The sequence below is a fragment of the Haematobia irritans genome, chromosome 2, assembly GCF_050003625.1.
Source record: "Haematobia irritans isolate KBUSLIRL chromosome 2, ASM5000362v1, whole genome shotgun sequence".
Taxonomy (NCBI): Eukaryota; Metazoa; Arthropoda; class Insecta; order Diptera; family Muscidae; genus Haematobia; species Haematobia irritans.
The window spans coordinates 199044471-199116559 of NC_134398.1; positions in this window are offsets into that span (position 1 = coordinate 199044471).

Here is a 72089-nt window from a genome sequence, read left to right on the forward strand (position 1 = left end):
AGAGCGAAAAGGATGATAATTCGTGACCACCCCTCAAAAATTAAAATTTTGGTGAAATTATTTAAAAAATTGAAATTTTTATACGAAAAACTTATTTTGGCCATATCTCCTTAAGTCTGCGTCCTAGAGCGAAAAGGACGATAATTCGTGACCACCCCTCAAAAATCAAAATTTTGATGAAAATCCTCAAAAAAATGAAATTTTTATATGAAAAACTTATTTTGGCCATATCTCCTTAAATATGCGTCCTAGAGCCAAAAGGACGATAATTCGTGACCATCCCTCAAAAATCAAAATTTTGATGAAAATTGTCAAAAAAATGAAATTTTTATATGAAAAACTTATTTTGGCCATATCTCCTTAAATATGCGTCCTAGAGCCAAAAGGACGATAATTCGTGACCACGTCCTAGAGCGAAAAGGACGATAATTCGTGACCACCCCTCAAAAATCAAAATTTTGATGAAAATCCTCAAAAAAATGAAATTTTTATATGAAAAACTTATTTTGGCCATATCTCCTTAAATATGCGTCCTAGAGCGAAAAGGACGATAATTCGTGACCACCCCTCAAAAATCAAAATTTTGGTGAAAATCCTTGAAAAATTGAAATTTTTATATGAAAAACTTATTTTGGCCATATCTCCTTAAATATGCGTCCTAGAGCGAAAAGGACGATAATTCGTGACCACCCCTCAAAAATCAAAATTTTGGTGAAAATCCTTGAAAAATTTAAATTTTTATATGAAAAACTTATTTTGGCCATATCTCCTTAAATATGCGTCCTAGAGCGAAAAGGACGATAATTCGTGACCACCCCTCAAAAATCAAAATTTTGGTGAAAATCCTTGAAAAATTGAAATTTTTATATGAAAAACTTATTTTGGCCATATCTCCTTAAATATGCGTCATAGAGCGAAAAGGATGATAATTCGTGACCACCCCTCAAAAATCAAAATTTTGGTGAAATTATTTAAAAAATTGAAATTTTTATACGAAAAACTTATTTTGGCCATATCTCCTTAAATATGCGTCCTAGAGCGAAAAGGACGATAATTCGTGACCACCCCTCAAAAATCAAAATTTTGATGAAAATCCTCAAAAAAATTAAATTTTTATATGAAAAACTTATTTTGGCCATATCTCCTTAAATATGCGTCCTAGAGCGAACAGGACGATAATTCGTGACCACCCCTCAAAAATCAAAATTTTGATGAAAATCCTCAAAAAAATGAAATTTTTATATGAAAAACTTATTTTGGCCATATCTCCTTAAATATGCGTCCTAGAGCGAAAAGGACGATAATTCGTGACCACCCCTCAAAAATCAAAATTTTGATGAAAATTCTCAAAAAAATGAAATTTTTATATGAAAAACTTATTTTGGTCATATCTCCTTAAGTATGCGTCCTAGAGCGAAAAGGACGATAATTCGTGACCACCCCTCAAAAATCAAAATTTTGATGAAATTGTTTAAAAAATTGAAATTTTTATACGAAAAACTTATTTTGGCCATATCTCCTTAAATATGCGTCCTAGAGCCAAAAGGACGATAATTCGTGACCATCCCTCAAAAATCAAAATTTTGATGAAAATTGTCAAAAAAATGAAATTTTTATATGAAAAACTTATTTTGGCCATATCTCCTTAAATATGCGTCCTAGAGCCAAAAGGACGATAATTCGTGACCACGTCCTAGAGCGAAAAGGACGATAATTCGTGACCACCCCTCAAAAATCAAAATTTTGATGAAAATCCTCAAAAAAATGAAATTTTTATATGAAAAACTTATTTTGGCCATAAGTTTTATATGAAAAACTTATTTTGGCCATATCTCCTTAAATATGCGTCCAAGAGCGAAAAGGACGATAATTTGTGACCACCCCTCAAAAATCAAAATTTTGGTGAAATTCCTTGAAAAATTGAAATTTTTATATGAAAAACTTATTTTGGCCATATCTCCTTAAATATGCGTCCTAGAGCGAAAAGGACGATAATTCGTGACCACCCCTCAAAAATCAAAATTTTGGCGCAAAACCTTGAAAAATTAAAATTTTTATATGATAAACTTATTTTGGCCATATCTCCTTAAATATGCGTCCTAGAGCGAAACGGATGATAATTCGTGACCACCCACCAAAAATCAAAAATTTGATGAAAATCCTCCAAAAATGAAATTTTTATATGAAAAACTTATTTTGGCCATATCTCCTTAAATATGCGCCCTAGAGCGAAAAGGATGATAATTCGTGACCACCCCTCAAAAATCAAAATTTTGGTGAAATTATTTAAAAAATTGAAATTTTTATACGAAAAACTTATTTTGGCCATATCTCCTTAAGTCTGCGTCCTAGAGCGAAAAGGACGATAATTCGTGACCACCCCTCAAAAATCAAAATTTTGATGAAAATCCTCAAAAAAATGAAATTTTTATATGAAAAACTTATTTTGGCCATATCTCCTTAAATATGCGTCCTAGAGCCAAAAGGACGATAATTCGTGACCATCCCTCAAAAATCAAAATTTTGATGAAAATTGTCAAAAAAATGAAATTTTTATATGAAAAACTTATTTTGGCCATATCTCCTTAAATATGCGTCCTAGAGCCAAAAGGACGATAATTCGTGACCACGTCCTAGAGCGAAAAGGACGATAATTCGTGACCACCCCTCAAAAATCAAAATTTTGATGAAAATCCTCAAAAAAATGAAATTTTTATATGAAAAACTTATTTTGGCCATATCTCCTTAAATATGCGTCCTAGAGCGAAAAGGACGATAATTCGTGACCACCCCTCAAAAATCAAAATTTTGGTGAAAATCCTTGAAAAATTGAAATTTTTATATGAAAAACTTATTTTGGCCATATCTCCTTAAATATGCGTCCTAGAGCGAAAAGGACGATAATTCGTGACCACCCCTCAAAAATCAAAATTTTGGTGAAAATCCTTGAAAAATTTAAATTTTTATATGAAAAACTTATTTTGGCCATATCTCCTTAAATATGCGTCCTAGAGCGAAAAGGACGATAATTCGTGACCACCCCTCAAAAATCAAAATTTTGGTGAAAATCCTTGAAAAATTGAAATTTTTATATGAAAAACTTATTTTGGCCATATCTCCTTAAATATGCGTCATAGAGCGAAAAGGATGATAATTCGTGACCACCCCTCAAAAATCAAAATTTTGGTGAAATTATTTAAAAAATTGAAATTTTTATACGAAAAACTTATTTTGGCCATATCTCCTTAAATATGCGTCCTAGAGCGAAAAGGACGATAATTCGTGACCACCCCTCAAAAATCAAAATTTTGATGAAAATCCTCAAAAAAATTAAATTTTTATATGAAAAACTTATTTTGGCCATATCTCCTTAAATATGCGTCCTAGAGCGAACAGGACGATAATTCGTGACCACCCCTCAAAAATCAAAATTTTGATGAAAATCCTCAAAAAAATGAAATTTTTATATGAAAAACTTATTTTGGCCATATCTCCTTAAATATGCGTCCTAGAGCGAAAAGGACGATAATTCGTGACCACCCCTCAAAAATCAAAATTTTGATGAAAATTCTCAAAAAAATGAAATTTTTATATGAAAAACTTATTTTGGTCATATCTCCTTAAGTATGCGTCCTAGAGCGAAAAGGACGATAATTCGTGACCACCCCTCAAAAATCAAAATTTTGATGAAATTGTTTAAAAAATTGAAATTTTTATACGAAAAACTTATTTTGGCCATATCTCCTTAAGTATGCGTCCTAGAGCGAAAAGGACGATAATTCGTGACCACCCCTCAAAAATCAAAATTTTGATGAAAATCCTCAAAAAAAATGAAATTTTTATATGAAAAACTTATTTTGGCCATATCTCCTTAAATATGCGTCCTAGAGCGAAAAGGACGATAATTCGTGACCACCCCTCAAAAATCAAAATTTTGATGAAAATTCTCAAAAAAATGAAATTTTTATATGAAAAACTTATTTTGGCCATATCTCCTTCAATATGCGTCCTAGAGCGAAAAGGACGATAATTCGTGACCACCCCTCAAAAATCAAAATTTTGATGAAAATCCTCAAAAAAATGAAATTTTTATATGAAAAACTTATTTTGGTCATATCTCCTTAAATATGCGTCCTAGAGCGAAAAGGACGATAATTCGTGACCACCCCTCAAAAATCAAAATTTTGGTGAAATTATTTAAAAAATTGAAATTTTTATACGAAAAACTTATTTTGGCCATATCTCCTTAAGTCTGCGTCCTAGAGCGAAAAGGACGATAATTCGTGACCACCCCTCAAAAATCAAAATTTTGATGAAAATCCTCAAAAAAATGAAATTTTTATATGAAAAACTTATTTTGGCCATATCTCCTTAAATATGCGTCCTAGAGCGAAAAGGACGATAATTCGTGACCACCCCTCAAAAATCAAAATTTTGGCGCAAAACCTTGAAAAATTGAAATTTTTATATGATAAACTTATTTTGACCATATCTCCTTAAATATGCGTCCTAGAGCGAAACGGATGATAATTCGTGACCACCCACCAAAAATCAAAAATTTGATGAAAATCCTCCAAAAATGAAATTTTTATATGAAAAACTTATTTTGGCCATATCTCCTTAAATATGCGCCCTAGAGCGAAAAGGATGATAATTCGTGACCACCCCTCAAAAATCAAAATTTTGGTGAAATTATTTAAAAAATTGAAATTTTTATACGAAAAACTTATTTTGGCCATATCTCCTTAAGTCTGCGTCCTAGAGCGAAAAGGACGATAATTCGTGACCACCCCTCAAAAATCAAAATTTTGATGAAAATCCTCAAAAAAATGAAATTTTTATATGAAAAACTTATTTTGGCCATATCTCCTTAAATATGCGTCCTAGAGCCAAAAGGACGATAATTCGTGACCACCCCTCAAAAATCAAAATTTTGATGAAAATTGTCAAAAAAATGAAATTTTTATATGAAAAACTTATTTTGGCCATATCTCCTTAAATATGCGTCCTAGAGCCAAAAGGACGATAATTCGTGACCACGTCCTAGAGCGAAAAGGACGATAATTCGTGACCACCCCTCAAAAATCAAAATTTTGATGAAAATCCTCAAAAAAATGAAATTTTTATATGAAAAACTTATTTTGGCCATATCTCCTTAAATATGCGTCCTAGAGCGAAAAGGACGATAATTCGTGACCACCCCTCAAAAATCAAAATTTTGGTGAAAATCCTTGAAAAATTGAAATTTTTATATGAAAAACTTATTTTGGCCATATCTCCTTAAATATGCGTCCTAGAGCGAAAAGGACGATAATTCGTGACCACCCCTCAAAAATCAAAATTTTGGTGAAAATCCTTGAAAAATTTAAATTTTTATATGAAAAACTTATTTTGGCCATATCTCCTTAAATATGCGTCCTAGAGCGAAAAGGACGATAATTCGTGACCACCCCTCAAAAATCAAAATTTTGGTGAAAATCCTTGAAAAATTGAAATTTTTATATGAAAACCTTATTTTGGCCATATCTCCTTAAATATGCGTCATAGAGCGAAAAGGATGATAATTCGTGACCACCCCTCAAAAATCAAAATTTTGGTGAAATTATTTAAAAAATTGAAATTTTTATACGAAAAACTTATTTTGGCCATATCTCCTTAAATATGCGTCCTAGAGCGAAAAGGACGATAATTCGTGACCACCCCTCAAAATCAAAATTTTGATGAAAATCCTCAAAAAAATTAAATTTTTATATGAAAAACTTATTTTGGCCATATCTCCTTAAATATGCGTCCTAGAGCGAAAAGGACGATAATTCGTGACCACCCCTCAAAAATCAAAATTTTGATGAAAATCCTCAAAAAAATGAAATTTTTATATGAAAAACTTATTTTGGCCATATCTCCTTAAATATGCGTCCTAGAGCGAAAAGGACGATAATTCGTGACCACCCCTCAAAAATCAAAATTTTGATGAAAATTTTCAAAAAAATGAAATTTTTATATGAAAAACTTATTTTGGTCATATCTCCTTAAGTATGCGTCCTAGAGCGAAAAGGACGATAATTCGTGACCACCCCTCAAAAATCAAAATTTTGATGAAATTGTTTAAAAAATTGAAATTTTTATACGAAAAACTTATTTTGGCCATATCTGCTTAAGTATGCGTCCTAGAGCGAAAAGGACGATAATTCGTGACCACCCCTCAAAAATCAAAATTTTGATGAAAATCCTCAAAAAAAATGAAATTTTTATATGAAAAACTTATTTTGGCCATATCTCCTTAAATATGCGTCCTAGAGCGAAAAGGACGATAATTCGTGACCACCCCTCAAAAATCAAAATTTTGATGAAAATCCTTGAAAAATTGAAATTTTTATATGAAAAACTTATTTTGGCCATATCTCCTTAAATATGCGTCCTAGAGCGAAAAGGACGATAATTCGTGACCACCCCTCAAAAATCAAAATTTTGATGAAAATCCTCAAAAAAATGAAATTTTTATATGAAAAACTTATTTTGGTCATATCTCCTTAAATATGCGTCCTAGAGCGAAAAGGACGATAATTCGTGACCACCCCTCAAAAATCAAAATTTTGGTGAAAATCCTTGAAAAATTGAAATTTTTATATGAAAAACTTATTTTGGCCATATCTCCTTAAATATGCGTCCTAGAGCCAAAAGGACGATAATTCGTGACCACCCCCCAAAAATCAAAATTTTGATGAAAATCCTCAAAAAAATGAAATTTTTATATGAAAAACTTATTTTGGCCATATCTCCTTAAATATGCGTCCTAGAGCGAAAAGGACGATAATTCGTGACCACCCCTCAAAAATCAAAATTTTGATGAAAATTGTCAAAAAAATGAAATTTTTATATGAAAAACTTATTTTGGCCATATCTCCTTAAATATGCGTCCTAGAGCGAAAAGGACAATAATTCGTGACCACCCCTCAAAAATCAAAATTTTGATGAAAATCCTCAAAAAAATGAAATTTTTATATGAAAAACTTATTTTGGCAATATCTCCTTAAATATGCGTCCTAGAGCGAAAAGGACGATAATTCGTGACCACCCCTCAAAAATCAAAATTTTGGTGAAAATCCTTGAAAAATTGAAATTTTTATATGAAAAACTTATTTTGGCCATATCTCCTTAAATATGCGTCCTAGAACGAAAAGGACGATAATTCGTGACCACCCCTCAAAAATCAAAATTTTGGTGAAAATCCTTGAAAAATTTAAATTTTTATATGAAAAACTTATTTTGGCCATATCTCCTTAAATATGCGTCCTAGAGCGAAAAGGACGATAATTCGTGACCACCCCTCAAAAATCAAAATTTTGGTGAAAATCCTTGAAAAATTTAAATTTTTATATGAAAAACTTATTTTGGCCATATCTCCTTAAATATGCGTCCTAGAGCGAAAAGGACGATAATTCGTGACCACCCCTCAAAAATCAAAATTTTGGTGAAAATCCTTGAAAAATTGAAATTTTTATATGAAAAACTTATTTTGGCCATATCTCCTTAAATATGCGTCCTAGAGCGAAAAGGACGATAATTCGTGACCACCCCTCAAAAATCAAAATTTTGATGAAAATTGTCAAAAAAATGAAATTTTTATATGAAAAACTTATTTTGGCCATATCTCCTTAAATATGCGTCCTAGAGCCAAAATGACGATAATTCGTGACCACGTCCTAGAGCGAAAAGGACGATAATTCGTGACCACCCCTCAAAAATCAAAATTTTGATGAAAATCCTCAAAAAAATGAAATTTTTATATGAAAAACTTATTTTGGCCATATCTCCTTAAATATGCGTCCTAGAGCGAAAAGGACGATAATTCGTGACCACCCCTCAAAAATCAAAATTTTGGTGAAAATCCTTGAAAAATTGAAATTTTTATATGAAAAACTTATTTTGGCCATATCTCCTTAAATATGCGTCCTAGAGCGAAAAGGACGATAATTCGTGACCACCCCTCAAAAATCAAAATTTTGGTGAAAATCCTTGAAAAATTTAAATTTTTATATGAAAAACTTATTTTGGCCATATCTCCTTAAATATGCGTCATAGAGCGAAAAGGATGATAATTCGTGACCACCCCTCAAAAATCAAAATTTTGGTGAAATTATTTAAAAAATTTAAATTTTTATACGAAAAACTTATTTTGGCCATATCTCCTTAAATATGCGTCCTAGAGCGAAAAGGACGATAATTCGTGACCACCCCTCAAAAATCAAAATTTTGATGAAAATCCTCAACAAAATTAAATTTTTATATGAAAAACATATTTTGGCCATATCTCCTTAAATATGCGTCATAGAGCGAAAAGGATGATAATTCGTGACCACCCCTCAAAAATCAAAATTTTGGTGAAATTATTTAAAAAATTGAAATTTTTATACGAAAAACTTATTTTGGCCATATCTCCTTAAATATGCGTCCTAGAGCGAAAAGGACGATAATTCGTGACCACCCCTCAAAAATCAAAATTTTGATGAAAATCCTCAAAAAAATGAAATTTTTATATGAAAAACTTATTTTGGCCATATCTCCTTAAATATGCGTCCTAGAGCGAAAAGGACGATAATTCGTGACCACCCCTCAAAAATCAAAATTTTGATGAAAATCCTCAAAAAAATGAAATTTTTATATGAAAAACTTATTTTGGCCATATCTCCTTAAATATGCGTCCTAGAGCGAAAAGGACGATAATTCGTGACCACCCCTCAAAAATCAAAATTTTGATGAAAATTGTCAAAAAAATGAAATTTTTATATGAAAAACTTATTTTGGCCATATCTCCTTAAGTATGCGTCCTAGAGCGAAAAGGACGATAATTCGTGACCACCCCTCAAAAATCAAAATTTTGATGAAATTATTTAAAAAATTGAAATTTTTATACGAAAAACTTATTTTGGCCATATCTCCTTCAATATGCGTCCTAGAGCGAAAAGGACGATAATTCGTGACCACCCCTCAAAAATCAAAATTTTGATGAAAATCCTCAAAAAAATGAAATTTTTATATGAAAAACTTATTTTGGTCATATCTCCTTAAATATGCGTCCTAGAGCGAAAAGGACGATAATTCGTGACCACCCCTCAAAAATCAAAATTTTGGTGAAAATCCTTGAAAAATTGAAATTTTTATATGAAAAACTTATTTTGGCCATATCTCCTTAAATATGCGTCCTAGAGCCAAAAGGACGATAATTCGTGACCACCCCCCAAAAATCAAAATTTTGATGAAAATCCTCAAAAAAATGAAATTTTTATATGAAAAACTTATTTTGGCCATATCTCCTTAAATATGCGTCCTAGAGCGAAAAGGACGATAATTCGTGACCACCCCTCAAAAATCAAAATTTTGGTGAAAATCCTTGAAAAATTGAAATTTTTATATGAAAAACTTATTTTGGCCATATCTCCTTAAATATGCGTCCTAGAGCGAAAAGGACGATAATTCGTGACCACCCCTCAAAAATCAAAATTTTGATGAAAATTGTCAAAAAAATGAAATTTTTATATGAAAAACTTATTTTGGCCATATCTCCTTAAATATGCGTCCTAGAGCCAAAAGGACGATAATTCGTGACCACGTCCTAGAGCGAAAAGGACGATATTCGTGACCACCCCTCAAAAATCAAAATTTTGATGAAAATCCTCAACAAAATTAAATTTTTATATGAAAAACATATTTTGGCCATATCTCCTTAAATATGCGTCCTAGAGCGAAAAGGACGATAATTCGTGACCACCCCTCAAAAATCAAAATTTTGATGAAAATCCTCAAAAAAATGAAATTTTTATATGAAAAACTTATTTTGGCCATATCTCCTTAAATATGCGTCCTAGAGCGAAAAGGACGATAATTCGTGACCACCCCTCAAAAATCAAAATTTTGGCGCAAAACCTTGAAAAATTGAAATTTTTGTATGATAAACTTATTTTGGCCATATCTCCTTAAATATGCGTCCTAGAGCGAAACGGATGATAATTCGTGACCACCCCCCAAAAATCAAAAATTTGATGAAAATCCTCCAAAAATGAAATTTTTATATGAAAAACTTATTTTGGCCATATCTCCTTAAATATGCGCCCTAGAGCGAAAAGGATGATAATTCGTGACCACCCCTCAAAAATCAAAATTTTGGTGAAATTATTTAAAAAATTGAAATTTTTATACGAAAAACTTATTTTGGCCATATCTCCTTAAGTATGCGTCCTAGAGCGAAAAGGACGATAATTCGTGACCACCCCTCAAAAATCAAAATTTTGATGAAAATCCTCAAAAAAATGAAATTTTTATATGAAAAACTTATTTTGGCCATATCTCCTTAAATATGCGTCCTAGAGCGAAAAGGACGATAATTCGTGACCACCCCTCAAAAATCAAAATTTTGATGAAAATTCTCAAAAAAATTAAATTTTTATATGAAAAACTTATTTTGGCCATATCTCCTTAAATATGCGTCCTAGAGCGAAAAGGACGATAATTCGTGACCACCCCTCAAAAATCAAAATTTTTGATGAAATTATTTAAAAAATTGAAATTTTTATACGAAAAACTTATTTTGGCCATATCTCCTTAAGTATGCGTCCTAGAGCGAAAAGGACGATAATTCGTGACCACCACTCAAAAATCAAAATTTTGATGAAAATCCTCAAAAAAATGAAATTTTTATATGAAAAACTTATTTTGGCCATATCTCCTTAAATATGCGTCCTAGAGCGAAAAGGACGATAATTCGTGACCACCCCTCAAAAATCAAAATTTTGATGAAAATTCTCAAAAAAATGAAATTTTTATATGAAAAACTTATTTTGGCCATATCTCCTTAAATATGCGTCCTAGAGCCAAAAGGACGATAATTCGTGACCACGTCCTAGAGCGAAAAGGACGATAATTCGTGACCACCCCTCAAAAATCAAAATTTTGATGAAAATCCTCAAAAAAATGAAATTTTTATATGAAAAACTTATTTTGGCCATATCTCCTTAAATATGCGTCCTAGAGCGAAAAGGACGATAATTCGTGACCACCCCTCAAAAATCAAAATTTTGGTGAAAATCTTTGAAAAATTGAAATTTTTATATGAAAAACTTATTTTGGCCATATCTCCTTAAATATGCGTCCTAGAGCGAAAAGGACGATAATTCGTGACCACCCCTCAAAAATCAAAATTTTGGTGCAAATCCTTGAAAAATTTAAATTTTTATATGAAAAACTTATTTTGGCCATATCTCCTTAAATATGCGTCCTAGAGCGAAAAGGACGATAATTCGTGACCACCCCTCAAAAATCAAAATTTTGGTGAAAATCCTTGAAAAATTGAAATTTTTATATGAAAAACTTATTTTGGCCATATCTCCTTAAATATGCGTCATAGAGCGAAAAGGATGATAATTCGTGACCACCCCTCAAAAATCAAAATTTTGGTGAAATTATTTAAAAAATTTAAATTTTTATACGAAAAACTTATTTTGGCCATATCTCCTTAAATATGCGTCCTAGAGCGAAAAGGACGATAATTCGTGACCACCCCTCAAAAATCAAAATTTTGATGAAAATCCTCAACAAAATTAAATTTTTATATGAAAAACATATTTTGGCCATATCTCCTTAAATATGCGTCATAGAGCGAAAAGGATGATAATTCGTGACCACCCCTCAAAAATCAAAATTTTGGTGAAATTATTTAAAAAATTGAAATTTTTATACGAAAAACTTATTTTGGCCATATCTCCTTAAATATGCGTCCTAGAGCGAAAAGGACGATAATTCGTGACCACCCCTCAAAAATCAAAATTTTGATGAAAATCCTCAAAAAAATGAAATTTTTATATGAAAAACTTATTTTGGCCATATCTCCTTAAATATGCGTCCTAGAGCGAAAAGGACGATAATTCGTGACCACCCCTCAAAAATCAAAATTTTGATGAAAATCCTCAAAAAAATGAACTTTTTATATGAAAAACTTATTTTGGCCATATCTCCTTAAATATGCGTCCTAGAGCGAAAAGGACGATAATTCGTGACCACCCCTCAAAAATCAAAATTTTGATGAAAATTGTCAAAAAAATGAAATTTTTATATGAAAAACTTATTTTGGCCATATCTCCTTAAGTATGCGTCCTAGAGCGAAAAGGACGATAATTCGTGACCACCCCTCAAAAATCAAAATTTTGATGAAATTATTTAAAAAATTGAAATTTTTATACGAAAAACTTATTTTGGCCATATCTCCTTCAATATGCGTCCTAGAGCGAAAAGGACGATAATTCGTGACCACCCCTCAAAAATCAAAATTTTGATGAAAATCCTCAAAAAAATGAAATTTTTATATGAAAAACTTATTTTGGCCATATCTCCTTAAATATGCGTCCTAGAGCGAAAAGGACGATAATTCGTGACCACCCCTCAAAAATCAAAATTTTGGTGAAAATCCTTGAAAAATTGAAATTTTTATATGAAAAACTTATTTTGGCCATATCTCCTTAAATATGCGTCCTAGAGCGAAAAGGACGATAATTCGTGACCACCCCTCAAAAATCAAAATTTTGATGAAAATTGTCAAAAAAATGAGATTTTTATATGAAAAACTTATTTTGGCCATATCTCCTTAAATATGCGTCCTAGAGCCAAAAGGACGATAATTCGTGACCACGTCCTAGAGCGAAAAGGACGATAATTCGTGACCACCCCTCAAAAATCAAAATTTTGATGAAAATCCTCAACAAAATTAAATTTTTATATGAAAAACATATTTTGGCCATATCTCCTTAAATATGCGTCCTAGAGCGAAAAGGACGATAATTCGTGACCACCCCTCAAAAATCAAAATTTTGATGAAAATCCTCAAAAAAATGAAATTTTTATATGAAAAACTTATTTTGGCCATATCTCCTTAAATATGCGTCCTAGAGCGAAAAGGACGATAATTCGTGACCACCCCTCAAAAATCAAAATTTTGATGAAAATTTTCAAAAAAATGAAATTTTTATATGAAAAACTTATTTTGGTCATATCTCCTTAAGTATGCGTCCTAGAGCGAAAAGGACGATAATTCGTGACCACCCCTCAAAAATCAAAATTTTGATGAAAATTTTCAAAAAAATGAAATTTTTATATGAAAAACTTATTTTGGTCATATCTCCTTAAGTATGCGTCCTAGAGCGAAAAGGACGATAATTCGTGACCACCCCTCAAAAATCAAAATTTTGGCGCAAAACCTTGAAAAATTGAAATTTTTGTATGATAAACTTATTTTGGCCATATCTCCTTAAATATGCGTCCTAGAGCGAAACGGATGATAATTCGTGACCACCCCTCAAAAATCAAAATTTTGATGAAAATCCTCAACAAAATTAAATTTTTATATGAAAAACATATTTTGGCCATATCTCCTTAAATATGCGTCCTAGAGCGAAAAGGACGATAATTCGTGACCACCCCTCAAAAATCAAAATTTTGATGAAAATCCTCAACAAAATTAAATTTTTATATGAAAAACATATTTTGGCCATATCTCCTTAAATATGCGTCCTAGAGCGAAAAGGACGATAATTCGTGACCACCCCTCAAAAATCAAAATTTTGATGAAAATCCTCAAAAAAATGAAATTTTTATATGAAAAACTTATTTTGGCCATATCTCCTTAAATATGCGTCCTAGAGCGAAAAGGACGATAATTCGTGACCACCCCTCAAAAATCAAAATTTTGATGAAAATTCTCAAAAAAATGAAATTTTTATATGAAAAACTTATTTTGGCCATATCTCCTTAAATATGCGTCCTAGAGCGAAAAGGACGATAATTTGTGACCACCCCTCAAAAATCAAAATTTTGGTGAAATTCCTTGAAAAATTGAAATTTTTATATGAAAAACTTATTTTGGCCATATCTCCTTCAATATGCGTCCTAGAGCGAAAAGGACGATAATTCGTGACCACCCCTCAAAAATCAAAATTTTGATGAAAATCCTCAACAAAATTAAATTTTTATATGAAAAACATATTTTGGCCATATCTCCTTAAATATGCGTCCTAGAGCGAAAAGGACGATAATTCGTGACCACCCCTCAAAAATCAAAATTTTGATGAAAATCCTCAAAAAAATGAAATTTTTATATGAAAACCTTATTTTGGCCATATCTCCTTAAATATGCGTCCTAGAGCGAAAAGGACGATAATTCGTGACCACCCCTCAAAAATCAAAATTTTGATGAAAATCCTCAAAAAAATGAAATTTTTATATGAAAAACTTATTTTGGTCATATCTCCTTAAATATGCGTCCTAGAGCGAAAAGGACGATAATTCGTGACCACCCCTCAAAAATCAAAATTTTGGTGAAAATCCTTGAAAAATTGAAATTTTTATATGAAAAACTTATTTTGGCCATATCTCCTTAAATATGCGTCCTAGAGCCAAAAGGACGATAATTCGTGACCACCCCCCAAAAATCAAAATTTTGATGAAAATCCTCAAAAAAATGAAATTTTTATATGAAAAACTTATTTTGGCCATATCTCCTTAAATATGCGTCCTAGAGCGAAAAGGACGATAATTCGTGACCACCCCTCAAAAATCAAAATTTTGGTGAAAATCCTTGAAAAATTGAAATTTTTATATGAAAAACTTATTTTGGCCATATCTCCTTAAATATGCGTCCTAGAGCGAAAAGGACGATAATTCGTGACCACCCCTCAAAAATCAAAATTTTGATGAAAATTGTCAAAAAAAATGAAATTTTTATATGAAAAACTTATTTTGGCCATATCTCCTTAAATATGCGTCCTAGAGCCAAAAGGACGATAATTCGTGACCACGTCCTAGAGCGAAAAGGACGATAATTCGTGACCACCCCTCAAAAATCAAAATTTTGATGAAAATCCTCAAAAAAATGAAATTTTTATATGAAAAACTTATTTTGGCCATATCTCCTTAAATATGCGTCCTAGAGCGAAAAGGACGATAATTCGTGACCACCCCTCAAAAATCAAAATTTTGGTGAAAATCCTTGAAAAATTGAAATTTTTATATGAAAAACTTATTTTGGCCATATCTCCTTAAATATGCGTCCTAGAGCGAAAAGGACGATAATTCGTGACCACCCCTCAAAAATCAAAATTTTGGTGAAAATCCTTGAAAAATTTAAATTTTTATATGAAAAACTTATTTTGGCCATATCTCCTTAAATATGCGTCCTAGAGCGAAAAGGACGATAATTCGTGACCACCCCTCAAAAATCAAAATTTTGGTGAAAATCCTTGAAAAATTTAAATTTTTATATGAAAAACTTATTTTGGCCATATCTCCTTAAATATGCGTCATAGAGCGAAAAGGATGATAATTCGTGACCACCCCTCAAAAATCAAAATTTTGGTGAAATTATTTAAAAAATTGAAATTTTTATACGAAAAACTTATTTTGGCCATATCTCCTTAAATATGCGTCCTAGAGCGAAAAGGACGATAATTCGTGACCACCCCTCAAAAATCAAAATTTTGATGAAAATCCTCAACAAAATTAAATTTTTATATGAAAAACATATTTTGGCCATATCTCCTTAAATATGCGTCCTAGAGCGAAAAGGACGATAATTCGTGACCACCCCTCAAAAATCAAAATTTTGATGAAAATCCTCAAAAAAATGAAATTTTTATATGAAAAACTTATTTTGGCCATATCTCCTTAAATATGCGTCCAAGAGCGAAAAGGACGATAATTTGTGACCACCCCTCAAAAATCAAAATTTTGGTGAAATTCCTTGAAAAATTGAAATTTTTATATGAAAAACTTATTTTGGCCATATCTCCTTAAATATGCGTCCTAGAGCGAAAAGGACGATAATTCGTGACCACCCCTCAAAAATAAAAATTTTGGCGCAAAACCTTGAAAAATTGAAATTTTTGTATGATAAACTTATTTTGGCCATATCTCCTTAAATATGCGTCCTAGAGCGAAACGGATGATAATTCGTGACCACCCCCCAAAAATCAAAAATTTGATGAAAATCCTCCAAAAATGAAATTTTTATATGAAAAACTTATTTTGGCCATATCTCCTTAAATATGCGCCCTAGAGCGAAAAGGATGATAATTCGTGACCACCCCTCAAAAATCAAAATTTTGGTGAAATTATTTAAAAAATTGAAATTTTTATACGAAAAACTTATTTTGGCCATATCTCCTTAAGTATGCGTTCTAGAGCGAAAAGGACGATAATTCGTGAGGGGTGGTCACGATCAAAATTTTGATGAAAATCCTCAAAAAAATGAAATTTTTATATGAAAAACTTATTTTGGCCATATCTCCTTAAATATGCGTCCTAGAGCGAAAAGGACGATAATTCGTGACCACCCCTCAAAAATCAAAATTTTGATGAAAATTCTCAAAAAAATGAAATTTTTATATGAAAAACTTATTTTGGCCATATCTCCTTAAATATGCGTCCTAGAGCGAAAAGGACGATAATTCGTGACCACCCCTCAAAAATCAAAATTTTTGATGAAATTATTTAAAAAATTGAAATTTTTATACGAAAAACTTATTTTGGCCATATCTCCTTAAGTATGCGTCCTAGAGCGAAAAGGACGATAATTCGTGACCACCCCTCAAAAATCAAAATTTTGATGAAAATCCTCAACAAAATTAAATTTTTATATGAAAAACATATTTTGGCCATATCTCCTTAAATATGCGTCCTAGAGCGAAAAGGACGATAATTCGTGACCACCCCTCAAAAATCAAAATTTTGATGAAAATCCTCAAAAAAATGAAATTTTTATATGAAAAACTTATTTTGGCCATATCTCCTTAAATATGCGTCCTAGAGCAAAAAGGACGATAATTCGTGACCACCCCTCAAAAATCAAAATTTTGATGAAAATCCTCAAAAAAATGAAATTTTTATATGAAAAACTTATTTTGGCCATATCTCCTTAAATATGCGTCCTAGAGCGAAAAGGACGATAATTCGTGACCACCCCTCAAAAATCAAAATTTTGGTGAAAATCCTTGAAAAATTGAAATTTTTATATGAAAAACTTATTTTGGCCATATCTCCTTAAATATGCGTCCTAGAGCCAAAAGGACGATAATTCGTGACCACCCCCCAAAAATCAAAATTTTGATGAAAATCCTCAAAAAAATGAAATTTTTATATGAAAAACTTATTTTGGCCATATCTCCTTAAATATGCGTCCTAGAGCGAAAAGGACGATAATTCGTGACCACCCCTCAAAAATCAAAATTTTGGTGAAATTATTTAAAAAATTGAAATTTTTATACGAAAAACTTATTTTGGCCATATCTCCTTAAATATGCGTCCTAGAGCGAAAAGGACGATAATTCGTGACCACCCCTCAAAAATCAAAATTTTGGTGAAATTATTTAAAAAATTGAAATTTTTATACGAAAAACTTATTTTGGCCATATCTCCTTAAATATGCGTCCTAGAGCGAAAAGGACGATAATTCGTGACCACCCCTCAAAAATCAAAATTTTGATGAAAATCCTCAAAAAAATGAAATTTTTATATGAAAAACTTATTTTGGCCATATCTCCTTAAATATGCGTCCTAGAGCGAAAAGGACGATAATTCGTGACCACCCCTCAAAAATCAAAATTTTGATGAAAATTCTCAAAAAAATGAAATTTTTATATGAAAAACTTATTTTGGCCATATCTCCTTAAATATGCGTCCTAGAGCCAAAAGGACGATAATTCGTGACCACCCCCCAAAAATCAAAATTTTGATGAAAATCCTCAAAAAAATGAAATTTTTATATGAAAAACTTATTTTGGCCATATCTCCTTAAATATGCGTCCTAGAGCGAAAAGGACGATAATTCGTGACCACCCCTCAAAAATCAAAATTTTGGTGAAAATCCTTGAAAAATTTAAATTTTTATATGAAAAATTTATTTTGGCCATATCTCCTTAAATATGCGTCCTAGAGCGAAAAGGACGATAATTCGTGACCACCCCTCAAAAATCAAAATTGTGGTGAAAATCCTTGAAAAATTGAAATTTTTATACGAAAAACTTATTTTGGCCATTTCTCCTTAAATATGCGTCCTAGAGCGAAAAGGATGATAATTCGTGACCACCCCTCAAAAATCAAAATTTTGGTGAAATTATTTAAAAAATTGAAATTTTTATACGAAAAACTTATTTTGGCCATATCTCCTTAAATATGCGTCCTAGAGCGAAAAGGACGATAATTCGTGACCACCCCTCAAAAATCAAAATTTTGGCGCAAAACCTTGAAAAATTGAAATTTTTATATGAAAAACTTATTTTGGCCATATCTCCTTAAATATGCGTCCTAGAGCGAAACGGATGATAATTCGTGACCACCCCCTAAAAATCAAAAATTTGATGAAAATCCTCCAAAAATGAAATTTTTATATGAAAAACTTATTTTGGCCATATCTCCTTAAATATGCGCCCTAGAGCGAAAAGGATGATAATTCGTGACCACCCCTCAAAAATCAAACTTTTGGTGAAATTATTTAAAAAATTGAAATTTTTATACGAAAAACTTATTTTGGCCATATCTCCTTAAATATGCGTCCTAGAGCGAAAAGGACGATAATTCGTGACCACCCCTCAAAAATCAAAATTTTGATGAAAATCCTCAAAAAAATGAAATTTTTATATGAAAAACTTATTTTGGCCATATCTCCTTAAATATGCGTCCTAGAGCGAAAAGGACGATAATTCGTGACCACCCCTCAAAAATCAAAATTTTGATGAAAATCCTCAAAAAAATGAAATTTTTATATGAAAAACTTATTTTGGCCATATCTCCTTAAATATGCGTCCTAGAGCGAAAAGGACGATAATTCGTGACCACCCCTCAAAAATCAGAATTTTAATGAAAATCCTCAAAAAAATTAAATTTTTATATGAAAAACTTATTTTGGCCATATCTCCTTAAATATGCGTCCTAGAGCGAAAAGGACGATAATTCGTGACCACCCCTCAAAAATCAAAATTTTGGTGAAAAATTGAAATTTTTATGTGAAAAACTTATTTTGGCCATATCTCCTTAAATATGCGTCCTAGAGCGAAAAGGACGATAATTCGTGACCACCCCTCAAAAATCAAAATTTTGATGAAAATCCTCAAAAAAATGAAATTTTTATATGAAAAACTTATTTTGGCCATATCTCCTTAAATATGCGTCCTAGAGCGAAAGGACGATAATTCGTGACCACCTTCAAAAATCAAAATTTTGATGAAAATTCTCAAAAAAATGAAATTTTTATATGAAAAACTTATTTTGGCCATATCTCCTTAAATATGCGTCCTAGAGCCAAAAGGACGATAATTCGTGACCACCCCACAAAAATCAAAATTTTGATGAAAATCCTCAAAAAAATGAAATTTTTATATGAAAAACTTATTTTGGCCATATCTCCTTAAATATGCGTCCTAGAGCGAAAAGGACGATAATTCGTGACCACCCCTCAAAAATCAAAATTTTGGTGAAAATCCTTGAAAAATTTAAATTTTTATATGAAAAACTTATTTTGGCCATATCTCCTTAAATATGCGTCATAGAGCGAAAAGGATGATAATTCGTGACCACCCCTCAAAAATCAAAATTTTGGTGAAATTATTTAAAAAATTGAAATTTTTATACGAAAAACTTATTTTGGCCATATCTCCTTAAATATGCGTCCTAGAGCGAAAAGGACGATAATTCGTGACCACCCCTCAAAAATCAAATTTTTGATGAAAATCCTCAAAAAAATGAAATTTTTATATGAAAAACTTATTTTGGCCATATCTCCTTAAATATGCGTCCTAGAGCGAAAAGGACGATAATTCGTGACCACCCCTCAAAAATCAAAATTTTGATGAAAATTCTCAAAAAAAATGAAATTTTTATATGAAAAACTTATTTTGGCCATATCTCCTTAAATATGCGTCCTAGAGCGAAAAGGACAATGATTCGTGACCACCCCTCAAAAATCAAAATTTTGGCGCAAAACCTTGAAAAAATTAAATTTTTATATGAAAAACTTATTTTGGCCATATCTCCTTAAATATGCGTCCTAGAGCGAAAAGGACGATAATTCGTGACCACCCCCCAAAAATCAAAATTTTGATGAAAATACTCAAAAAAATGAAATTTTTATATGAAAAACTTATTTTGGCCATATCTCCTTAAATATGCGTCCTAGAGCGAAAAGGACGATAATTCGTGACCACCCCTCAAAAATCAAAATTTTGATGAAAATCCTCAAAAAATGAAATTTTTATGTGAAAAACTTATTTTGGCCATATCTCCTTAAATATGCGTCCTAGTGCGAAAAGGACGATAATTCGTGACCACCCCTCAAAAATCAAAATTTTGATGAAAATCCTCAAAAAAATGAAATTTTTATATGAAAAACTTATTTTGGCCATATCTCCTTAAATATGCGTCCTAGAGCGAAAAGGACGATAATTCGTGACCACCCCAAAAATCAAAATTTTGATGAAAATCCTCAAAAAAATGAAATTTTTATATGAAAAACTTATTTTGGTCATATCTCCTTAAATATGCGTCCTAGAGCGAAAAGGACGATAATTCGTGACCACCCCTCACAAATCAAAATTTTGATGAAAATCCTCAAAAAAATGAAATTTTTATATGAAAAACTTATTTTGGCCATATCTCCTTAAATATGCGTCCTAGAGCGAAAAGGACGATAATTCGTGACCACCCCTCAAAAATCAAAATTTTGGTGAAAATCCTTGAAAAATTGAAATTTTTATATGAAAAACTTATTTTGGCCATATCTCCTTAAATATGCGTCCTAGAGCCAAAAGGACGACAATTCGTGACCACCACCCAAAAATCAAAATTTTGATGAAAATCCTTAAAAAAATGAAATTTTTATATGAAAAACTTATTTTGGCCATATCTCCTTAAATATGCGTCCTAGAGCGAAAAGGACGATAATTCGTGACCACCCCTGAAAAATCAAAATTTTGGTGAAAATCCTTGAAAAATTTAAATTTTTATATGAAAAACTTATTTTGGCCATATCTCCTTAAATATGCGTCCTAGAGCGAAAAGGACGATAATTCGTGACTACCCCTCAAAAATCAAAATTTTGGCGCAAAACCTTGAAAAATTTAAAATTTTATATGAAAAACTTATTTTGGCCATATCTCCTTAAATATGCGTCCTAGAGCGAAACGGGTGATAATTCGTGACCACCCCCCAAAAATCAAAAATTTGATGAAAATCCTCCAAAAATGAAATTTTTATATGAAAAACTTATTTTGGCCATATCTCCTTAAATATGCGCCCTAGAGCGAAAAGGATGATAATTCGTGACCACCCCTCAAAAATCAAAATTTTGGTGAAATTACTTGAAAAATTGAAATTTTTATATGAAAAACTTATTTTGGCCATATCTCCTTAAATATGCGTCCTAGAGCGAAAAGGACGATAATTCGTGACTACCCCCCAAAAATCAAAATTTTGATGAAAATACTCAAAAAAATGAAATTTTTATATGAAAAACTTATTTTGGCCATATCTCCTTAAATATGCGTCCTAGAGCGAAAAGGACGATAATTCGTGACCACCCCTCAAAAATCAAAATTTTGATGAAAATCCTCAAAAAAATGAAATTTTTATATGAAAAACTTATTTTGGCCATATCTCCTTAAATATGCGTCCTAGAGCGAAAAGGACGATAATTCGTGACCACCCCTCAAAAATCAAAATTTTGGTGAAATTACTTGAAAAATTGACATTTTTATATGAAAAACTTATTTTGGCCATATCTCCTTAAATATGCGTCCTAGAGCGAAAAGGACGATAATTCGTGACAACACCTCAAAAATCAAAATTTTGGCGCAAAACCTTGAAAAGTTGAAATTTTTATATGAAAAACTTATTTTGGCCATATCTCCTTAAATATGCGTCCTAGAGCGAAACGGATGATAATTCGTGACCACCCCCAAAAATCAACATTTTGATGAAAATCCTCCAAAAATGAAATTTTTATATGAAAAACTTATTTTGGCCATATCTCCTTAAATATGCGTCCTAGAGCGAAAAGGATGATAATTCGTGACCACCCCTCAAAAATCAAAATTTTGGTGAAATTACTTGAAAAATTTAAATTTTTATATAAAAAACTTATTTTGGCCATATCTCCTTAAATATGCGTCCTAGAGCGAAAAGGACGATAATTCGTGACCACCCCCCAAAAATCAAAATTTTGATGAAAATCTTCAAAAAAATTAAATTTTTATATGAAAAACTTATTTTGGCCATATCTCCTTAAATATGCGTCCTAGAGCGAAAAGGAGATAATTCGTAACCACCCCTCAAAAATCAAAATTTTGATGAAAATCCTCAAAAAAATGAAATTTTTATATGAAAAACTTATTTTGGCCATATCTCCTTAAATATGCGTCCTAGAGCGAAAAGGACGATAATTCGTGACCACCCCCCAAAAATCAAAATTTTGATGAAAATCTTCAAAAAAATTAAATTTTTATATGAAAAACTTATTTTGGCCATATCTCCTTAAATATGCGTCCTAGAGCGAAAAGGACGATAATTCGTGACCACCCCTGAAAAATTAAAATGTTGGTGAAAATCCTTGAAAAATTGGAATTTTTATATGAAAAACTTATTTTGGCCATATCTCCTTAAATATGCGTCCTAGAGCGAAAAGGACGATAATTCGTAACCACCCCTCAAAAATCAAAATTTTGATGAAAATCCTCAAAAAAATGAAATTTTTATATGAAAAACTTATTTTGGCCATATCTCCTTAAATATGCGTCCTAGAGCGAAAAGGACGATAATTCGTGACCACCCCTCAAAAATCAAAATTTTGGTGAAAATCCTTGAAAAATTGAAATTTTTATATGAAAAACTTATTTTGGCCATATCTCCTTAAATATGCGTCCTAGAGCGAAAAGGATGATAATTCGTGACCACCCCTCAAAAATCAAAATTTTGGTGAAATTATTTAAAAAATTGAAATTTTTATACGAAAAACTTATTTTGGCCATATCTCCTTAAATATACGTCCTAGAGCGAAAAGGACGATAATTCGTGACCACCCCTCAAAAATCAAAATTTTGATGAAAATCCTCAAAAAAATAAAATTTTTATATGAAAAACTTATTTTGGCCATATCTCCTTAAATATGCGTCCTAGAGCGAAAAGGACGATAATTCGTGACCACCCCTCAAAAATCAAAATTTTGATGAAAATCCTCAAAAAAATGAAATTTTTATATGAAAAACTTATTTTGGCCATATCTCCTTAAATATGCGTCCTAGAGCGAAAAGGACGATAATTCGTGACCACCCCTCAAAAATCAAAATTTTGATGAAAATTCTCAAAAAAATGAAATTTTTATATGAAAAACTTATTTTGGCCATATCTCCTTAAATATGCGTCCTAGAGCCAAAAGGACGATAATTCGTGACCACCCCCCAAAAATCAAAATTTTGATGAAAATCCTCAAAAAAATGAAATTTTTATATGAAAAACTTATTTTGGCCATATCTCCTTAAATATGCGTCCTAGAGCGAAAAGGACGATAATTCGTGACCACCCCTCAAAAATCAAAATTTTGGTGCAAATCCTTGAAAAATTTAAATTTTTATATGAAAAACTTATTTTGGCCATATCTCCTTAAATATGCGTCCTAGAGCGAAAAGGACGATAATTCGTGACCACCCCTCAAAAATCAAAATTTTGGTGAAAATCCTTGAAAAATTGAAATTTTTATATGAAAAACTTATTTTGACCATATCTCCTTAAATATGCGTCCTAGAGCGAAACGGATGATAATTCGTGACCACCCCCTAAAAATCAAAAATTTGATGAAAATCCTCCAAAAATGAAATTTTTATATGAAAAACTTATTTTGGCCATATCTCCTTAAATATGCGCCCTAGAGCGAAAAGGATGATAATTCGTGACCACCCCTCAAAAATCAAAATTTTGATGAAAATCCTCAAAAAAAATGAAATTTTTATATGAAAAACTTATTTTGGCCATATCTCCTTAAATATGCGTCCTAGAGCGAAAAGGACGATAATTCGTGACCACCCCTCAAAAATCAAAATTTTGATGAAAATCCTCAAAAAAATGAAATTTTTATATAAAAAACTTATTTTGGCCATATCTCCTTAAATATGCGTCCTAGAGCGAAAAGGACGATAATTCGTGACCACCCCTCAAAAATCAAAATTTTGGTGAAAATCTTTGAAAAATTGAAATTTTTATATGAAAAACTTATTTTGGCCATATCTCCTTAAATATGCGTCCTAGAGCGAAAAGGATGATAATTCGTGACCACCCCCCAAAAATCAAAATTTTGGTGAAATTATTTAAAAAATTGAAATTTTTATACGAAAAACTTATTTTGGCCATATCTCCTTAAATATGCGTCCTAGAGCGAAAAGGACGATAATTCGTGACCACCCCTCAAAAATCAAAATTTTGATGAAAATCCTCAAAAAAATGAAATTTTTATATGAAAAACTTATTTTGGCCATATCTCCTTAAATATGCGTCCTAGAGCGAAAAGGACGATAATTCGTGACCACCCCTCAAAAATCAAAAGTTTGATGAAAATCCTCAAAAAAATGAAATTTTTATATGAAAAACTTATTTTGGCCATATCTCCTTAAATATGCGTCCTAGAGCGAAAAGGACGATAATTCGTGACCACCCCTCAAAAATCAAAAGTTTGATGAAAATCCTCAAAAAAATGAAATTTTTATATGAAAAACTTATTTTGGCCATATCTCCTTAAATATGCGTCCTAGAGCGAAAAGGACGATAATTCGTGACCACCCCTCAAAAATCAAAATTTTGATGAAAATCCTCAAAAAAATGAAATTTTTATATGAAAAACTTATTTTGGCCATATCTCCTTAAATATGCGTCCTAGAGCGAAAAGGACGATAATTCGTGACCACCCCTCAAAAATCAAAAGTTTGATGAAAATCCACAAAAAAATGAAATTTTTATATGAAAAACTTATTTTGGCCATATCTCCTTAAATATGCGTCCTAGAGCGAAAAGGACGATAATTCGTGACCACCCCTCAAAAATCAAAATTTTGGTGAAAATCCTTGAAAAATTGAAATTTTTATATGAAAAACTTATTTTGGCCATATCTCCTTAAATATGCGTCCTAGAGCGAAAAGGATGATAATTCGTGACCACCCCTCAAAAATCAAAATTTTGGTGAAATTATTTAAAAAATTGAAATTTTTATACGAAAAACTTATTTTGGCCATATCTCCTTAAATATGCGTCCTAGAGCGAAAAGGACGATAATTCGTGACCACCCCTCAAAAATCAAAATTTTGATGAAAATCCTCAAAAAAATGAAATTTTTATATGAAAAACTTATTTTGGCCATATCTCCTTAAATATGCGTCCTAGAGCGAAAAGGACGATAATTCGTGACCACCCCTCAAAAATCAAAATTTTGGTGAAAAATTGAAATTTTTATGTGAAAAACTTATTTTGGCCATATCTCCTTAAATATGCGTCCTAGAGCGAAAAGGACGATAATTCGTGACCACCCCTCAAAAATCAAAAGTTTGATGAAAATCCTCAAAAAAATGAAATTTTTATATGAAAACCTTATTTTGGCCATATCTCCTTAAATATGCGTCCTAGAGCGAAAAGCACGATAATTCGTGACCACCCCTCAAAAATCAAAATTTTGGTGAAAATCCTTGAAAAATTGAAATTTTTATATGAAAAACTTATTTTGGCCATATCTCCTTAAATATGCGTCCTAGAGCGAAAAGGATGATAATTCGTGACCACCCCTCAAAAATCAAAATTTTGGTGAAATTATTTAAAAAATTGAAATTTTTATACGAAAAACTTATTTTGGCCATATCTCCTTAAATATGCGTCCTAGAGCGAAAAGGACGATAATTCGTGACCACCCCTCAAAAATCAAAATTTTGATGAAAATCCTCAAAAAAATGAAATTTTTATATGAAAAACTTATTTTGGCCATATCTCCTTAAATATGCGTCCTAGAGCGAAAAGGACGATAATTCGTGACCACCCCTCAAAAATCAAAATTTTGATGAAAATCCTCAAAAAAATGAAATTTTTATATGAAAAACTTATTTTGGCCATATCTCCTTAAATATGCGTCCTAGAGCGAAAAGGACGATAATTCGTGACCACCCCTCAAAAATCAAAATTTTGATGAAAATCCTCAAAAAAATGAAATTTTTATATGAAAAACTTATTTTGGCCATATCTCCTTAAATATGGGTCCTAGAGCGAAAAGGACGATAATTCGTGACCACCCCTCAAAAATCAAAATTTTGATGAAAATCCTCAAAAAAATTTTGGTGAAATTATTTAAAAAATTGAAATTTTTATACGAAAAACTTATTTTGGCCATATCTCCTTAAATATGCGTCCTAGAGCGAAAAGGACGATAATTCGTGACCACCCCTCAAAAATCAAAATTTTGATGAAAATCCTCAAAAAAATGAAATTTTTATATGAAAAACTTATTTTGGCCATATCTCCTTAAATATGCGTCCTAGAGCGAAAAGGACGATAATTCGTGACCACCCCTCAAAAATCAAAATTTTGATGAAAATCCTCGAAAAAATTAAATTTTTATATGAAAAACTTATTTTGGCCATATCTCCTTAAATATGCGTCCTAGAGCTAAAAGGACGATAATTCGTGACCACCCCCCAAAAATCAAAATTTTGATGAAAATCCTCAAAAAAATGAAATTTTTATATGAAAAACTTATTTTGGCCATATCTCCTTAAATATGGGTCCAAGAGCGAAAAGGACGATAATTCGTGACCACCCCTCAAAAATCAAAATTTTGGTGAAAATCCTTGAAAAATTGAAATTTTTATATGAAAAACTTATTTTGGCCATATCTCCTTAGATATGCGTCCTAGAGCGAAAAGGACGATAATTCGTGACCACCCCTCAAAAATAAAATTTTGGCGCAAAACCTTGAAAAATTGAAATTTTTATATGAAAAACTTATTTTGGCCATATCTCCTTAAATATGCGTCCTAGAGCGAAACGGATGATAATTCGTGACCACCCCTCAAAAATCAAAATTTTGGTGAAATTATTTAAAAAATTGAAATTTTTATACGAAAAACTTATTTTGGCCATATCTCCTTAAATATGCGTCCTAGAGCGAAAAGGACGATAATTCGTGACCACCCCTCAAAAATCAAAATTTTGATGAAAATCCTCAAAAAAATGAAATTTTTATATGAAAAACTTATTTTGGCCATATCTCCTTAAATATGCGTCCTAGAGCGAAAAGGACGATAATTCGTGACCACCCCTCAAAAATCAAAATTTTGATGAAAATCCTCAAAAAAATGAAATTTTTATATGAAAAACTTATTTTGGCCATATCTCCTTAAATATGCGTCCTAGAGCGAAAAGGACGATAATTCGTGACCACCCCTCAAAATTCAAAATTTTGATGAAAATCCTCAAAAAAATGAAATTTTTATATGAAAAACTTATTTTGGCCATATCTCCTTAAATATGCGTCCTAGAGCGAAAAGGACGATAATTCGTGACCACCCCTCAAAAATCAAAATTTTGGTGAAAAATTGAAATTTTTATGTGAAAAACTTATTTTGGCCATATCTCCTTAAATATGCGTCCTAGAGCCAAAAGGACGATAATTCGTGACCACCCCCCAAAAATCAAAATTTTGATGAAAATCCTCAAAAAAATGAAATTTTTATATGAAAAACTTATTTTGGCCATATCTCCTTAAATATGCGTCCTAGAGCGAAAAGGACGATAATTCGTGACCACCCCTCAAAAATCAAAATTTTGGTGAAAATCCTTGAAAAATTGAAATTTTTATATGAAAAACTTATTTTGGCCATATCTCCTTAAATATGCGTCCTAGAGCGAAAAGGATGATAATTCGTGACCACCCCTCAAAAATCAAAATTTTGGTGAAATTATTTAAAAAATTGAAATTTTTATACGAAAAACTTATTTTGGCCATATCTCCTTAAATATGCGTCCTAGAGCGAAAAGGACGATAATTCGTGACCACCCCTCAAAAATCAAAATTTTGATGAAAATCCTCAAAAAAATCAAATTTTTATATGAAAAACTTATTTTGGCCATATCTCCTTAAATATGCGTCCTAGAGCGAAAAGGACGATAATTCGTGACCACCTTCAAAAATCAAAATTTTGATGAAAATTCTCAAAAAAATGAAATTTTTATATGAAAAACTTATTTTGGCCATATCTCCTTAAATATGCGTCCTAGAGCCAAAAGGACGATAATTCGTGACCACCCCACAAAAATCAAAATTTTGATGAAAATCCTCAAAAAAATGAAATTTTTATATGAAAAACTTATTTTGGCCATATCTCCTTAAATATGCGTCCTAGAGCGAAAAGGACGATAATTCGTGACCACCCCTCAAAAATCAAAATTTTGATGAAAATCCTCAAAAAAATGAAGTTTTTATATGAAAAACTTATTTTGGTCATATCTCCTTAAATATGCGTCCTAGAGCGAAATGGACGATAATTCGTGACCACCCCTCACAAATCAAAATTTTGATGAAAATCCTCAAAAAAATGAAATTTTTATATGAAAAACTTATTTTGGCCATATCTCCTTAAATATGCGTCCTAGAGCGAAAAGGACGATAATTCGTGACCACCCCTCAAAAATCACAATTTTGGTGAAAATCCTTAAAAAAATGAAATTTTTATATAAAAAACTTATTTTGGCCATATCTCCTTACATATGCGTCCTAGAGCGAAAAGGACGATAATTCGTGACAACACCTCACAAATCAAAATTTTGGCGCAAAACCTTGAAAAGTTGAAATTTTTATATGAAAAACTTATTTTGGCCATATCTCCTTAAATATGCGTCCTAGAGCGAAACGGATGATAATTCGTGACCACCCCCAAAAATAAAAATTTTGATGAAAATCCTCCAAAAATGAAATTTTTTATATGAAAAACTTATTTTGGCCATATCTCCTTAAATATGCGCCCTAGAGCGAAAAGGATGATAATTCGTGACCACCCCTCAAAAATCAAAATTTTGGTGAAATTACTTGAAAAATTTAAATTTTTATATACAAAAAACTTATTTTGGCCATATCTCCTTAAATATGCGTCCTAGAGCGAAAAGGACGATAATTCGTGACCACCCCCCAAAAATCAAAATTTTGATGAAAATCTTCAAAAAAATTAAATTTTTATATGAAAAACTTATTTTGGCCATATCTCCTTAAATATGCGTCCTAGAGCGAAAAGGACGATAATTCGTAACCACCCCTCAAAAATCAAAATTTTGATGAAAATCCTCAAAAAAATGAAATTTTTATATGAAAAACTTATTTTGGCCATATCTCCTTAAATATGCGTCCTAGAGCGAAAAGGACGATAATTCGTGACCACCCCCCAAAAATCAAAATTTTGATGAAAATACTCAAAAAATTGAAATTTTTATATGAAAAACTTATTTTGGCCATATCTCCTTAAATATGCGTCCTAGAGCGAAAAGGACGATAATTCGTGACCACCCCTCAAAAATCAAAATTTTGGTGAAAATCTTTGAAAAATTGAAATTTTTTTATGAAAAACTTATTTTGGCCATATCTCCTTAAATATGCGTCCTAGAGCGAAAAGGATGATAATTCGTGACCACCCCTCAAAAATCAAAATTTTGGTGAAATTATTTAAAAAATTGAAATTTTTATACGAAAAACTTATTTTGGCCATATCTCCTTAAATATGCGTCCTAGAGCGAAAAGGACGATAATTCGTGACCACCCCTGAAAAATCAAAATGTTGGTGAAAATCCTTGAAAAATTGAAATTTTTATATGAAAAACTTATTTTGGCCATATCTCCTTAAATATGCGTCCTAGAGCGAAAAGGACGATAATTCGTGACCACCCCTCAAAAATCAAAATTTTGATGAAAATCCTCAAAAAAATGAAATTTTTATATGAAAAACTTATTTTGGCCATATCTCCTTAAATATGCGTCCTAGAGCGAAAAGGACGATAATTCGTGACCACCCCTCAAAAATCAAAATTTTGATGAAAATCCTCAAAAAAATGAAATTTTTATATGAAAAACTTATTTTGGCCATATCTCCTTAAATATGCGTCCTAGAGCGAAAAGGACGATAATTCGTGACCATCCCTCAAAAATCAAAATTTTGATGAAAATCCTCAAAAAAATGAAATTTTTATATGAAAAACTTATTTTGGCCATATCTCCTTAAATATGCGTCCTAGAGCGAAAAGGACGATAATTCGTGACCACCCCTCAAAAATCAAAATTTTGATGAAAATCCTCAAAAAAATGAAATTTTTATATGAAAAACTTATTTTGGCCATATCTCCTTAAATATGCGTCCTAGAGCGAAAAGGACGATAATTCGTGACCACCCCTCAAAAATCAAAATTTTGATGAAAATCCTCAAAAAAATGAAATTTTTATATGAAAAACTTATTTTGGCCATATCTCCTTAAATATGCGTCCTAGAGCGAAAAGGACGATAATTCGTGACCACCCCTCAAAAATCAAAATTTTGGTGAAATTACTTGAAAAATTGAAATTTTTATATGAAAAACTTATTTTGGCCATATCTCCTTAAATATGCGTCCTAGAGCGAAAAGGACGATAATTCGTGACCACCCCCCAAAAATCAAAATTTTGATGAAAATACTCAAAAAAATGAAATTTTTATATGAAAAACTTATTTTGGCCATATCTCCTTAAATATGCGTCCTAGAGCGAAATGGACGATAATTCGTGACCACCCCTCAAAAATCAAAATTTTGATGAAAATCCTCAAAAAAATGAAATTTTTATATGAAAAACTTATTTTGGCCATATCTCCTTAAATATGCGTCCTAGAGCGAAAAGGACGATAATTCGTGACAACACCTCAAAAATCAAAATTTTGGCGCAAAACCTTGAAAAGTTGACATTTTTATATGAAAAACTTATTTTGGCCATATCTCCTTAAATATGCGTCCTAGAGCGAAACGGATGATAATTCGTGACCACCCCCAAAAATCAAAAATTTGATGATAATCCTCCAAAAAGTGAAATTTTTATATGAAAAACTTATTTTGGCCATATCTCCTTAAATATGCGCCCTAGAGCGAAAAGGATGATAATTCGTGACCACCCCTCAAAAATCAAAATTTTGGTGAAATTACTTGAAAAATTTAAATTTTTATATAAAAAACTTATTTTGGCCATATCTCCTTAAATATGCGTCCTAGAGCGAAAAGGACGATAATTCGTGACCACCCCCCAAAAATCAAAATTTTGATGAAAATCTTCAAAAAAATTAAATTTTTATATGAAAAACTTATTTTGGCCATATCTCCTTAAATATGCGTCCTAGAGCGAAAAGGACGATAATTCGTGACCACCCCTCAAAAATCAAAATTTTGGTGAAAATCCTTGAAAAATTGAAATTTTTATATGAAAAACTTATTTTGGCCATATCTCCTTAAATATGCGTCCTAGAGCGAAATGGACGATAATTCGTGACCACCCCTCAAAAATCAAAATTTTGATGAAAATCCTCAAAAAAATGAAATTTTTATATGAAAAACTTATTTTGGCCATATCTCCTTAAATATGCGTCCTAGAGCGAAAAGGACGATAATTCGTGACAACACCTCAAAAATCAAAATTTTGGCGCAAAACCTTGAAAAGTTGACATTTTTATATGAAAAACTTATTTTGGCCATATCTCCTTAAATATGCGTCCTAGAGCGAAACGGATGATAATTCGTGACCACCCCCAAAAATCAAAAATTTGATGATAATCCTCCAAAAAGTGAAATTTTTATATGAAAAACTTATTTTGGCCATATCTCCTTAAATATGCGCCCTAGAGCGAAAAGGATGATAATTCGTGACCACCCCTCAAAAATCAAAATTTTGGTGAAATTACTTGAAAAATTTAAATTTTTATATAAAAAACTTATTTTGGCCATATCTCCTTAAATATGCGTCCTAGAGCGAAAAGGACGATAATTCGTGACCACCCCCCAAAAATCAAAATTTTGATGAAAATCTTCAAAAAAATTAAATTTTTATATGAAAAACTTATTTTGGCCATATCTCCTTAAATATGCGTCCTAGAGCGAAAAGGACGATAATTCGTGACCACCCCTCAAAAATCAAAATTTTGGTGAAAATCCTTGAAAAATTGAAATTTTTATATGAAAAACTTATTTTGGCCATATCTCCTTAAATATGCGTCCTAGAGCGAAAAGGACGATAATTCGTGACCACCCCTCAAAAATTAAAATTTTGATGAAAATCCTCAAAAAAATGAAATTTTTATATGAAAAACTTGTTTTGGTCATATCTCCTTAAATATGCGTCCTAGAGCGAAAAGGACGATAATTCGTGACCACCCCTCAAAAATCAAAATTTTGGTGAAATTATAAAAAATAAAAATAAAAAATTGAAATTTTTATACGAAAAACTTATTTTGGCCATATCTCCTTAAATATGCGTCCTAGAGCGAAAAGGACGATAATTCTTGACCACCCCTCAAAAATCAAAATTTTGGCGCAAAACATTGAAAAATTGAAATTTTTATATGAAAAACTTATTTTGGCCATATCTCCTTAAATATGCGTCCCAGAGCGAAAAGGACGATAATTCGTGACCACCACCCAAAAATCAAAATTTTGATGAAAATACTCAAAAAAATGAAATTTTTATATGAAAAACTTATTTTGGCCATATCTCCTTAAATATGCGTCCTAGAGCGAAAAGGACGATAATTCGTGACCACCCCTCAAAAATCAAAATTTTGGTGAAATTGCTTGAAAAATTGAAATTTTTATATGAAAAACTTATTTTGGCCATATCTCCTTAAATATGCGTCCTAGAGCGAAAAGGACGATAATTCGTGACGACACCTCAAAAATCAAAATTTTGGCGCAAAACCTTGAAAAGTTGAAATTTTTATATGAAAAACTTATTTTGGCCATATCTCCTTAAATATGCGTCCTAGAGCGAAACGGATGATAATTCGTGACCACCCCCAAAAATCAAAAATTTGATGAAAATCCTCCAAAAATGAAATTTTTATATGAAAAACTTATTTTGGCCATATCTCCTTAAATATGCGCCCTAGAGCGAAAAGGATGATAATTCGTAACCACCCCTCAAAAATCAAAATTTTGGTGAAATTACTTGAAAAAATTAAATTTTTATATAAAAAACTTATTTTGGCCATATCTCCTTAAATATGCGTCCTAGAGAGAAAAGGACGATAATTCGTGACCACCCCCCAAAAATCAAAATTTTGATGAAAATCCTCAAAAAAATGAAATTTTTATATGAAAAACTTATTTTGGCCATATCTCCTTAAATATGCGTCCTAGAGCGAAAAGGACGATAATTCGTAACCACCCCTCAAAAATCAAAATTTTGATGAAAATCCTCAAAAAAATGAAATTTTTATATGAAAAACTTATTTTGGCCATATCTCCTTAAATATGCGTCCTAGAGCGAAAAGGACGATAATTCGTGACCACCCCTGAAAAAGCAAAATTTTGGTGAAAATCCTTGAAAAATTGAAATTTTTATATGAAAAACTTATTTTGGCCATATCTCCTTAAATATGCGTCCTAGAGCGAAAAGGACGATAATTCGTGAAATTTTGGTGAAAATCTTTGAAAAATTGAAATTTTTATATGAAAAACTTATTTTGGCCATATCTCCTTAAATATGCGTCCTAGAGCGAAAAGGATGATAATTCGTGACCACCCCTCAAAAATCAAAATTTTGGTGAAATTATTTAAAAAATTGAAATTTTTATACGAAAAACTTATTTTGGCCATATCTCCTTAAATATGCGTCCTAGAGCGAAAAGGACGATAATTCGTGACCACCCCTCAAAAATCAAAATTTTGATGAAATTACTTGAAAATTTGAAATTTTTATATGAAAAACTTAGTTTGGCCATATCTCCTTAAATATGCGTCCTAGAGCGAAAAGGACGATAATTCGTGACCACCCTTCAAAAATCAAAATTTTGATGAAAATCCTCAAAAAAATGAAATTTTTATATGAAAAACTTATTTTGGCCATATCTCCTTAAATATGCGTCCTAGAGCGATAAGGACGATAATTCGTGACCACCCCTCAAAAATCAAAATTTTGATGAAAATCCTCAAAAAAATGAAATTTTTATATGAAAAACTTATTTTGGCCATATCTCCTTAAATATGCGCCCTAGAGCGAAAAGGATGATAATTCGTGACCACCCCTCAAAAATCAAAATTTTGGAGAAAATCCTTGAAAAATTGAAATTTTTAGATGAAAAACTTATTTTGGCCATATCTCCTTAAATATGCGTCCTAGAGCGATAAGGACGATAATTCGTGACCACCCCTCAAAAATCAAAATTTTGATGAAAATCCTCAAAAAAATGAAATTTTTATATGAAAAACTTATTTTGGCCATATCTTCTAAATATGCGTCCTAGAGCGAAAAGGACGATAATTCATGAGCACCCCTCAAAAATCAACATTTTGGTGAAAATCCTTGAAAAATTTAAATATGCGTCCTAGAGCGATAAGGACGATAATTCGTGACCACACCTCAAAAATCTAAATTTTGGAGAAAATTCTTGAAAAATTTAAATTTTATATGAAAAAAATTGTGGCCATATCTCCTTAAATATGCGTCCTAGAGCGAAAAGGACGATAATTCGTGACCACCCCTCAAAAATCAAAATTTTGATGAAAATCCTCAACAAAATGAAATTATTATATGAAAAATCAAAATTTTGGGGCAAAACCTTGAAAAATTGAAATTTTTATATAAAAAACTTATTTTGGCCATATCTCCTTAAATATGCGTCCTAGAGCGAAACGGATGATAATTCGTGACCTCCCCCCAAAAATCAAAATTTTGATGAAAATCCTCAAAAAAATGAAATTTTTATATGAAAAACTTATTTTGGCCATATCTCCTTAAATATGCGCCCTAGAGCGAAAAGGATGATAATTCGTGACCACCCCTCAAAAATCAAAATTTTGGAGAAAATCCTTGAAAAATTGAAATTTTTAGATGAAAAACTTATTTTGGCCATATCTCCTTAAATATGCGTCCTAGAGCGATAAGGACGATAATTCGTGACCACCCCTCAAAAATCAAAATTTTGATGAAAATCCTCAAAAAAATGAAATTTTTATATGAAAAACTTATTTTGGCCATATCTTCTAAATATGCGTCCTAGAGCGAAAAGGACGATAATTCATGACCACCCCTCAAAAATCAACATTTTGGTGAAAATCCTTGAAAAATTTAAATATGCGTCCTAGAGCGATAAGGACGATAATTCGTGACCACACCTCAAAAATCTAAATTTTGGAGAAAATTCTTGAAAAATTTAAATTTTATATGAAAAAAATTGTGGCCATATCTCCTTAAATATGCGTCCTAGAGCGAAAAGGACGATAATTCGTGACCACCCCTCAAAAATCAAAATTTTGATGAAAATCCTCAACAAAATGAAATTATTATATGAAAAATCAAAATTTTGGGGCAAAACCTTGAAAAATTGAAATTTTTATATAAAAAACTTATTTTGGCCATATCTCCTTAAATATGCGTCCTAGAGCGAAACGGATGATAATTCGTGACCTCCCCCCAAAAATCAAAATTTTGATGAAAATCCTCAAAAAAATGAAATTTTTCTATGAAAAACTTATTTTGGCCATATCTCCTTAAATATGCGTCCTAGAGCGATAAGGACGATAATTCGAAAAGGACGATAATTCGTGACCACCCCTCAAAAATCAAAATTTTGATGAAAATCCTCAAAAAAATGAAATTTTTATATGAAAAACTTATTTTGGCCATATCTCCTTAAATATGCGCCCTAGAGCGAAAAGGATGATAATTCGTGACCACCCCTCAAAAATCAAAATTTTGGAGAAAATCCTTGAAAAATTGAAATTTTTAGATGAAAAACTTATTTTGGCCATATCTCCTTAAATATGCGTCCTAGAGCGATAAGGACGATAATTCGTGACCACCCCTCAAAAATCAAAATTTTGATGAAAATCCTCAAAAAAATGAAATTTTTATATGAAAAACTTATTTTGGCCATATCTTCTAAATATGCGTCCTAGAGCGAAAAGGACGATAATTCATGACCACCCCTCAAAAATCAACATTTTGGTGAAAATCCTTGAAAAATTTAAATATGCGTCCTAGAGCGATAAGGACGATAATTCGTGACCACACCTCAAAATCTAAATTTTGGAGAAAATTCTTGAAAAATTTAAATTTTATATGAAAAAAATTGTGGCCATATCTCCTTAAATATGCGTCCTAGAGCGAAAAGGACGATAATTCGTGACCACCCCTCAAAAATCAAAATTTTGGTGAAAATCTTTGAAAAATTTAAATTTTTATATGAAAAACTTATTTTGGCCATATCTCCTTAAATATGCGTCCTAGAGCGAAAAGGACGATAATTCATGAACACCCCCCCAAAAATCTAAATTTTGATGAAAATCCTTGAAAAACTGAAATTTTTATATGAAAAACTTATTTTGGCCATATCTCCTTAAATATGCGTCCTAGAGCGAAAAGGACGATAATTCGTGACCATCCCCCAAAAATCAAAAATTTTGGTGAAAATCTTTGAAAAATTGAAATTTTTATATGAAAAACTTATTTTGGCCATATCTCCTTAAATATGCGTCCTAGAGCGAAAAGGACGATAATTCATGACCACCCCTCAAAAATCAAAATTTTGGTGAAATTATTTAAAAAATTGAAATTTTTATACGAAAAACTTATTTTGGCCATATCTTCTTAAATATGCGTCCTAGAGCGAAAAGGACGATAATTCGTGACCACCCCTCAAAAATCAAAATTTTGATGAAAATCCTCAAAAAAATGAAATTTTTATATGAAAACCTTATTTTGGCCATATCTCCTTAAATATGCGTCCTAGAGCGAAAAGGACGATAATTCATGACCACCCCTCAAAAATCAAAATTTCTGTGAAAATCCTTGAAAAATTGAAATTTTTATATGAAAAATTTATTTTGGCCGTATCTCCTTAAATATGCGTCCTAGAGCGAAAAGGACGATAATTCATGACCACCCCTAAAAAATCAAAATTTTGGTGAAAATCCTTGAAAATTTGAAATTTTTATATGAAAAATTTATTTTGGCCATATCTCCTTAAATATGCGTCCTAGAGCGAAAAGGACGATAATTCGTGACCATCCCCCAAAAATCAAAAATTTTGGTGAAAATCTTTGAAAAATTGAAATTTTTATATGAAAAACTTATTTTGGCCATATCTCCTTAAATATGCGTCCTAGAGCGAAAAGGACGATAATTCATGACCACCCCTCAAAAATCAAAATTTTGGTGAAATTATTTAAAAAATTGAAATTTTTATACGAAAAACTTATTTTGGGCATATCTCCTTAAATATGCGTCCTAGAGCGAAAAGGACGATAATTCGTGACCACCCCTCAAAAATCAAAATTTTGATGAAAATCCTCAAAAAAATGAAATTTTTATATGAAAAACTTATTTTGGCCATATCTCCTTAAATATGCGTCCTAGAGCGAAAAGGACGATAATTCGTGACCATCCCCCAAAAATCAAAAATTTTGGTGAAAATCTTTGAAAAATTGAAATTTTTATATGAAAAACTTATTTTGGCCATATCTCCTTAAATATGCGTCCTAGAGCGAAAAGGACGATAATTCATGACCACCCCTCAAAAATCAAAATTTTGGTGAAATTATTTAAAAAATTGAAATTTTTATACGAAAAACTTATTTTGGCCATATCTCCTTAAATATGCGTCCTAGAGCGAAAAGGACGATAATTCATGACCACCCCTCAAAAATCAAAATTTCTGTGAAAATCCTTGAAAAATTGAAATTTTTATATGAAAAATTTATTTTGGCCGTATCTCCTTAAATATGCGTCCTAGAGCGAAAAGGACGATAATTCATGACCACCCCTCAAAAATCAAAATTTTGGTGAAAATCCTTGAAAATTTGAAATTTTTATATGAAAAATTTATTTTGGCCATATCTCCTTAAATATGCGTCCTAGAGCGAAAAGGACGATAATTCGTGACCACCCCTCAAAAATCAAAATTTTGATGAAAATCCTCAAAAAAATGAAATTTTTATATGAAAAACTTATTTTGGCCATATCTCCTTAAATATGCGTCCTAGAGCGAAAAGGACGATAATTCATGACCATCCCTCAAAAATCAAAATTTTGGTGAAATTATTTAAAAAATTGAAATTTTTATACGAAAAACTTATTTTGGCCATATCTCCTTAAATACGCGTCCTAGAGCGAAAAGGATGATAATTCGTGACCACCCCTCAAAAATCAAAATTTTGGTGAAATTATTTAAAAAATTAAAATTTTTATACGAAAAACTTATTTTGGCCATATCTCCTTAAATATGCGTCCTAGAGCGAAAAGGATGATAGTTCGTGACCACCCCTCAAAAATCAAAATTTTGGGGCAAAACCTTGAAAAATTGAAATTTTTATATGAAAAACTTATTTTGGCCATATCTCCTTAAATATGCGTCCTAGAGCGAAAAGGACGATAATTCATGACCACCCCTCAAAAATCAAAATTTCTGTGAAAATCCTTGAAAAATTGAAATTTTTATATGAAAAATTTATTTTGGCCGTATCTCCTTAAATATGCGTCCTAGAGCGAAAAGGACGATAATTCATGACCACCCCTCAAAAATCAAAATTTTGGTGAAAATCCTTGAAAATTTGAAATTTTTATATGAAAAATTTATTTTGGCCATATCTCCTTAAATATGCGTCCTAGAGCGAAAAGGACGATAATTCGTGACCACCCCTCAAAAATCAAAATTTTGATGAAAATCCTCAAAAAAATGAAATTTTTATATGAAAAACTTATTTTGGCCATATCTCCTTAAATATGCGTCCTAGAGCGAAAAGGACGATAATTCATGACCATCCCTCAAAAATCAAAATTTTGGTGAAATTATTTAAAAAATTGAAATTTTTATACGAAAAACTTATTTTGGCCATATCTCCTTAAATACGCGTCCTAGAGCGAAAAGGATGATAATTCGTGACCACCCCTCAAAAATCAAAATTTTGGTGAAATTATTTAAAAAATTAAAATTTTTATACGAAAAACTTATTTTGGCCATATCTCCTTAAATATGCGTCCTAGAGCGAAAAGGATGATAGTTCGTGACCACCCCTCAAAAATCAAAATTTTGGGGCAAAACCTTGAAAAATTGAAATTTTTATATGAAAAACTTATTTTGGCCATATCTCCTTAAATATGCGTCCTAGAGCGAAAAGGACGATAATTCATGACCACCCCTCAAAAATCAAAATTTTGGTGAAATTATTTAAAAAATTGAAATTTTTATACGAAAAACTTATTTTGGCCATATCTCCTTAAATATGCGTCCTAGAGCGAAAAGGACGATAATTCATGACCACCCCTCAAAAATCAAAATTTCTGTGAAAATCCTTGAAAAATTGAAATTTTTATATGAAAAATTTATTTTGGCCGTATCTCCTTAAATATGCGTCCTAGAGCGAAAAGGACGATAATTCATGACCACCCCTCAAAAATCAAAATTTTGGTGAAAATCCTTGAAAATTTGAAATTTTTATATGAAAAATTTATTTTGGCCATATCTCCTTAAATATGCGTCCTAGAGCGAAAAGGACGATAATTCGTGACCACCCCTCAAAAATCAAAATTTTGATGAAAATCCTCAAAAAAATGAAATTTTTATATGAAAAACTTATTTTGGCCATATCTCCTTAAATATGCGTCCTAGAGCGAAAAGGACGATAATTCATGACCATCCCTCAAAAATCAAAATTTTGGTGAAATTATTTAAAAAATTGAAATTTTTATATGAAAAATTTATTTTGGCCATATCTCCTTAAATATGCGTCCTAGAGCGAAAAGGACGATAATTCGTGACCACCCCTCAAAAATCAAAATTTTGATGAAAATCCTCAAAAAAATGAAATTTTTATATGAAAAACTTATTTTGGCCATATCTCCTTAAATATGCGTCCTAGAGCGAAAAGGACGATAATTCATGACCACCCCTCAAAAATCAAAATTTTGGTGAAATTATTTAAAAAAATGAAATTTTTATATGAAAAACTTATGTTGGCCATATCTCCTTAAATATGCGTCCTAGAGCGAAAAGGACGATAATTCGTGACCACCCCTCAAAAATCAAAATTTTGATGAAAATCCTCAACAAAATGAAATTATTATATGAAAAATCACAATTTTGGGGTAAAACCTTGAAAAATTGAAATTTTTATATGAAAAACTTATTTTGGCCATATCTCCTTAAATATGCGTCCTAGACCGAAACGGATGATAATTCGTGGCCTCCCCCCAAAAATCAAAATTTTGATGAAAATCCTCAAAAAAATGAAATTTTTCTATGAAACACTTATTTTGGCCATATCTCCTTAAATATGCGTCCTAGAGCGAAAAGGACGATAATTCATGACCACCCCTTAAAAATCAAAATTTCTGTGAAAATCCTTGAAAATTTGAAATTTTTATATGAAAAATTTATTTTGGCCATATCTCCTTAAATATACGTCCTAGAGCGAAAAGGACGATAATTCATGACCACCCCTCAAAAATCAAAATTTCTGTGAAAATCCTTGAAAATTTGAAATTTTTATATGAAAAATTTATTTTGGCCATATCTCCTTAAATATGCGTCCTAGAGCGAAAAGGACGATAATTCATGACCACCCCTCAAAAATCAAAATTTTGGTGAAATTATTTAAAAAAATGAAATTTTTATATGAAAAACTTATGTTGGCCATATCTCCTTAAATATGCGTCCTAGAGCGAAAAGGACGATAATTCGTGACCACCCCTCAAAAATCAAAATTTTGATGAAAATCCTCAACAAAATGAAATTATTATATGAAAAATCACAATTTTGGGGCAAAACCTTGAAAAATTGAAATTTTTATATGAAAAACTTATTTTGGCCATATCTCCTTAAATATGCGTCCTAGAGCGAAACGGATGAAAATTCGTGACCTCCCCCCAAAATTCAAAATTTTGATGAAAATCCTCAAAAAAATGAAATTTTTCTATGAAAAACTTATTTTGGCCATATCTCCTTAAATATGCGTCCTAGAGCGAAAAGGACGATAATTCGTGACCACCCCTCAAAAATCAAAATTTTGGTGAAAATCCTTGAAAAATTGAAATTTTTATATGAAAAACTTATTTTGGCCATATCTCCTTAAATATGCGTCCTAGAGCGAAAAGGACGATAATTCATGACCACCCCTCAAAAATCTAAATTTTGATGAAAATCCTTGAAAAACTGAAATTTTTATATGAAAAACTTATTTTGGCCATATCTCCTTAAATATGCGTCCTAGAGTGAAAAGGACGATAATTCGTGACCACCCCCCAAAAATTAAAAATTTTGGTGAAATTATTTAAAAAATTGAAATTTTTATACGAAAAACTTATTTTGGCCATATCTCCTTAAATATGCGTCCTAGAGTGAAAAGGACGATAATTCGTGACCACCCCCCAAAAATCAAAAATTTTGGTGAAATTATTTAAAAAATTGAAATTTTTATACGAAAAACTTATTTTGGCCATATCTCCTTAAATATGCGTCCTAGAGCGAAAAGGACGATAATTCATGACCACCCCTCAAAAATCAAAATCCTTGAAAAATTGAAATTTTTATATGAAAAACTTATTTTGGCCATATCTCCTTAAATATGCGTCCTAGAGCGAAAAGGACGATAATTCATGACCACCCCCCAAAAATCTAAATTTTGATGAAAATCCTTGAAAAACTGAAATTTTTATATGAAAAATTTATTTTGGCCATATCTCCTTAAATATGCGTCCTAGAGCGAAAAGGACGATAATTCATGACCACCCCTCAAAAATCAAAATTTTGGTGAAATTATTTAAAAAATTGAAATTTTTATACGAAAAACTTATTTTGGCCATATCTCCTTAAATATGCGTCCTAGAGCGAAAAGGCCGATAATTCGTGACCACCCCTCAAAAATCAAAATTATGATGAAAATCCTCAAAAAAATGAAATTTTTATATGAAAAACTTATTTTGGCCATATCTCCTTAAATATGCGTCCTAGAGCGAAAAGGACGATAATTCATGACCACCCCTCAAAAATCAAAATTTTGGTGAAATTATTTAAAAAATTGAAATTTTTATACGAAAAACTTATTTTGGCCATATCTCCTTAAATATGCGTCCTAGAGCGAAAAGGACGATAATTCATGACCACCCCTCAAAAATCAAAATTTCTGTGAAAATCCTTGAAAATTTGAAATTTTTATATGAAAAATTTATTTTGGCCATATCTCCTTAAATATGCGTCCTAGAGCGAAAAGGACGATAATTCATGACCACCCCTCAAAAATCAAAATTTTGGTGAAATTATTTAAAAAATTGAAATTTTTATACGAAAAACTTATTTTGGCCATATCTCCTTAAATATGCGTCCTAGAGCGAAAAGGACGATAATTCATGACCACCCCTCAAAAATCAAAATTTCTGTGAAAATCCTTGAAAATTTGAAATTTTTATATGAAAAATTTATTTTGGCCATATCTCCTTAAATATGCGTCCTAGAGCGAAAAGGACGATAATTCATGACCACCCCTCAAAAATCAAAATTTTGGTGAAATTATTTAAAAAATTGAAATTTTTATATGAAAAACTTATATTGGCCATATCTCCTTAAATATGCGTCCTAGAGCGAAAAGGACGATAATTCGTGACCACCCCTCAAAAATCAAAATTTTGATGAAAATCCTCAAAAAAATGAAATTTTTATATGAAAAACTTATTTTGGCCATATCTCCTTAAATATGCGTCCTAGAGCGAAAAGGACGATAATTCGTGACCACCCCTCAAAAATCAAAATTTTGGTTACACTCCTTGAAAAAATGAAATTTTTATATGAAAAACTTATTTTGGCCATATCTCCTTAAATATGCGTCCTAGAGCGAAAAGGACGATAATTCGTGACCACACCTCAAAAATCAAAAATTTGGCGCAAAACCTTGAAAAATTGAAATTTTTATATGAAAAATTTATTTTGGCCATATCTCCTTAAATATGCGTCCTAGAGCGAAACGGATGATAATTCGTGACCACCCCCCAAAATTCAAAAATTTGATGAAAATCCTCCAAAAAAAATGAAATTTTTATATGAAAAACTTATTTTGGCCATATCTCCTTAAATATGCGTCCTAGAGCGAAAAAAAAAATAAAAATTTTGGTGAAAATCCTTGAAAAATCGAAATTTTTATATGAAAAACTTGGCCATATCTCCTTAAACATGCGTCCTAGAGCGAAAAGGACGATAGTTCGTGACCACCCCTCAAAAATCAAAATTTTGATGAAAATCCTCAAAAAAATGAAATTTTTATATGAAAAACTTATTTTGGCCATATCTCCTTAAATATGCGTCCTATAGCGAAAAGGACGATAATTCGTGACCACCCCTCAAAAATAAAAATTTTGGTGAAAATCCTTGAAAAATTGAAATTTTTATATGAAAAACTTATTTTGGCCATATCTCCTTAAATATGCGTCCTAGAGCGAAAAGGATGATAATTCGAGACCACCCCTCAAAAATCAAAATTTTGATGAAAATCCTCAAAAAAATGAAATTTTTATATGAAAAACTTATTTTGGCCATATCTCATTAAATATGCGTCCTAGAGCGATAAGGACGATAATTCGAAAAGGACGATAATTCGTGACCACCCCTCAAAAATCAAAATTTTGATGAAAATCCTCAAAAAAATGAAATTTTTATATGAAAAACTTATTTTGGCCATATCTCGTAAATATGCGTCCTAGAGCGAAAAAGACGATAATTCGTGACCACACCTCAAAAATCAAAATGTTGGCGAAAAACCTTGAAAAATTGAAATTTTTATATGAAAAACTTATTTTGGCCATATCTCCTTTAATATGCGTCCTAGAGCGAAAAGGACGATAATTCATGACCACCCCTCAAAAATCAAAATTATGATGAAAATCCTCAAAAAAATGAAATTTTTATATGAAAAACTTATTTTGGCCATATCTCCTTAAATATGCGTCCTAGAGCGAAAAGGACGATAATTCATGACCACCCCTCAAAAATCAAAATTTCTGTGAAAATCCTTGAAAATTTGAAATTTTTATATGAAAATTTTATATTAAATATGCGTCCTAGAGCGAAAAGGACGATAATTCATGACCACCCCTCAAAAATCAAAATTTTGGTGAAATTATTTAAAAAATTGAAATTTTTATATGAAAAACTTATTTTGGCCATATCTCCTTAAATATGCGTCCTAGAGCGAAAAGGACGATATTTCGTGACCACCCCTCAAAAATCAAAATTTTGATGAAAATCCTCAAAAAAATGAAATTTTTATATGAAAAACTTATTTTGGCCATATCTCCTTAAATATGCGTCCTAGAGCGAAAAGGACGATAATTCGTGACCACACCTCAAAAATCAAAATTTTGGTTACACTCCTTGAAAAAATGAAATTTTTATATGAAAAACTTATTTTGGCCATATCTCCTTAAATATGCGTCCTAGAGCGAAAAGGACGATAATTCGTGACCACACCTCAAAAATCAAAATGTTGGCGCAAAACCTTGAAAAATTGAAATTTTTATATGAAAAATTTATTTTGGCCATATCTCCTTAGATATGCGTCCTAGAGCGAAACGGATGATAATTCGTGACCACCCCCCAAAATTCAAAAATTTGATGAAAATCCTCCAAAAAAAATGAAATTTTTATATGAAAAACTTATTTTGGCCATATCTCCTTAAATATGCGTCCTAGAGCGAAAAAAAAATAAAAATTTTGGTGAAAATCCTTGAAAAATCGAAATTTTTATATGAAAAACTTGGTCATATCTCCTTAAACATGCGTCCTAGAGCGAAAAGGACGATAGTTCGTGACCACCCCTCAAAAATCAAAATTTTGATGAAAATCCTCAAAAAAATGAAATTTTTATATGAAAAACTTATTTTGGCCATATCTCCTTAAATATGCGTCCTATAGCGAAAAGGACGATAATTCGTGACCACCCCTCAAAAATAAAAATTTTGGTGAAAATCCTTGAAAAATTGAAATTTTTATATGAAAAACTTATTTTGGCCATATCTCCTTAAATATGCGTCCTAGAGCGAAAAGGATGATAATTCGTGACCACCCCTCAAAAATCAAAATTTTGATGAAAATCCTCAAAAAAAATGAAATTTTTATATGAAAAACTTATTTTGGCCATATCTCATTAAATATGCGTCCTAGAGCGATAAGGACGATAATTCGAAAAGGACGATAATTCGTGACCACCCCTCAAAAATCAAAATTTTGATGAAAATCCTCAAAAAAATGAAATTTTTATATGAAAAACTTATTTTGGCCATATCTCGTAAATATGCGTCCTAGAGCGAAAAGGACGATAATTCGTGACCACACCTCAAAAATCAAAATGTTGGCGAAAAACCTTGAAAAATTGAAATTTTTATATGAAAAACTTATTTTGGCCATATCTCCTTTAATATGCGTCCTAGAGCGAAAAGGACGATAATTCATGACCACCCCTCAAAAATCAAAATTTTGGTGAAATTATTTAAAAAATTGAAATTTTTATACGAAAAACTTATTTTTGCCATATCTCCTTAAATATGCGTCCTAGAGCGAAAAGGACGATAATTCGTGACCACCCCTCAAAAATCAAAATTTTGATGAAAATCCTCAAAAAAATGAAATTTTTATATGAAAAACTTATTTTGGCCATATCTCCTTAAATATGCGTCCTAGAGCGAAAAGGACGATAATTCATGACCACCCCTCAAAAATCAAAATTTTGGTGAAATTATTTAAAAAATTGAAATTTTTATACGAAAAACTTATTTTGGCCATATCTCCTTAAATATGCGTCCTAGAGCGAAAAGGACGATAATTCGTGACCACCCCTCAAAAATCAAAATTTTGATGAAAATGCTCAAAAAAATGAAATTTTTATATGAAAAACTTATTTTGGCCATATCTCCTTAAATATGCGTCCTAGAGCGTAAAGGACGATAATTCATGACCACCCCTCAAAAATCAAAATTTTGGTGAAATTATTTAAAAAATTGAAATTTTTATACGAAAAACTTATTTAGGCCTATCTCCTTAAATATGCGTCCTAGAGCGAACAGGACGATAATTCATGACCACCCCTCAAAAATCAAAATTTTGATGAAAATCCTCAAAAAAATGAAATTTTTATATGAAAAACTTATTTTGGCCATATCTTCTTAAATATGCGTCCTATAGCGAAAAGGACGATAATTCGTGACCACCCCTCAAAAATCAAAATTTTGGTGAAAATCCTTGAAAAATTGAAATTTTTATATGAAAAACTTATTTTGGCCATATCTCCTTAAATATGCGTCCTAGAGCGAAAGGACGATAATTCATTACCACCCCCCAAAAATCTAAATTTTGATGAAAATCCTTGAAAAACTGAAATTTTTATATGAAAAACTTATTTTGGCCATATCTCCTTAAATATGCGTCCTAGAGCGAAAAGGACGATAATTCATGACAATTCAGAAAATTTTGGTGAAAATCTTTGAAAAATTGAAATTTTTATATGAAAAACTTATTTTGGCCGTATCTCCTTAAATATGTGTCCTAGAGCGAAAAGGACGATAATCATGACCACCCCTCAAAAATCAAAATTTTGGTGAAATTATTTAAAAAATTGAAATTTTTATACGAAAAACTTATTTTGGCCATATCTCCTTAAATATGCGTCCTAGAGCGAAAAGGACGATAATTCGTGACCACCCCTCAAAAATCAAAATTTTGATGAAAATCCTCAAAAAAATGAAATTTTTATATGAAAAACTTATTTTGGCCATATCTCCTTAAATATGCGTCCTAGAGCGAAGAGGACGATAATTCATGACCACCCCTCAAAAATCAAAATTTCTGTGAAAATCCTTGAAAATTTGAAATTTTTATATGAAAAATTTATTTTGGCCATATCTCCTTAAATATGCGTCCTAGAGCGAAAAGGATGATAATTCATGACCACCCCTCAAAAATCAAAATTTTGGTGAAATTATTTAAAAAATTGAATTTTTTATATGAAAAACTTATTTTGGCCACATCTCCTTAAATATGCGTCCTAGAGCGAAAAGGACGATAATTCATGACCACCCCTCAAAAATCTAAATTTCTGTGAAAATCCTTGAAAATTTGAAATTTTTATATGAAAAATTTATTTTGGCCATATCTCCTTAAATATGCGTCCTAGAGCGAAAAGGATGATAATTCATGACCACCCCTCAAAAATCAAAATTTTGGTGAAATTATTTAAAAAATTGAATTTTTTATATGAAAAACTTATTTTGGCCACATCTCCTTAAATATGCGTCCTAGAGCGAAAAGGACGATAATTCATGACCACCCCTCAAAAATCTAAATTTCTGTGAAAATCCTTGAAAATTTGAAATTTTTATATGAAAAATTTATTTTGGCCATATCTCCTTAAATATGCGTCCTAGAGCGAAAAGGACGATAATTCATGACCACCCCTCAAAAATCAAAATTTTGGTGAAATTATTTAAAAAATTGAAATTTTTATACGAAAAACTTATTTTGGCCATATCTCCTTAAATGTGCGTCCTAGAGCGAAAAGGACGATAATTCATGACCACCCCTCAAAAATCAAAATTTCTGTGAAAATCCTTGAAAATTTGAAATTTTTATATGAAAAATTTATTTTGGCCATATCTCCTTAAATATGCGTCCTAGAGCGAAATGGACGATAATTCATGACCACCCCTCAAAAATCAAAATTTTGGTGAAATTATTTAAAAAATTGAAATTTTTATACGAAAAACTTATTTTGGCCATATCTCCTTAAATATGCGTCCTAGAGCGAAAAGGACGATAATTCGTGACCTCCCCCCAAAAATCAAAATTTTGATGAAAATCCTCAAAAAAATGAAATTTTTCTATGAAAAACTTATTTTGGCCATATCTCCTTAAATATGCGTCCTAGAGCGAAAAGGACGATAATTCGTGACCACCCCTCAAAAATCAAAATTTTGGTGAAAATCCTTGAAAAATTGAAATTTTTATATGAAAAACTTATTTTGGCCATATCTCCTTAAATATGCGTCCTAGAGCGAAAAGGGCGATAATTCATGACCACCCCTCAAAAATCAAAATTTTGGCGAAATTATTTAAAAAATTGAAATTTTTATACGAAAAACTTATTTTGGCCATATCTCCTTAAATATGCGTCCTAGAGCGAAAAGGACGATAATTCATGACCACCCCTCAAAAATCAAAATTTCTGTGAAAATCCTTGAAAATTTGAAATTTTTATATGAAAAATTTATTTTGGCCATATCTCCTTAAATATGCGTCCTAGAGCGAAAAGGACGATAAAAAATCAAAATTTTGGTGAAATTATTTAAAAAATTGAAATTTTTATACGAAAAACTTATTTTGGCCATATCTCCTTAAATATGCGTCCTAGAGCGAAAAGGACGATAATTCGTGACCACCCCTCAAAAATCAAACTTTTGATGAAAATCCTCAAAAAAATGAAATTTTTATATGAAAAACTTATTTTGGCCATATCTCCTTAAATATGCGTCCTAGAGCGAAAAGGACGATAATTCGTGACCACCCCCCAAAAATCAAAAATTTTGGTGAAAATCTTTGAAAAATTGAAATTTTTATATGAAAAACTTATTTTGGCCACATCTCCTTAAATATGCGTCCTAGAGCGAAAAGGACGATAATTCATGACCACCCCTCAAAAATCAAAATTTTGGTGAAATTATTTAAAAAATTGAAATTTTTATACGAAATACTTATTTGGGCCATATCTCCTAGAGCGAAAAGGACGATAATTCGTGACCACCCCTCAAAAATCAAAATTTTGATGAAAATCCTCAAAAAAATGAAATTTTTATATGAAAAACTTATTTTGGCCATATCTCCTTAAATATGCGTCCTAGAGCGAAAAGGACGATAATTCGTGACCACCCCCCAAAAATCAAAAATTTTGGTGAAAATCTTTGAAAAATTGAAATTTTTATACGAAAAACTTATTTTGGCCATATCTCCTTAAATATGCGTCCTAGCGAAAAGGACGATAATTCGTGACCACCCCTCAAAAATCAAAATTTTGATGAAAATCCTCAAAAAAATGAAATTTTTAATGAAAAACTTATTTTGGCCATATCTCCTTAAATATGCGTCCTAGAGCGAAAAGGACGATAATTCATGACCACCCCTCAAAAATCTAAATTTCTGTGAAAATCCTTGAAAATTTGAAATTTTTATATGAAAAATTTATTTTGGCCATATCTCCTTAAATATGCGTCCTAGAGCGAAAAGGACGATAATTCATGACCACCCCTCAAAAATCAAAATTTTGGTGAAATTATTTAAAAAATTGAAATTTTTATACGAAAAACTTATTTTGGCCTATCTCCTTAAATATGCGTCCTAGAGCGAAATGGACGATAATTCATGACCACCCCTCAAAAATCAAAATTTTGATGAAAATCCTCAAAAAAATGAAATTTTTATATGAAAAACTTATTTTGGCCATATCTCCTTAAATATGCGTCCTAGAGCGAAAAGAACGATAATTCGTGACCACCCCTCAAAAATCAAAATTTTGATGAAAATCCTCAAAAAAATGAAATTTTTATATGAAAAACTTATTTTGGCCATATCTCCTTAAATATGCGCCCTAGAGCGAAAAGGATGATAATTCGTGACCAGCCCCCAAAAATCAAAATTTTGATGAAAATTCTCAAAAAAATGAAATTTTTCTATGAAAAACTTATTTTGGCCATATCTCCTTAAATATGCGTCCTAGAGCGAAAAGGACAATAATTCGTGACCACCCCTCAAAAATCAAAATTTTGATGAAAATCCTCCAAAAATTGAAATTTTTATATGAAAAACTTATTTTGGCCATATCTCCTTAAATATGCGTCCTAGAGCGAAAAGGACGATAATTCGTGACCACCCCTTAAAAATCAAAATTTTGATGAAAATCCTCAAAAAAATGAAATTTTTATATGAAAAACTTATTTTGGCCATATCTCCTTAAATATGCGCCCTAGAGCGAAAAGGATGATAATTCGTGACCAGCCCCCAAAAATCAAAATTTTGGCGCAAAACCTTGAAAATTTGAAATTTTTATATGAAAAACTTATTTTGGCCATATCTCCTTAAATATGCGTCCTAGAGCGAAACGGATGATAATTCGTGACCACCCCCCAAAAATCAAAAATTTGATGAAAATCCTCCAAAAATGAAATTTTTATATGAAAAACTTATTTTGGCCATATCTCCTTAAATATGCGCCCTAGAGCGAAAAGGATGATAATTCATGACCACCCCCCAAAAATCAAAATTTTGATGAAAATCCTCAAAAAATGAAATTTTTATATGAAAAACTTATTTTGGCCATATCTCCTTAAATATGCGTCCTAGAGCGAAAAGAACGATAATTCGTGACCACCCCCCAAAAATCAAAATTTTGATGAAAATCCTCAAAAAAATGAAATTTTTATATGAAACACTTATTTTGGCCATATCTCCTTAAATATGCGTCCTAGAGCGAAAAGGATGATAATTCGTGACCACCCCTCAAAAATCAAAATTTTGATGAAAATCCTCAAAAAAATGAAATTTTTATATGAAAAACGTATTTTGGCCATATCTCCTTAAATATGCGTCCTAGATCGAAAAGGATGATAATTCGTGACCACCCCACAAAAATCAAAATTTTGATGAAAATCCTTGAAAAAGTGAAATTTTTATATGAAAAACTTATTTTGGCCATATCTCCTTAAATATGCGTCCTAGAGCGAAAAGGACGATAATTCGTGACCACCCCCCAAAAATCAAAATTTTGATGAAAATCCTCAAAAAATGAAATTTTTATATGAAAAACTTATTTTGGCCATATCTCCTTAAATATGCGTCCTAGAGCGAAAAGAACGATAATTCGTGACCACCCCTCAAAAATCAAAATTTTGATGAAAATCCTCAAAAAAAATGAAATTTGTATATGAAAAACTTATTTTGGCCATATCTCCTTAAATATGCGTCCTAGAGCGAAAAGAACGATAATTCGTGACCACCGCTCCAAAATCAAAATTTTGGTGAAAATCCTTGAAAAATTGAAATTTTTATATGAAAAACTTATTTTGGCCATATCTCCTTAAATATGCGTCCTAAAGCGAAAAGGACGATAATTCGTGACCACCCCTCAAAAATCAAAATTTTGGTGAAAATCCTTAAAAAATTGAACTTTTTATATGAAAAACTTATTTTGGCCATATCTCCTTAAATATGCGTCCTAGAGCGAAAAGGATGATAATTCGTGACCACCCCTCAAAAATCAAAATTTTGGTGAAATTATTTAAAAAATTGAAATTTTTATACGAAAAACTTATTTTGGCCATATCTCCTTAAATATGCGTCCTAGAGCGAAAAGGACGATAATTCGTGACCACCCCTCAAAAATCAAAATTTTGGTGAAAATCCTTGAAAAATTGAAATTTTTATATGAAAAACTTATTTTGGCCATATCTCCTTAAATATGCGTCCTAGAGCGAAAAGGACGATAATTCGTGACCACCCCTCAAAAATCAAAATTTTGGTGAAAATCCTTAAAAAATTGAACTTTTTATATGAAAAACTTATTTTGGCCATATCTCCTTAAATATGCGTCATAGAGCGAAAAGGATGATAATTCGAGACCACCCCTCAAAAATCAAAATTTTGGTGAAATTATTTAAAAAATTGAAATTTTTATACGAAAAACTTATTTTGGCCATATCTCCTTAAATATGCGTCCTAGAGCGAAAAGGACGATAATTCGTGACCACCCCTCAAAAATCAAAATTTTGATGAAAATCCTCAAAAAAATGAAATTTTTCTATGAAAAACTTATTTTGGCCATATCTCCTTAAATATGCGTCCTAGAGCGAAAAGGACGATAATTCGTGACCACACCTCAAAAATCAAAATTTTGGCGAAAAACCTTGAAAAATTCAAATTTTTATATGAAAAACTTATTTTGGCCATATCTCCTTAAATATGCGTCCTAATTCGTGACCACCCCTCAAAAATCAAAATTTTGGTGAAAATCTTTGAAAAATTGAAATTTTTATATGAAAAACTTATTTTGGCCATATCTCCTTAAATATGCGTCCTAGAGCGAAAAGGACGATAATTCGTGACCACCCCTCACAAATCAAAATTTTGATGAAAATCCTCCAAAAATTGAAATTTTTATATGAAAAACTTATTTTGGCCATATCTCCTTAAATATGCGTCCTAGAGCGAAAAGGACGATAATTCGTGACCACACCTCAAAAATCAAAATTTTGGCGCAAAACCTTGAAAAATTGAAATTTTTATATGAAAAACTTATTTTGGCCATATCTCCTTAAATATGCGTCCTAGAGCGAAACGGATGATAATTCGTGACCACCCCCCAAAAATCAAAAATTTGATGAAAATCCTCCAAAAATGAAATTTTTATATGAAAAACTTATTTTGGCCATATCTCCTTAAATATGCGCCCTAGAGCGAAAAGGATGATAATTCGTGACCACCCCCAAAAATCAAAATTTTGATGAAAATCCTCAAAAAATGAAATTTTTATATGAAAAACTTATTTTGGCCATATCTCCTTAAATATGCGTCCTAGAGCGAAAAGGACGATAATTCGTGACCACCCCCCAAAAATCAAAATTTTGATGAAAATCCTCAAAAAAATGAAATTTTTATATGAAAAACTTATTTTGGCCATATCTCCTTAAATATGCGTCCTAGAGCGAAAAGGACGATAATTCGTGACCACCCCCCAAAAATCAAAATTTTGATGAAAATCCTCAAAAAAATGAAATTTTTATATGAAAAACTTATTTTGGCCATATCTCCTTAAATATGCGTCCTAATTCGTGACCACCCCTCAAAAATCAAAATTTTGGTGAAAATCCTTGAAAAATTGAAATTTTTATATGAAAAACTTATTTTGGCCATATCTCCTTAAATATGCGTCCTAGAGCGAAAAGGACGATAATTCGTGACCACCCCTCAAAAATCAAAATTTTGGTGAAAATCCTTGAAAAATTGAAATTTTTATATGAAAAACTTATTTTGGCCATATCTCCTTAAATATGCGTCCTAGAGCGAAAAGGACGATAATTCGTGACCACACCTCAAAAATCAAAATTTTGGCGCAAAACCTTGAAAAATTGAAATTTTTATATGAAAAACTTATTTTGGCCATATCTCCTTAAATATGGGTCCTAGAGCGAAACGGATGATAATTCGTGACCACCCCTCAAAAATCAAAATTTTGATGAAAATCCTCAAAAAAATGAAATTTTTATATGAAAAACTTTTTTTGGCCATATCTCCTTAAATATGCGTCCTAGAGCGAAAAGGACGATAATTCGTGACCACCCCTCAAAAATCAAAATTTTGATGAAAATCCTCAAAAAAATGAAATTTTTATATGAAAAACTTATTTTGGCCATATCTCCTTAAATATGCGCCCTAGAGCGAAAAGGATGATAATTCGTGACCCCCCCCAAAAATCAAAATTTTGATGAAAATCTTCAAAAAAATGAAATTTTTCTATGAAAAACTTATTTTGGCCATATCTCCTTAAATATGCGTCCTAGAGCGAAAAGGACGATAATTCGTGACCACCCCTCAAAAATCAAAATTTTGGTGAAAATCCTTAAATAATTGAAATTTTTATATGAAAAACTTATTTTGGCCATATCTCCTTAAATATGCGTCCTAGAGCGAAAATGATGATAATTCGTGACCACCCCTCAAAAATCAAAATTTTGCTGAAATTATTTAAAAAATTGAAATTTTTATACGAAAAACTTATTTTGGCCATATCTCCTTAAATATGCGTCCTAGAGCGAAAAGGACGATAATTCGTGACCACCCCTCAAAAATCAAAATTTTGATGAAAATCCTCAAAAAAATGAAATTTTTATATGAAAAACTTATTTTGGCCATATCTCCTTAAATATGCGCCCTAGAGCGAAAAGGATGATAATTCGTGACCAGCCCCCAAAAATCAAAATTTTGATGAAAATCCTCAAAAAAATGAAATTTTTCTATGAAAAACTTATTTTGGCCATATCTCCTTAAATATGCGTCCTAGAGAGAAAAGGACGATAATTCGTGACCAACCCTCAAAAATCAAAATTTTGGTGAAAATCCTTGAAAAATTGAAATTTTTATATGAAAAACTTATTTTGGCCATATCTCCTTAAATATGCGTCCTAGAGCGAAAAGGACGATAATTCGTGACCACCCCTCAAAAATCAAAATTTTGGTGAAAATCCTTGAAAAATTTAAATTTTTATATGAAAAACTTATTTTGGCCATATCTCCTTAAATATGGGTCCTAGAGCGAAACGGATGATAATTCGTGACCACCCCCCAAAAATCAAAAATTTGATGAAAATCCTCCAAAAATGAAATTTTTATATGAAAAACTTATTTTGGCCATATCTCCTTAAATATGCGTCCTAGAGCGAAAAGGACGATAATTCGTGACCACCCCTCAAAAATCAAAATTTTGATGAAAATCCTTGAAAAATTGAAATTTTTATATGAAAAACTTATTTTGGCCATATCTCCTTAAATATGCGTCCTAATTCGTGACCACCCCTCAAAAATCAAAATTTTGGTGAAAATCCTTGAAAAATTGAAATTTTTATATGAAAAACTTATTTTGGCCATATCTCCTTAAATATGCGTCCTAGAGCGAAAAGGACGATAATTCGTGACCACCCCTCAAAAATCAAAATTTTGGTGAAAATCCTTGAAAAATTGAAATTTTTATATGAAAAACTTATTTTGGCCATATCTCCTTAAATATGCGTCCTAGAGCGAAAAGGACGATAATTCGTGACCACCCCTCAAAAATCAAAATTTTGGTGAAAATCCTTGAAAAATTTAAATTTTTATATGAAAAACTTATTTTGGCCATATCTCCTTAAATATGGGTCCTAGAGCGAAACGGATGATAATTCGTGACCACCCCCCAAAAATCAAAAATTTGATGAAAATCCTCCAAAAATGAAATTTTTATATGAAAAACTTATTTTGGCCATATCTCCTTAAATATGCGTCCTAGAGCGAAAAGGACGATAATTCGTGACCACCCCTCAAAAATCAAAATTTTGATGAAAATCCTTGAAAAAATGAAATTTTTATATGAAAAACTTATTTTGGCCATATCTCCTTAAATATGCGTCCTAATTCGTGACCACCCCTCAAAAATCAAAATTTTGGTGAAAATCCTTGAAAAATTGAAATTTTTATATGAAAAACTTATTTTGGCCATATCTCCTTAAATATGGGTCCTAGAGCGAAACGGATGATAATTCGTGACCACCCCCCAAAAATCAAAAATTTGATGAAAATCCTCCAAAAATGAAATTTTTATATGAAAAACTTATTTTGGCCATATCTCCTTAAATATGCGTCCTAGAGCGAAAAGGACGATAATTCGTGACCACCCCTCAAAAATCAAAATTTTGATGAAAATCCTTGAAAAATTGAAATTTTTATATGAAAAACTTATTTTGGCCATATCTCCTTAAATATGCGTCCTAATTCGTGACCACCCCTCAAAAATCAAAATTTTGGTGAAAATCCTTGAAAAATTGAAATTTTTATATGAAAAACTTATTTTGGCCATATCTCCTTAAATATGCGTCCTAGAGCGAAAAGGACGATAATTCGTGACCACCCCTCAAAAATCAAAATTTTGGTGAAAATCCTTGAAAAATTGAAATTTTTATATGAAAAACTTATTTTGGCCATATCTCCTTAAATATGCGTCCTAGAGCGAAAAGGACGATAATTCGTGACCACCCCTCAAAAATCAAAATTTTGGTGAAAATCCTTGAAAAATTTAAATTTTTATATGAAAAACTTATTTTGGCCATATCTCCTTAAATATGGGTCCTAGAGCGAAACGGATGATAATTCGTGACCACCCCCCAAAAATCAAAAATTTGATGAAAATCCTCCAAAAATGAAATTTTTATATGAAAAACTTATTTTGGCCATATCTCCTTAAATATGCGTCCTAGAGCGAAAAGGACGATAATTCGTGACCACCCCTCAAAAATCAAAATTTTGGTGAAAATCCTTGAAAAATTGAAATTTTTATATGAAAAACTTATTTTGGCCATATCTCCTTAAATATGCGTCCTAGAGCGAAAAGGACGATAATTCGTGACCACACCTCAAAAATCAAAATTTTGGCGCAAAACCTTGAAAAATTGAAATTTTTATATGAAAAACTTATTTTGGCCATATCTCCTTAAATATGGGTCCTAGAGCGAAACGGATGATAATTCGTGACCACCCCTCAAAAATCAAAATTTTGATGAAAATCCTCAAAAAAATGAAATTTTTATATGAAAAACTTATTTTGGCCATATCTCCTTAAATATGCGTCCTAGAGCGAAAAGGACGATAATTCGTGACCACCCCTCAAAAATCAAAATTTTGATGAAAATCCTCAAAAAAATGAAATTTTTATATGAAAAACTTATTTTGGCCATATCTCCTTAAATATGCGCCCTAGAGCGAAAAGGATGATAATTCGTGACCCCCCCCAAAAATCAAAATTTTGATGAAAATCTTCAAAAAAATGAAATTTTTCTATGAAAAACTTATTTTGGCCATATCTCCTTAAATATGCGTCCTAGAGCGAAAAGGACGATAATTCGTGACCACCCCTCAAAAATCAAAATTTTGGTGAAAATCCTTAAATAATTGAAATTTTTATATGAAAAACTTATTTTGGCCATATCTCCTTAAATATGCGTCCTAGAGCGAAAATGATGATAATTCGTGACCACCCCTCAAAAATCAAAATTTTGCTGAAATTATTTAAAAAATTGAAATTTTTATACGAAAAACTTATTTTGGCCATATCTCCTTAAATATGCGTCCTAGAGCGAAAAGGACGATAATTCGTGACCACCCCTCAAAAATCAAAATTTTGATGAAAATCCTCAAAAAAATGAAATTTTTATATGAAAAACTTATTTTGGCCATATCTCCTTAAATATGCGCCCTAGAGCGAAAAGGATGATAATTCGTGACCAGCCCCCAAAAATCAAAATTTTGATGAAAATCCTCAAAAAAATGAAATTTTTCTATGAAAAACTTATTTTGGCCATATCTCCTTAAATATGCGTCCTAGAGAGAAAAGGACGATAATTCGTGACCAACCCTCAAAAATCAAAATTTTGGTGAAAATCCTTGAAAAATTGAAATTTTTATATGAAAAACTTATTTTGGCCATATCTCCTTAAATATGCGTCCTAGAGCGAAAAGGACGATAATTCGTGACCACCCCTCAAAAATCAAAATTTTGGTGAAAATCCTTGAAAAATTTAAATTTTTATATGAAAAACTTATTTTGGCCATATCTCCTTAAATATGGGTCCTAGAGCGAAACGGATGATAATTCGTGACCACCCCCCAAAAATCAAAAATTTGATGAAAATCCTCCAAAAATGAAATTTTTATATGAAAAACTTATTTTGGCCATATCTCCTTAAATATGCGTCCTAGAGCGAAAAGGACGATAATTCGTGACCACCCCTCAAAAATCAAAATTTTGATGAAAATCCTCAAAAAAATGAAATTTTTATATGAAAAACTTATTTTGGCCATATCTCCTTAAATATGCGTCCTAGAGCGAAAAGGACGATAATTCGTGACCACCCCTCAAAAATCAAAATTTTGATGAAAATCCTCAAAAAAATGAAATTTTTATATGAAAAACTTATTTTGGCCATATCTCCTTAAATATGCGTCCTAGAGCGAAAAGGACGATAATTCGTGACCACACCTCAAAAATCAAAATTTTGGCGCAAAACCTTGAAAAATTGAAATTTTTATATGAAAAACTTATTTTGGCCATATCTCCTTAAATATGCGTCCTAGAGCGAAACGGATGATAATTCGTGACCACCCCCCAAAAATCAAAAATTTGATGAAAATCCTCCAAAAATGAAATTTTTATATGAAAAACTTATTTTGGCCATATCTCCTTAAATATGCGCCCTAGAGCGAAAAGGATGATAATTCGTGACCACCCCCCAAAAATCAAAATTTTGATGAAAATCCTCAAAAAATGAAATTTTTATATGAAAAACTTATTTTGGCCATATCTCCTTAAATATGCGTCCTAGAGCGAAAAGAACGATAATTCGTGACCACCCCCCAAAAATCAAAATTTTGATGAAAATCCTCAAAAAAATGAAATTTTTATATGAAAAACTTATTTTGGCCATATCTCCTTAAATATGCGTCCTAGAGCGAAAAGGACGATAATTCGTGACCACCCCCCAAAAATCAAAATTTTGATGAAAATCCTCAAAAAAATGAAATTTTTATATGAAAAACTTATTTTGGCCATATCTCCTTAAATATGCGTCCTAATTCGTGACCACCCCTCAAAAATCAAAATTTTGGTGAAAATCCTTGAAAAATTGAAATTTTTATATGAAAAACTTATTTTGGCCATATCTCCTTAAATATGCGTCCTAGAGCGAAAAGGACGATAATTCGTGACCACCCCTCAAAAATCAAAATTTTGGTGAAAATCCTTGAAAAATTGAAATTTTTATATGAAAAACTTATTTTGGCCATATCTCCTTAAATATGCGTCCTAGAGCGAAAAGGACGATAATTCGTGACCACACCTCAAAAATCAAAATTTTGGCGCAAAACCTTGAAAAATTGAAATTTTTATATGAAAAACTTATTTTGGCCATATCTCCTTAAATATGGGTCCTAGAGCGAAACGGATGATAATTCGTGACCACCCCTCAAAAATCAAAATTTTGATGAAAATCCTCCAAAAATGAAATTTTTATATGAAAAACTTATTTTGGCCATATCTCCTTAAATATGCGTCCTAGAGCGAAAAGGACGATAATTCGTGACCACCCCTCAAAAATCAAAATTTTGATGAAAATCCTCAAAAAAATGAAATTTTTATATGAAAAACTTATTTTGGCCATATCTCCTTAAATATGCGTCCTAGAGCGAAAAGGACGATAATTCGTGACCACCCCTCAAAAATCAAAATTTTGATGAAAATCCTCAAAAAAATGAAATTTTTATATGAAAAACTTATTTTGGCCATATCTCCTTAAATATGCGCCCTAGAGCGAAAAGGATGATAATTCGTGACCCCCCCCAAAAATCAAAATTTTGATGAAAATCTTCAAAAAAATGAAATTTTTCTATGAAAAACTTATTTTGGCCATATCTCCTTAAATATGCGTCCTAGAGCGAAAAGGACGATAATTCGAGACCACCCCTCAAAAATCAAAATTTTGGTGAAAATCCTTAAATAATTGAAATTTTTATATGAAAAACTTATTTTGGCCATATCTCCTTAAATATGCGTCCTAGAGCGAAAATGATGATAATTCGTGACCACCCCTCAAAAATCAAAATTTTGCTGAAATTATTTAAAAAATTGAAATTTTTATACGAAAAACTTATTTTGGCCATATCTCCTTAAATATGCGTCCTAGAGCGAAAAGGACGATAATTCGTGACCACCCCTCAAAAATCAAAATTTTGATGAAAATCCTCAAAAAAATGAAATTTTTATATGAAAAACTTATTTTGGCCATATCTCCTTAAATATGCGCCCTAGAGCGAAAAGGATGATAATTCGTGACCAGCCCCCAAAAATCAAAATTTTGATGAAAATCCTCAAAAAAATGAAATTTTTCTATGAAAAACTTATTTTGGCCATATCTCCTTAAATATGCGTCCTAGAGAGAAAAGGACGATAATTCGTGACCAACCCTCAAAAATCAAAATTTTGGTGAAAATCCTTGAAAAATTGAAATTTTTATATGAAAAACTTATTTTGGCCATATCTCCTTAAATATGCGTCCTAGAGCGAAAAGGACGATAATTCGTGACCACCCCTCAAAAATCAAAATTTTGGTGAAAATCCTTGAAAAATTTAAATTTTTATATGAAAAACTTATTTTGGCCATATCTCCTTAAATATGGGTCCTAGAGCGAAACGGATGATAATTCGTGACCACCCCCCAAAAATCAAAAATTTGATGAAAATCCTCCAAAAATGAAATTTTTATATGAAAAACTTATTTTGGCCATATCTCCTTAAATATGCGTCCTAGAGCGAAAAGGACGATAATTCGTGACCACCCCTCAAAAATCAAAATTTTGATGAAAATCCTCAAAAAAATGAAATTTTTATATGAAAAACTTATTTTGGCCATATCTCCTTAAATATGCGTCCTAGAGCGAAAAGGACGATAATTCGTGACCACCCCTCAAAAATCAAAATTTTGATGAAAATCCTCAAAAAAATGATAATTCGTGACCACCCCCCAAAAATCAAAATTTTGATGAAAATCCTCACAAAAATGAAATTTTTATATGAAAGCTTATTTTGGCCATATCTCCTTAAATATGCGTCCTAGAGCGAAAAGGACGATAATTCGTGACCACCCCTCAAAAATCAAAATTTTGGTGAAAATCCTTGAAAAATTTAAATTTTTATACGAAAAACTTATTTTGGCCATATCTCCTTAAATATGCGTCCTAGAGCGAAAAGGACGATAATTCGTGACCACCCCTCAAAAATCAAAATTTTGATGAAAATCCTCAAAAAAATGAAATTTTTATATGAAAAACTTATTTTGGCCATATCTCCTTAAATATGCGCCCTAGAGCGAAAAGGATGATAATTCGTGACCAGCCCCCAAAAATCAAAATTTTGATGAAAATCCTCAAAAAAATGAAATTTTTCTATGAAAAACTTATTTTGGCCATATCTCCTTAAATATGCGTCCTAGAGAGAAAAGGACGATAATTCGTGACCAACCCTCAAAAATCAAAATTTTGGTGAAAATCCTTGAAAAATTGAAATTTTTATATGAAAAACTTATTTTGGCCATATCTCCTTAAATATGCGTCCTAGAGCGAAAATGATGATAATTCGTGACCACCCCTCAAAAATCAAAATTTTGGTGAAATTATTTAAAAAATTGAAATTTTTATACGAAAAACTTATTTTGGCCATATCTCCTTAAATATGCGTCCTAGAGCGAAAAGGACGATATTTCGTGACCACACCTCAAAAATCAAAATTTTGATGAAAATCCTCAAAAAAAATGAAATTTTTATATGAAAAACTTATTTTGGCCATATCTCCTTAAATATGCGTCCTAGAGCGAAAAGGACGATAATTCATGACCACCCCTCAAAAATCAAAATTTTGGTGAAATTATTTAAAAAATTGAAATTTTTATACGAAAAACTTATTTTGGCCATATCTCCTTAAATATGCGTCCTAGAGCGAAAAGGACGATAATTCGTGACCACCCCTCAAAAATCAAAATTTTGATGAAAATCCTCAAAAAAATGAAATTTTTATATGAAAAACTTATTGTGGCCATATCTCCTTAAATATGCGCCCTAGAGCGAAAAGGATGATAATTCGTGACCACCCCCCAAAAATCAAAATTTTGATGAAAATCCTCAAAAAAAAATGAAATTTTTATATGAAAAACTTATTTTGGCCATATCTCCTTAAATATGCGTCCTAGAGCGAAAAGGACGATAATTCGTGACCACACCTCAAAAATCAAAATTTTGGCGAAAATCCTTAAATAATTGAAATTTTTATATGAAAAACTTATTTTGGCCATATCTCCTTAAATATGCGTCCTAGAGCGAAAATGATGATAATTCGTGACCACCCCTCAAAAATCAAAATTTTGCTGAAATTATTTAAAAAATTGAAATTTTTATACGAAAAACTTATTTTGGCCATATCTCCTTAAATATGCGTCCTAGAGCGAAAAGGACGATAATTCGTGACCACCCCTCAAAAATCAAAATTTTGATGAAAATCCTCAAAAAAATGAAATTTTTATATGAAAAACTTATTTTGGCCATATCTCCTTAAATATGCGCCCTAGAGCGAAAAGGGTGATAATTCGTGACCAGCCCCCAAAAATCAAAATTTTGATGAAAATCCTCAAAAAAATGAAATTTTTCTATGAAAAACTTATTTTGGCCATATCTCCTTAAATATGCGTCCTAGAGAGAAAAGGACGATAATTCGTGACCAACCCTCAAAAATCAAAATTTTGGTGAAAATCCTTGAAAAATTGAAATTTTTATATGAAAAACTTATTTTGGCCATATCTCCTTAAATATGCGTCCTAGAGCGAAAAGGACGATAATTCGTGACCACCCCTCAAAAATCAAAATTTTGGTGAAAATCCTTGAAAAATTTAAATTTTTATATGAAAAACTTATTTTGGCCATATCTCCTTAAATATGGGTCCTAGAGCGAAACGGATGATAATTCGTGACCACCCCCCAAAAATCAAAAATTTGATGAAAATCCTCCAAAAATGAAATTTTTATATGAAAAACTTATTTTGGCCATATCTCCTTAAATATGCGTCCTAGAGCGAAAAGGACGATAATTCGTGACCACCCCTCAAAAATCAAAATTTTGATGAAAATCCTCAAAAAAATGAAATTTTTATATGAAAAACTTATTTTGGCCATATCTCCTTAAATATGCGTCCTAGAGCGAAAAGGACGATAATTCGTGACCACCCCTCAAAAATCAAAATTTTGATGAAAATCCTCAAAAAAATGAAATTTTTATATGAAAAACTTATTTTGGCCATATCTCCTTAAATATGCGTCCTAGAGCGAAAAGGACGATAATTCGTGACCACCCCTCAAAAATCAAAATTTTGATGAAAATCCTCAAAAAAATGAAATTTTTATATGAAAAACTTATTTTGGCCATATCTCCTTAAATATGCGTCCTAGAGCGAAAAGGACGATAATTCGTGACCACCCCTCAAAAATCAAAATTTTGATGAAAATCCTCAAAAAAATGAAATTTTTATATGAAAAACTTATTTTGGCCATATCTCCTTAAATATGCGCCCTAGAGCGAAAAGGATGATAATTCGTGACCCCCCCCAAAAATCAAAATTTTGATGAAAATCTTCAAAAAAATGAAATTTTTCTATGAAAAACTTATTTTGGCCATATCTCCTTAAATATGCGTCCTAGAGCGAAAAGGACGATAATTCGTGACCACCCCTCAAAAATCAAAATTTTGGTGAAAATCCTTAAATAATTGAAATTTTTATATGAAAAACTTATTTTGGCCATATCTCCTTAAATATGCGTCCTAGAGCGAAAATGATGATAATTCGTGACCACCCCTCAAAAATCAAAATTTTGCTGAAATTATTTAAAAAATTGAAATTTTTATACGAAAAACTTATTTTGGCCATATCTCCTTAAATATGCGTCCTAGAGCGAAAAGGACGATAATTCGTGACCACCCCTCAAAAATCAAAATTTTGATGAAAATCCTCAAAAAAATGAAATTTTTATATGAAAAACTTATTTTGGCCATATCTCCTTAAATATGCGCCCTAGAGCGAAAAGGATGATAATTCGTGACCAGCCCCCAAAAATCAAAATTTTGATGAAAATCCTCAAAAAAATGAAATTTTTCTATGAAAAACTTATTTTGGCCATATCTCCTTAAATATGCGTCCTAGAGAGAAAAGGACGATAATTCGTGACCAACCCTCAAAAATCAAAATTTTGGTGAAAATCCTTGAAAAATTGAAATTTTTATATGAAAAACTTATTTTGGCCATATCTCCTTAAATATGCGTCCTAGAGCGAAAAGGACGATAATTCGTGACCACCCCTCAAAAATCAAAATTTTGGTGAAAATCCTTGAAAAATTTAAATTTTTATATGAAAAACTTATTTTGGCCATATCTCCTTAAATATGGGTCCTAGAGCGAAACGGATGATAATTCGTGACCACCCCCCAAAAATCAAAAATTTGATGAAAATCCTCCAAAAATGAAATTTTTATATGAAAAACTTATTTTGGCCATATCTCCTTAAATATGCGTCCTAGAGCGAAAAGGACGATAATTCGTGACCACCCCTCAAAAATCAAAATTTTGATGAAAATCCTCAAAAAAATGAAATTTTTATATGAAAAACTTATTTTGGCCATATCTCCTTAAATATGCGTCCTAGAGCGAAAAGGACGATAATTCGTGACCACCCCTCAAAAATCAAAATTTTGATGAAAATCCTCAAAAAAATGATAATTCGTGACCACCCCTCAAAAATCAAAATTTTGGTGAAAATCCTTGAAAAATTGAAATTTTTATATGAAAAACTTATTTTGGCCATATCTCCTTAAATATGCGTCCTAGAGCGAAAAGGACGATAATTCGTGACCACCCCTCAAAAATCAAAATTTTGGTGAAAATCCTTGAAAAATTTAAATTTTTATACGAAAAACTTATTTTGGCCATATCTCCTTAAATATGCGTCCTAGAGCGAAAAGGACGATAATTCGTGACCACCCCTCAAAAATCAAAATTTTGATGAAAATCCTCAAAAAAATGAAATTTTTATATGAAAAACTTATTTTGGCCATATCTCCTTAAATATGCGCCCTAGAGCGAAAAGGATGATAATTCGTGACCAGCCCCCAAAAATCAAAATTTTGATGAAAATCCTCAAAAAAATGAAATTTTTCTATGAAAAACTTATTTTGGCCATATCTCCTTAAATATGCGTCCTAGAGAGAAAAGGACGATAATTCGTGACCAACCCTCAAAAATCAAAATTTTGGTGAAAATCCTTGAAAAATTGAAATTTTTATATGAAAAACTTATTTTGGCCATATCTCCTTAAATATGCGTCCTAGAGCGAAAATGATGATAATTCGTGACCACCCTTCAAAAATCAAAATTTTGGTGAAATTATTTAAAAAATTGAAATTTTTATACGAAAAACTTATTTTGGCCATATCTCCTTAAATATGCGTCCTAGAGCGAAAAGGACGATAATTCGTGACCACACCTCAAAAATCAAAATTTTGATGAAAATCCTCAAAAAAAATGAAATTTTTATATGAAAAACTTATTTTGGCCATATCTCCTTAAATATGCGTCCTAGAGCGAAAAGGACGATAATTCATGACCACCCCTCAAAAATCAAAATTTTGGTGAAATTATTTAAAAAATTCAAATTTTTATATGAAAAACTTATTTTGGCCATATCTCCTTAAATATGCGCCCTAGAGCGAAAAGGATGATAATTCGTGACCACCCCCCGAAAATCAAAATTTTGATGAAAATCCTCAAAAAATGAAATTTTTCTATGAAAAACTTATTTTGGCCATATCTCCTTAAATATGCGTCCTAGAGCGAAAAGGACGATAATTCGTGACCACACCTCAAAAATCAAAATTTTGGCGCAAAACCTTGAAAATTGAAATTTTTAAATGAAAAACTTATTTTGGCCATATCTCCTTAAATATGCGTCCTAGAGCGAAACGGATGATAATTCGTGACCACCCCCCAAAAATCAAAATTTTGGTGAAAATCCTTGAAAAATTGAAATTTTTATATGAAAAACTTATTTTGGCCATATCTCCTTAAATATGCGTCCTAGAGCGAAAAGGACGATAATTCGTGACCACCCCTCAAAAATCAAAATTTTGGTGAAAATCCTTGAAAAATTGAAATTTTTATATGAAAAACTTATTTTGGCCATATCTCCTTAAATATGCGTCCTAGAGCGAAAAGGACGATAATTCGTGACCACACCTCAAAAATCAAAATTTTGGCGCAAAACCTTGAAAAATTGAAATTTTTATATGAAAAACTTATTTTGGCCATATCTCCTTAAATATGCGTCCTAGAGCGAAAAGGATGATAATTCGGGACCACCCCTCAAAAATCAAAATTTTGGTGAAATTATTTAAAAAATTGAAATTTTTATACGAAAAACTTATTTTGGCCATATCTCCTTAAATATGCGTCCTAGAGCGAAAAGGACGATAATTCGTGACCACCCCTCAAAAATCAAAATTTTGATGAAAATCCTCAAAAAAAATGAAATTTTTATATGAAAAACTTATTTTGGCCATATCTCCTTAAATATGCGTCCTAGAGCGAAAAGGACGATAATTCGTGACCACACCTCAAAAATCAAAATTTTGGCGAAAAACCTTGAAAAATTCAAATTTTTATATGAAAAACTTATTTTGGCCATATCTCCTTAAATATGCGCCCTAGAGCGAAAAGGATGATAATTCGTGACCACCCCCCAAAAATCAAAATTTTGATGAAAATCCTCAAAAAATGAAATTTTTCTATGAAAAACTTATTTTGGCCATATCTCCTTAAATATGCGTCCTAGAGCGAAAAGGACGATAATTCGTGACCACACCTCAAAAATCAAAATTTTGGCGCAAAACCTTGAAAATTGAAATTTTTATATGAAAAACTTATTTTGGCCATATCTCCTTAAATATGCGTCCTAGAGCGAAACGGATGATAATTCGTGACCACCCCCCAAAAATCAAAATTTTGGTGAAAATCCTTGAAAAATTGAAATTTTTATATGAAAAACTTATTTTGGCCATATCTCCTTAAATATGCGTCCTAGAGCGAAAAGGACGATAATTCGTGACCACCCCTCAAAAATCAAAATTTTGATGAAAATCCTCCAAAAATTGAAATTTTTATATGAAAAACTTATTTTGGCCATATCTCCTTAAATATGCGTCCTAGAGCGAAAAGGACGATAATTCGTGACCACACCTCAAAAATCAAAATTTTTGGCGCAAAACCTTGAAAAATTGAAATTTTTATACGAAAAACTTATTGTGGCCATATCTCCTTAAATATGCGCCCTAGAGCGAAAAGGATGATAATTCGTGACCCCCAAAAATCAAAATTTTGATGAAAATCCTCAAAAAATGAACATTTTCTACGAAAAACTTATTTTGGCCATATCTCCTTAAATATGCGTCCTAGAGCGAAAAGAACGATAATTCGTGACCACCCCTCAAAAATCAAAATTTTGATGAAAATCCTCAAAAAAATGAAATTTTTATATGAAAAACTTATTTTGGCCATATCTCCTTAAATATGCGTCCTAGAGCGAAAAGGATGATAATTCGTGACCACCCCTCAAAAATCAAAATTTTGGTGAAATTATTTAAAAAATTGAAATTTTTATACGAAAAACTTATTTTGGCCATATCTCCTTAAATATGCGTCCTAGAGCGAAAAGGACGATAATTCGTGACCACCCCTCAAAAATCAAAATTTTGATGAAAATCCTCAAAAAAATGAAATTTTTATATGAAAAACTTATTTTGGCCATATCTCCTTAAATATGCGCCCTAGAGCGAAAAGGATGATAATTCGTGACCACCCCCCAAAAATCAAAATTTTGACGAAAATCCTCAAAAAAATGAAATTTTTCTATGAAAAACTTATTTTGGCCATATCGTCCTAGAGCGAAAAGGACGATAATTCGTGACCACACCTCAAAAATCAAAATTTTGGCGAAAAACCTTGAAAAATTCAAATTTTTATATGAAAAACTTATTTTGGCCATATCTCCTTAAATATGCGTCCTAGAGCGAAAAGGACGATAATTCGTGACCACCCCCCCAAAAATCAAAATTTTGATGAAAATCCTCAAAAAAATGAAATTTTTCTATGAAAAACTTATTTTGGCCATATCTCCTTAAATATGCGTCCTAGAGCGAAAAGGACGATAATTCGTGACCACCCCTCAAAAATCAAAATTTTGGTGAAAATCCTTAAAAAATTTAAATTTTTATATGAAAAACTTATTTTGGCCATATCTCCTTAAATATGCGTCCTAGAGTGAAAAGGATGATAATTCGTGACCACCCCTCAAAAATCAAAATTTTGGTGAAATTATTTAAAAAATTTAAATTTTTATACGAAAAACTTATTTTGGCCATATCTCCTTAAATATGCGTCCTAGAGCGAAACGGATGATAATTCGTGACCACCCCCCAAAAATCAAAAATTTGATGAAAATCCTCCAAAAATGAAATTTTTATATGAAAAACTTATTTTGGCCATATCTCCTTAAATATGCGCCCTAGAGCGAAAAGGATGATAATTCGTGACCACCCCCCAAAAATCAAAATTTTGATGAAAATCCTCACAAAAATGAAATTTTTATATGAAAGCTTATTTTGGCCATATCTCCTTAAATATGCGTCCTAGAGCGAAAAGGACGATAATTCGTGACCACCCCTCAAAAATCAAAATTTTGGTGAAAATCCTTGAAAAATTGAAATTTTTATATGAAAAACTTATTTTGGCCATATCTCCTGAAATATGCGCCCTAGCGCCCTAGCGCCTGGAGCGAAAAGGATGATAATTCGTGACCACCCCCCAAAAATCAAAATTTTGATGAAAATCCTCAAAAAAAATGAAATTTGTATATGAAAAACTTATTTTGGCCATATCTCCTTAAATATGCGTCCTAGAGCGAAAAGGACGATAATTCGTGACCACCCCTCAAAAATCAAAATTTTGGTGAAAATCCTTGAAAAATTGAAATTTTTATATGAAAAACTTATTTTGGCCATATCTCCTTAAATATGCGTCCTAGAGCGAAAAGGACGATAATTCGTGACCACCCCTCAAAAATAAAAATTTTGGTGAAAAATCCTTGAAAAATTGAAATTTTTATATGAAAAACTTATTTTGGCCATATCTCCTTAAATATGCGTCCTAGAGCGAAAAGGACGATAATTCGTGACCACCCCTCAAAAATCAAAATTTTGGTGAAAATCCTTAAAAAATTGAAATTTTTATATGAAAAACTTATTTTGGCCATATCTCCTTAAATATGCGTCCTAGAGCGAAAAGGATGATAATTCGTGACCACCCCTCAAAAATCAAAATTTTGGTGAAATTATTTAAAAAATTGAAATTTTTATACGAAAAACTTATTTTGGCCATATCTCCTTAAATATGCGTCCTAGAGCGAAAAGGATGATAATTCGTGACCACCCCTCAAAAATCAAAATTTTGATGAAAATCCTTAAAAAATTGAAATTTTTATATGAAAAACTTATTTTGGCCATATCTCCTTAAATATGCGTCCTAGAGCGAAAAGGACGATAATTCGTGACCACCCCTCAAAAATCAAAATTTTGATGAAAATCCTCAACAAAATGAAATTATTATATGAAAAACTTATTTTGGCCATATCTCCTTAAATATGCGTCCTAGAGCGAAACGGATGATAATTCGTGACCACCCCTCAAAAATCAAAATTTTGGTGAAAATCCTTAAAAAATTGAAATTTTTATATGAAAAACTTATTTTGGCCATATCTCCTTAAATATGCGTCCTAGAGCGAAAAGGATGATAATTCGTGACCACCCCTCAAAAATCAAAATTTTGGTGAAATTATTTAAAAAATTGAAATTTTTATACGAAAAACTTATTTTGGCCATATCTCCTTAAATATGCGTCCTAGAGCGAAAAGGACGATAATTCGTGACCACCCCTCAAAAATCAAAATTTTGGTGAAAATCCTTAAAAAATTGAACTTTTTATATGAAAAACTTATTTTGGCCATATCGCCTTAAATATGCGTCCTAGAGCGAAAAGGATGATAATTCGTGACCACCCCTCAAAAATCAAAATTTTGGTGAAATTATTTAAAAAATTGAAATTTTTATACGAAAAACTTATTTTGGCCATATCTCCTTAAATATGCGTCCTAGAGCGAAAAGGACGATAATTCGTGACCACCCCTCAAAAATCAAAATTTTGGTGAAAATCCTTGAAAAATTGAAATTTTTATATGAAAAACTTATTTTGGCCATATCTCCTTAAATATGCGTCCTAGAGCGAAAAGGACGATAATTCGTGACCACCCCTCAAAAATCAAAATTTTGGTGAAAATCCTTAAAAAATTGAACTTTTTATATGAAAAACTTATTTTGGCCATATCTCCTTAAATATGCGTCCTAGAGCGAAAAGGATGATAATTCGTGACCACCCCTCAAAAATCAAAATTTTGGAGAAATTATTTAAAAAATTGAAATTTTTATACGAAAAACTTATTTTGGCCATATCTCCTTAAATATGCGTCCTAGAGCGAAAAGGACGATAATTCGTGACCACCCCTCAAAAATCAAAATTTTGATGAAAATCCTCAAAAAAATGAAATTTTTCTATGAAAAACTTATTTTGGCCATATCTCCTTAAATATGCGTCCTAGAGCGAAAAGGACGATAATTCGTGACCACCCCTCAAAAATCAAAATTTTGGTGAAAATCCTTGAAAAATTGAAATTTTTATATGAAAAACTTATTTTGGCCATATCTCCTTAAATATGCGTCCTAGAGCGAAAAGGACGATAATTCGTGACCACACCTCAAAAATCAAAATTTTGGCGCAAAACCTTGAAAAATTGAAATTTTTATATGAAAAACTTATTTTGGCCATATCTCCTTAAATATGCGTCCTAGAGCGAAAAGGATGATAATTCGGGACCACCCCTCAAAAATCAAAATTTTGGTGAAATTATTTAAAAAATTGAAATTTTTATACGAAAAACTTATTTTGGCCATATCTCCTTAAATATGCGTCCTAGAGCGAAAAGGACGATAATTCGTGACCACCCCTCAAAAATCAAAATTTTGATGAAAATCCTCAAAAAAAATGAAATTTTTATATGAAAAACTTATTTTGGCCATATCTCCTTAAATATGCGTCCTAGAGCGAAAAGGACGATAATTCGTGACCACACCTCAAAAATCAAAATTTTGGCGAAAAACCTTGAAAAATTCAAATTTTTATATGAAAAACTTATTTTGGCCATATCTCCTTAAATATGCGCCCTAGAGCGAAAAGGATGATAATTCGTGACCACCCCCCAAAAATCAAAATTTTGATGAAAATCCTCAAAAAATGAAATTTTTCTATGAAAAACTTATTTTGGCCATATCTCCTTAAATATGCGTCCTAGAGCGAAAAGGACGATAATTCGTGACCACACCTCAAAAATCAAAATTTTGGCGCAAAACCTTGAAAATTGAAATTTTTATATGAAAAACTTATTTTGGCCATATCTCCTTAAATATGCGTCCTAGAGCGAAACGGATGATAATTCGTGACCACCCCCCAAAAATCAAAATTTTGGTGAAAATCCTTGAAAAATTGAAATTTTTATATGAAAAACTTATTTTGGCCATATCTCCTTAAATATGCGTCCTAGAGCGAAAAGGACGATAATTCGTGACCACCCCTCAAAAATCAAAATTTTGATGAAAATCCTCCAAAAATTGAAATTTTTATATGAAAAACTTATTTTGGCCATATCTCCTTAAATATGCGTCCTAGAGCGAAAAGGACGATAATTCGTGACCACACCTCAAAAATCAAAATTTTTGGCGCAAAACCTTGAAAAATTGAAATTTTTATACGAAAAACTTATTGTGGCCATATCTCCTTAAATATGCGCCCTAGAGCGAAAAGGATGATAATTCGTGACCACCCCCCAAAAATCAAAATTTTGATGAAAATCCTCAAAAAATGAACATTTTCTACGAAAAACTTATTTTGGCCATATCTCCTTAAATATGCGTCCTAGAGCGAAAAGAACGATAATTCGTGACCACCCCTCAAAAATCAAAATTTTGATGAAAATCCTCAAAAAAATGAAATTTTTATATGAAAAACTTATTTTGGCCATATCTCCTTAAATATGCGTCCTAGAGCGAAAAGGATGATAATTCGTGACCACCCCTCAAAAATCAAAATTTTGGTGAAATTATTTAAAAAATTGAAATTTTTATACGAAAAACTTATTTTGGCCATATCTCCTTAAATATGCGTCCTAGAGCGAAAAGGACGATAATTCGTGACCACCCCT